The sequence below is a fragment of the Zea mays genome, chromosome 10 (genome assembly GCF_902167145.1).
Source record: "Zea mays cultivar B73 chromosome 10, Zm-B73-REFERENCE-NAM-5.0, whole genome shotgun sequence".
In the NCBI taxonomy this organism is placed as follows: Eukaryota; Viridiplantae; Streptophyta; class Magnoliopsida; order Poales; family Poaceae; genus Zea; species Zea mays.
The window spans coordinates 35723485-35795573 of record NC_050105.1 but is presented as its reverse complement, the minus strand read 5'-3'; positions in this window follow the sequence as shown (position 1 = coordinate 35795573).

Sequence of the window (72089 nt, the reverse complement as noted above, 5' to 3'; positions counted from 1 at the left end):
AAAAATTCGAGATCTAGGAATTTTAATTCGTTCTGTCAGACACTCTTAATCAGTTATCTCGCCGCAGGCGACCACACACTCGGATTCGCGCCCAACACTACGATTCGTGCTCAAAGAAGTACTGATTGTTGCTCAGGGTAGTAAATACCATCGTGTGGATGAACTTGAGCCACTATCCACTCCGGCCGCCGTGTCCACCTAGCTCACGGCTGCTTTGGAATCATCCTCGCCGGTGATAGCCACCTCGCAACCTTGCACCACGTGTCTTGGTGTCTTACCACGTCGCAGTAGCTCGCGTTATGCATATCTGATGATCGTCGGTGAGCTCGCCACGGTAAAAGCCACCAATTGCTTGCGCCAGAGCACCCCCTTCTATCCCACCGCTGCACGTCTTTCTCAGAATTAGTCACCATCGCTCATGGATCCTATAAATTGAGCGTACCATCCGCTCCGCAAGGTATTCAAGCACTCAGCACACCCACTCGTGTCCCAAATCGTTCACCAGAGAGCCCCAATTTGGGATTTCCCCCAAATCGGTCCAAAACGCCGCACAAAGTGACCTTACCGTGGCTAGATTGTTTCAGGTCTGTTCATGCTATTTGCTCTCCCGTTTTATCACCCTTATGTTCTCCTGATGCTCCTTGACCCATTCAATGAAGCTATACAGGCACCATATCATCGGGAACACCTCTGTTCATTCGTAGTTCGCGTTGTCACTGTGGACAGTATGATTAAGAGCTTAGATCGTGCAATTGATCGAGGGGAAACGATATTAGGTGTTGAATTAGGAGTAAACCAAGTTAGAGCACTAGCCATTGCATAGTCCGGCTAGAACGACCTCGCCGGAGCTACTGCTCCGTCGCTCCACGTCGTGGACTTCACCTTGTGAAGAATTAGAACTAGAGGGGGGGGGTTTGTAGATGTCAGTGACTCAGGGAATAGTCTGTTGGACACTTTTCAAGTTATTTAAAACATCAGGGGCCTTTTCACAAGACCGGCAGCGTGGACGTGGGCGCGCTCGTGTCCTCCCTTCTGCAGGCCGGTTTGGGTTGAATTCAGCCCAACACTGTTCATAGTTTATGTTTTTCTTTTTCTTCCAGGATTAGAGAATTCATAAAAAATTGTAGAAAATTCTAAAAATACTAGACCAATTTTGTTATATTCCTAAATTCCTATAGTATTGAATAAAAATAGTTTCATGATTTTTAGTCCAAATAAGGAATTATGGAGTATTTAAAATAGCCAAAACCTATATTCCTAGAATTTTAGGAATTGTTTAATAACTCCAGAAATCACTAAACTTTTTGGATAAGCTTTAAATGTTATTTAGAAGCCTTGGCTAAAGTTTGGTATGATTTGGACAATGTTTGGTACGTAAACCCCAAAACCCTAATCTTTTAGTAATGCCTACCCTATGAACTACAATACTGACTCCAAAAACCCTAGTTTCCTGGAGTCCCGTGAAGGAAAATTGTATTCAAGACCTAAGATAATATACCTTATTATCTTTTTATTTTCATAAGCATTACATGAGGATTCATGATTATATATGGTTATATATAGGAAACGAAGAAGAAATAGAGGTTGAAGAAGGAAGAGCTACACCACCACCACCACCTGAAGACCCAACTGCCGAGAACTGCTTTTATTTTGATATTTGTGGAGCAGAGCCCAACTCTCCTATAACACAAGGCAAGCCCCGGTGCATTTGCCACCTCCTTGTTGTTTTAAAACCTTTCTCACTAGCTTGATGCATTAAGTGATAGGAATTGTGTGCTAGACAAATTGATGCATTTCCTTCCTTGAGAATTTGATTACCTTTCCTTGATCACCTATTTTATAAAAAGGTTTTTCTTGTGCTTAGTCTTGCTCTAGAAAAACAAAATGTTTTGTTTTGACAAAAGGTGATGCTTCAAGTGGAATGGGATGTTTTTCAAAAATAAAACTGGATGGTGGATCCATCAGGGCCTTGATGGGTTCAACATCGGAAAAGATGTACCTCTGTCAGGTACCAAACTTTGGGTTTGAAATGATAAAGCTGAGACCGGGCAGGTGACTTGCACGAGAAGAGAGTCTCGGTGTAGTGTCTCCGTCTGAGTCGATTAAGAACCTTGTCGATGTAGGCATGCTGACCGAGGACCCTTTAACTGGTCGCATGCCTCATCATGGGTAAGCTTTGCCTCGGGCAGACTAATACAAGAATAAGATAACACGCAATGGGAGTGGAGAGATGGCGAGAGTAGCGTGTACCCTCCGTGGCAAGAGGCTGGACGGTGGTGTATCTGTGCTCTAGGTTGGCGTGAACCTGATCTGGTCTTAAGAACCCCGGTGGCGAGTTGACATATGCAAGGTTTAAGTGCTACATATGTCGTGTGATTGGAGATCCTCAGCTGAGTATTAATCGATTCAGATCGCCGTTACTTCTCGGACATGAAGACTTGGTCACTGACTTACACGTAGCATTCCAGTGAACAAGAAGGGTTGATAAATAAGAAAATGGCTAGTATAGGCCAAGTGCTTGGACTAGGGTAGAAAGAACTCTAGAATTCAGGTAATGACTCAACTTGCTAATACAACTGGATTTTTAAGGATCCACTATTAGTAAGCATTTTTGCAAACAGAGTCTTGATTATTGATTAAGCCTTACCTTGACTCCCTCAAGCCAGCATATCCTTGAGAGTCTTTTATTTTGATGGGTAAGACTTGCGAAAGTACACTTTGTACTTAGGGTTTTTGAACCCATGTTGTTGTAGGTGAGGAAGCAGTAATTTTTTGTTGCTTTTGTTCCAAGGTGGTGCCCAAGGAAGAAAACCAGGATTGAAGCCTCGGGAGGAAGTGTCCTCCTTTAAAAACTTTTTACTGTTAAGCGGGAGGGGTTTTTTCCTCCCAGGGTTGTAATAACATTACTCCTGCACTCTTATATATTACTGGTCTGTAATAATAATACTCTTTCTATACTTTAATACAAAATAAGTATTGTAACTGCTTCCGCATATTCGTTCCTCCGATGTGTTGTAATATCTGCGTGACGGGTGAAATGCTCTTAGGAGAGGTAAAGAATTCAAATACCAAACTTGTCAAGTGATCAGGTGCATCTACAGGGTTGTTCGAGGTTCGATGGATAAGGACAACTGTAGGTGGGCCTAATGACTTGGGAGGTTCCGTCACAACTGGTATCGGAGCAAAGCCCATCTCTTCAGATATTATGAGGCATTTTCAAAAAGAATTTTCAAATCCTTATCTAAAGAAAAATTTCTTTCATTCTTACTACCTTCTGAAGTACTTATTTTAAGACCAGGTAGTAGAGTGCAATGTATAGAAGGTTGTGAATCAATGAAAGTTGATTCTGTAATTATGCATGCATCATGTTAAAAACTATACTAATAAAGTTTTCCCCCTTATGGAGATTTACCGCCGCGCACGAGGAAAACCGCATGTAAGTCCACTAGACTGATTAGCGTGCCTCGACATCAGCTGGCTCCAAGGCATGAGGAGAGCAGCGGCGGCAGTAATGACCCCATTGGAGACCTAGAAGCCTAGGTGGAGCAGCTTCGAACGGAGCTACATCACAGAAATAGGGTGTGGGTCGAGGACGGTCAGCTTATAAATGAATTAAGAGCTGACGTCCGACATGTGCAAGATGAGCTTGCTGAACGGGATTTGGCAATCGACTGGGCTGTCAACTCACGTTCCATTGCTTGGGACCGAGAAGCCAAAGCTCGAGCCCGTGTGGAGGAGCTTAGCACGGTCGTTGACAACTTGCATGCGTACTGCAATACATTACATGAGGAAGTTCATGATATGTATTCGCGACTGCACCCAGACGTACCTGCCGACCCTGTTGGAATGGGGGCCAAACCTTCTGGAATAGCAGGTGAAGCACTTGGTGGGGAATTGGACCTTTTCAAGCCCCCTCCTTCTATGAACCTGGCTGACGAACGGTCCCCTACAACAGATAGTGAAGCCACCAAGGATGATAAATACTAGAGTAGTATAGTTTAGAAATAATGCTAATGTAAAATAGGTAACAAAGTCATGTTGTACATTGAGTTTGTATCATTACATCTTAGTAATGTAAAATTATGGTGTATATCATCATGTTATATTTTTCCAAATATTTCTTTGCTTCAGATGCCATCCCGAACTCGTGCACATGACGGCATGGGAACATCCTGTGGTCAAGAAGATACACCTAATCCACCGCCAGTACCGCCCACGTTGGCCGAGGCTATCGCTGCCTTGGTCACCGCGACCGCTGACAACACCCGCTTTCTGCGTGAAATGGCGGGAAATCAATTTCAGCAGCAAGGCGGGAGGGCTTATCCACAGGGACCCCGTGAAACTTCGTACTTGGATTTCTCGGAAACCAGTCCCCCACTTTTCGTCAAAGCTGAAGAACCTCTCAAAGCCGACGAATGGGTTCGGGTCATTGAACAGAAATTTGGGCTCATCCGCTGCACAGAGACCCAAAAGCCGTTGTTTCCGGCTCAGCAGTTAAGAGGCCCTGCCAGCACCTGGTGGGGAAATTATGTGGCCATTCAACCTGCCGGATATCAGGTCACCTAGGACGAATTTAAATTGGCGTTTCATGAGCACTACATCCCAGAAGGAGTGCTGCATATGAAGCAGGAAGAATTCATGAGACTCAAGCAAGGAGGAGATATTGTTATGCAGTATCTCAACAAATTCAATCATTTGTCCCAGTATGCAATTGACCAGGTCAATACTGACCTGAAAAAGAAGAACTGCTTCATGTGAGGCCTCAATGACCGGCTACAAAGAAAGATGGCCACCTGCCTCGATCTCTCCTACAGCAGGGCTGTCAGCACAGCGCTCGCAGTTGAAGCTAAGCATGCAGGCCTAGGGAAATGAAAGGGAATTGGAGGTGACAGGTCCAACCAGGGGCCTGAAAAGCGACAAAGGCTGGTAATCCGACCTTTCAATCAAAACCGTTCTTCACCTCGTCCACCCTCCTACCCCTTCAAACAAACTGTTTTCATCTGTCCTGCCACTGCCCCCACTTCAACCAATCAGCCGAGTGCCCCTAGTGCTCGTTTCCCCGCCCTCCCGAGCTCTTCAACTGGCTGCTTCGATTGTGGGAAGTCTAGACATTTTATCAAAGACTGCCCATATCCGAGGCAGAACAAATCCAATAATCAGCAGAACCCAGGGAGTTCAAGCCAAGGCAAGGGAAATACGACAAATAATGCAGCGGGCAAAAATATAAATTAGACTGGGCGAATATACTACACACAAGTGGCCACTACACCTGAGGGAGAGCCGGTTATGATGGGTACGTTCCTCGTGGCCAATCACCCTGCAGTCATTCTCTTTGATTCTGGTGCTTCACATACATTCATAAGCAAGAAGTTTGTGGAGAAATATTGCATTCCTTGCATTGAATCAAGGGAAGGGTTTATTATTCATTCGCTTGGGGGACAAATATTCACTAAAGAAGTGGCTTCCCATGTGCCTGTAACATTGGCTGAACGGGACTTTCCCACAAACATGATTGTTTTGAAAGGCCAGGATATAGATGTAATTCTGGGCATGAATTGGTTAGCCCAGTACAAAGCTATCCTCAACACTGATTTGAGAGCCATCAGGTTGAGCTATGGCCAGAAAGAGGTTCTATTGTCCATCATTGTAGCTATTCTAGCTAAACCATTTGGCAGAGTCTATGAAGCCATCATACCGGAAATCCAAGATATTCCGGTAGTATGTGAATTCCCGGACGTCTTTCCGGAAGATCTGCTGGGATTGCCTCCAAGGAGAGATGTAGAATTTGTGATTGAATTGAAGCCTGGTACGGCTCCTGTTTCTAGAAGGTCGTACCGAATGCCTCCGAATGAGTTGGCAGAGCTCAAGACACAACTACAAGATCTACTGGAGAAGGGATTCATCCGACCTAGCTCGTCACCTTGGGGTTGTCCAGCAATCTTTGTCAATATGAAGGATCAAACACTTCGGATGTGCGTGGATTACAGACCCTTTAATGAGGTCACAATCAAGAATAAGTACCCTCTTCCTCGGATTGATATCTTATTTGATCAGCTTACTGGAGCTCGGGTATTTTCCAAGATTGACCTCAGGTCGGGCTATAATCAGATCCATATCCTACCCAAAGATATACCCAAGACTGCATTTACTATGCAGTATGGATTATTCGAATATCTGGTTATGTCTTTCGAATTAACAAATGCTCCTGCCCACTTCACATATCTGATGAACTCGGTATTCATGCCCGAGCTGGACAAATTTGTGGTGGTCTTCATTGATGATATCTTGATTTATTCCAAGAATGAAGAGGAGCATGATCGGCATCTGCGGATCATATTAATGCGCTTAAGGGAACATCAACTGTATGCTAAATTCAGCAAATGCGCGTTTTGGCTGAAAGAAATCCAATTTCTGGGACACGTATTGTCTGCCAAGGGGATTGCGGTTGATCCCAGCAAGGTCAAGGATATTTTAGAGAGGAAACCGCCAACCAGTGTACATCTAGTCTGAAGTTTCCTTGGACTGGCTGGTTATTACCGTCGATTTATCCCGGATTTTTCCAAGCTTGTGAAGCCAATCACAAGTTTATTGAAAAATGATACAAAATTTAACTGGTCCTCAAGATGCAATGAAGCCTTCGAGCAGCTGAAGGTGTTATTGACCACTGCTCGGGTATTAGCTCAACCGGACATTGAAAAGCCTTTTGATGTGTATTGTGACGCATCAGGCAGTGGTTTAGGCTGTGTCTTGATGCAAGAGGGCCGAGTTATAGAGTATGCCTCAAGATAGTTGCGCCGGCATGAGGAACATTATCCAACTCATGATTTTGAATTAGTTGTTGTGGTTCATATCCTAAAAATATGGCGGCATTATCTATTGGGGAATGTCTATCATATATACACGGATCATAAAAGCTTGAAGTACATTTTTACCTAGTCAGAACTAAATATGAGGCAGAGGAGATAGCTTGAGCTGATTAAAGACTATGAATTGGAAATTCACTATCACCCAGGCAAGGCCAACGTGGTGGCAGATGCACTAAGCCGCAAGACTTCATGTCATTGCCTTACGATGAAGACTTCTGACATCACATTATGCCAAGAAATGGAGAAGTTAAACCTGGGAATGATTCAACATGGAACATTGAATCAATTGAAGCTTGAGTCGGTTCTTCTGCAAAGAATAATTGATGCACCAAGAACTGATGAGGGTATGAAACACATTCATGACAAAATGAAAGCCAGTAAAGCAAACTGTTTCAGAAAAGATGATCAAGAAATTATATGGTTTAATAACCGCATAGTTGTGCCCAAGAATGATGAGGTCCGCCAGTAAATTTTGGATGAAGTTCATCTTAGTCGCTATTCCATTCATCCCGGAAGCACTAAGATGTATCATGATTTAAAGCAACATTATTGGTGGACAAAAATGAAGATCGAAATTGCACGCTATGTGGAAAGATGCGACACCTGTAGACGTGTCAAAAGCCATACATATGAAAACTGCTAGTCCATTACAATCTTTACCTATCCCAACTTGGAAATGGGAAGACATAAGCATGGACTTCATTGTGGGGTTACCCAGGACAACAAAAGGATATGATTCTATTTGGGTTATAGTTGATCTACTTACCAAGATAGCCCATTTTCTGCCCGTCAAGATAGATCATCCAGTTATTGTCTATGCTCAGTTATATATTGCTCATATTCTTAGTCTGCATGGAGTTCCAAAGACCATAGTGTTAGATCGTGGGCCGCAATTTGTAGCCAAGTTTTGGGAAGCACTACATAAGTCCCTGGGTACCAAATTGCTTCACAGCTCGGCCTATCATCCTCAAACCAGTGAGCAGACTGAGAGAGTAAACCAAATACTTGAAGACATGTTACGAGCATGCATTCTGGAATACCCACAAAAATGGGATGAATGTTTACCGTTGGCAGAATTCTCATACAACAATAGTTATCAAGAAAGCATCAAGATGGCACCTTTTGAAGCCTTATATGGACGACGGTGTCGTACTCCATTGAATTGGTCTGAACCCGGGGAAAGGTGGTTCTTCGGACCTGATATCGTTAAAGAAATGGAAGAAAAAGTTCAACGAATTATACATAATTTGAAAGAAGCACAAGCTCGCTAAAAGAATTATGCATACAAACGATGCCAACCTTTATACTTTCAAGTTGAAGATTATGTCTACCTGAAAGTATCACCCATGAAGGGGGTATCTCGTTTCGGGGTAAAGGGAAAGCTTGCACCTCGGTACATTGGTCTGTTCCCCATTCTTGAATAGTGTGGACCGGTGGCATACCGACTCCAACTACCCAAAACATTGTCTTTAGTGCACAACGTGTTCCATGTGTCCCTATTGAAGGAGTGTCTTCAAGTTCTAGATCGAACAGTTGAAGTGACGAATGTTGCCCTAGAACCAGACTTGACATAATCAGAACATCCTATTTGAGTCCTGGATCAAAAGGATAGGGTTACCCGAAGGAGAACTCTCAAATTTTATAAGATACAATGGAACCAACACGTAGAAGATGAAGCTACTTGGGAAACCCAAGACTTTTTAGAAAAGAATTTCCTAGGCTTTTTAGCTTCATGTAAATTATGAGATATGTACAATTATTGTAAAAGAGGAGTACACCCTAAGCCACCCCCTACCTTGTACCAGAAATAAGGAAATAAAAATATGACGCGTTTCCTTTTCCATTACTTGCCTCAGGACTTTTAAATCTTGGGACAAGATTCTTTTATGGGGGGAAGGATGTAACACCCCTAGTGTTACTGTCACTAAAACTTGAGCATAACATCATGAGCATTAGCATATCATGTGTTTGTTACACTTAGAGTGCATTCACTAGGCAAAAATTTCAAACAAGTTTTATTGATGTGACTGGTCATGGGTGAAACCCTAGGGTAGGGTACTTAACCCTAAACTAGGCTTAGGAGTGTCAATAAAACCTAAATGAGAGAAAACTTCAAAACTCATTAGAAATGGTCATAAGATATCACCATTAATGGACTTGAGTGGCATTCAAACCCTAGAAGTGCCAAAAACCCTAAACGCACCACTTGAAAACCCTTGTTAAAACCCTAGGGGGTTATATGTAAATTTTGCACAATTTTGGACCCAAGGGCAAAAACCAAGGTATTAGGGCACCCCAAAGCATAAGGTTCACACATTTGAGGATTTCCAAGTCAAAAGATGAGGTTTGGGCTTATTTGCAAAAAGCCACTACACCTCTTATGTGACTAAGTGTGACACAAGTGAACAGGGCTAACTTTGGAGCCCTGTAGTTCTAAAAATATTAGGAATTTGCCTAGGGTCAACACATCAAACTTGTAGAGCTACTATAGGAGTACAAATTTGCTTTAAGTACTTAAGCCCTGGTATTGTACAAAATTAGGAGTTAAATGTGTCTGAAGTCTGGCTGTCAGATAATACAGAGACTGAATACTGCCTATCAGTGAGTTTTGAGGAACTTTGGGCTTGATTCATGCTCAAAGGACTAAGCAAATGAGCAAGATCCCTATAGCAGAATTGTAGCTGGTGTGGAGGGCTACAAGTTTGCTACAGATGGATTGGCAAGTATTTGCAAAAAAATTTGAGATCTAGGCATTTCAATTCAGTTTGTCAAGCACTCTAAATCAGGGTTTTGATGGTACAGTGTAAAGATCAAATCGCCAGAATCAGTTATCTCGCCACCAGCGACCACACGCTCGGATTCGCGCCCGACACTACGATTCGTGCTCAAAGAAGTACCGATTGTTGCTCAGGGTAGTAAATATCATCGTGTGGATGAACTTGAGCTACTATTCACTTTGGCCGCCGTGTCCACCTAGCTCATGACCGCTTCGGAATCATCCTCGCCGGTGATAGCCACCTCGCGACCTTGCGCCACGTGCCTTGGTGTCTTACCACGTCGTAGTAGCTCGCGTTATATCCAGTGATCGCTGGTGAGCTCGCCACGGTAAAAGCCACCAATTGCTTGCGCCAGAGCAACCCCTTCTCTCCGGCCACCGCGCGTCTTTCCCTGAATTAGTCGCCACCACTCATGGATCCTATAAATTGAGTGTACCTTCAGCTCCGCAAGGTATTCAAGCACTCAGCACACCCACTCGTGTCCCAAATTGTTCACCAGAGAGCCCCAATTTGGGATTCCCCCAAATCGGTCCAAAACACCGCGCAAAGTGACCTTGCCATGGCTAGCTAGTTTTAGGTCCGTTCATGCTCTTTGCTCTCCCGTTTTAGCACCCTTATGTTCTCCTAATGCTTCTCAACCCATTCAATTAAGCTAGACCGCACCAGATCATCGGGAACACCCCAATTAAGCTTAGATCGTGCAATTGATCAAGGGGCAACGATTATTAGGTGTTGAATTAGGAGTAAACCAAGTTAGAGCACTGGCCATTGCGTAGTCCGGCCAGAACGAGCTCGCTGGAGCTACTGCTACGCCGCTCCACGTCGTGGACTTCACCTTGTGAAGAATTAGAACTAGAGGGGGGTTTTGTAGATGTCAGTGACTATGGGAATAGTCCGTTGGACACTTTTCAAGTGATTTAAAACATCAGGGGCCTTTTCGCAAGACTGGCAGCGCGGGCGTGGGCGCGCACGTGTCCTCCCTTCTGCAGGCCGGTTTGGGCTGAATTCAGCCCAACACTGTTAATAGTTTTTCTTTTTCTTCCAGGATTAGAGAATTCATAAAAAATTGTAGAAAAATGCTAAAAATACCAGACCAATTTTGTTATATTCCTAAATTCCTATAGTATTTAATAAAAATAGTTTCATGATTTTTAGTCCAAATAAGGAATTATGGAGTATTTAAAATAGCCAAAACCTATATTCCTGGAATTTTAGGAATTGATTAATAACTCCAAAAATCACTAAACTTTTTGGATAAGCTTTAAATGTTATTTAGAAGCCTTGGGTAAAGTTTGGTATGATTTGGATAATGTTTGGTACCTAAACCCCAAAACCCTAATCTTTTAGTAATGCCTGCCCTATGAACTACAATACTGACTCCAAAAACCCTAGTTTCCTAGAGTCCCGTGAAGGAAAATTGTATTCAAGACCTAAGATAATATACCTTATTATCTTTGCATTTTCATAAGCATTACATGAGCATTCATGATTATATATGGTTCTGTATAGAAAATGAAGAAGAAATAGAGGTTGAAGAAGGAAGAGCTACACCACCACCACCTGAAGACCCACCTGCCGGGAACTGCTTTTATTTTGATATTTGTGGAGCAGAGCCCGACTCTCCTATAACACAAGGCAAGCCCCGGTGCATTTGCCACCTCCTTGTTGTTTTAAAACCTTTCTCACTTCCTTGATGCATTAAGTGATAGGAATTGAGTACCTCTGTCAGGTACCAAACTTTGGGTTTGAAATGATGTTTTTCAAAAATAAAACTGGATGGTGGATCCATCAGGGCCTTGATGGGTTCAACATCGGAAAAGATGTACCTCTGTCAGGTACCAAACTTTGGGTTTGAAATGATAAAGCTGAGACCGGGCGGGTGACTTGCACGAGAAGAGAGTCTCGGTGTTGTGTCTCCGTCTGAGTCGATTAAGGACCTTGTCGATGTAGGCCTGCTGACCGAGGACACTTTAACTGCTCACATGCCTCGTCATGGGTAAGCTTTGCCTTGGGTAGACTAATACCAGAATAAGATAAAACGCAATGGGAGTGGAGAGATGGCGAGAGTAGCGTGTACCCTCCGTGGCAAGAGGCTAGACGGTGGTGTATCTGTGCTCTCGGTTGGCGTGAACCTGATCTGGTCTTAAGAACCCCGGTGGCGAGTTGACATATGCAAGGGTTAAGTGCTACATATATTGTGTGATTGGAGATCCTCAGCTGAGTATTAATCGATTCGGATCGCCGTTACTTCTCGGACATGAAGACTTGGTCACTGACTTACACGTAGTATTCCAGTGAACAAGAAGGGTTGATAAATAAGAAATGGCTAGTTTAGGACAATTGCTTGAACTAGGGTAGAAAGAACTATAGAATTCAGGTAATGACTCAACTTGCTAATACAACTGGATTTTTAAGGATCCACTATTAGTAAGCATTTTTGCAAACAGAGTCTTGATTATTGATTAAGCCTTACCTTGACTCCCTCAAGCCAGCATATCCTTGAAAGTCTTTTATTTTGACAGGTAAGACTTGCGAAAGTACACTTCGTACTTAGGGTTTTTGAACCCATGTTGTTGTAGGTGAGGAAGCAGCAAATTTTTGTTGCTTTTGTTCCAAGGTGGTGCCCAAGGAAGAAAACCAGGATTGAAGCCTCGAGAGGAAGTGTCCTTTAAAAACTTTTTACTATTAAGCGGGAGGGGTTTTTGCCTCCCAGGGTTGTAATAACATTACTCCTGCACTCTTATATATTACTGGTCTATAATAATAATACTCTTTCTATACTTTAATACAAAATAAGTATTGTAACTGCTTCCGCATATTCGTTCCTCCAATGTGTTGTAATATCTGTGTGACGGGTGAAACGCTCTTGGGAGAGGTAAAGAATTCAGATACCAAACTTGTCAAGTGACCAGGTGCATCTACAAGGTTGTCCGAGGTTTGATGGACAAGGACAACTGTAGGTCGACCTAATGACTTGGGAGGTTCCGTCACAACATCCACGCAAAAGTTGCCTAAGGGTGCAGTCGAACAAGCACAACAAGTGCACGATACAAAGTCTTTACTAAAAGGCATCTGCGCAAAAGTCGCCTAAGGGTGCAGCTGGACAAGCACAACAAGTGCACGATATGAAGTCTTTACCGAAGACCAATCCATGCAAAAGTCGCCTAAGGGTGCAACCGGAGAAACACAACATATGCGCGACGCGAAGTCACCATTTCACTTCACAACAAACAAATCTTGTCATAAGGTTACATACACACAGCAAAGGGCCACCTACCATGTTACACAAACAACAAACAATGTTGTCATAGTTTACATACACAAAGCGAAGGGTCACCAGCCACACTGCACAAACAAGAACAATTTTATTGCCCTCCCTCTTTATTGCGAGCCGGGGGAGGGCAGCGTTTTCACTCACTACCGCAAGACAAGAGCGAGGGCAACAAACGCGCTACATTGGCTCAGCCTTCGGGATAAGGCCCGCCTCCCAAAAATTAAACAACATAAAAAAGATTCCGCAGATCCCCCTCCCCGATACACGTCCTGGACGACAAGGACAACAAATCTCGTTGGCCACCTCGATCCACCCGAAGGCGGGTTTGCTCCATCCCCATCTGACGACGCCTACCACTTCGTGACATCTTGCCAACACTATGCTTCGACACCACTCTGCGCCGGCGGGGCTCCTCGGTCCTCGCCTCGGCCGGAGGATCGGACGCTTCGCACCCTTCCAGTCGCGGCACGGACTCCGCCGTGGCCACATCCAACGCAGCAAAATAATCCAAATCCCCATCCGAAGACTCTTCAGTCCATGAAAACGAACTCTCAAACTCACCCACATCAGACGACCAAGACCCAGTTTCCAAACTAGACAAATTTCCACTAACAGGCATCGCATTCGTGGTCGCCACAAAATTAACATCATCAGTAGGGGTTGCTTGCGCAGTCCCAGACGTTGGAACCTACGCACCAACCGACTTTCAGTATCACATAAAAAAGGTCCTAAACCCAACACCCCTAACACGATCCCGCCACCTGTGAAGGAGCGGTCGGCGTGACAGGGTCTTCGGTAGCCAGCGCAGCTGTCGCTGGAGGGTCTTCGCCAGCCAGGACAGCGACCATCGTAGGGTCCTCGAAAGGCTGGTCAGTGGAGCCGGTTGCTCCCCAACCTCCGTCCTCACATCTCTCGCCCGGGTCACCGAGCTTTCTAGGCCTCCGAAGTCGTTGACTTCTTCATCATTCGCCATCTATAGAAATAGCACAACATACAAATATATATTAACAAAAAAACACATCACGCACCTGCTCTAGCGCCAGGTCCGACCTCTCCCAGACGGTATCACAGCCGTGAGGGCCCCACATCCTATCGTAAAGCGCCCCAGCAGACCGCTTTAACACCTCATCTCTGACCTGGAAGATCCCACGGTCGAAGTTCTCGTTGAATCAGTCAAAAACTTCCATGTGCCTGCATCCCTCGCGAGACAAGGCATTCACAGCTCCTTCATAGGTAATGAGCGAGGCGAAGGACATGAGACCCATCACAATCGCTGGGAGTAGCTCCAGCTCCTCATGCAACCACCCGAGGAAGCGGAGGCCCACCTCGTCACTAGACGCGTCAAAGGGGGCGGTACACGCACCAAGCTCGCGGTACGTGTCCACGAGCAACTTGTGCGCTCGGCCGACCCCTGTGCAAGTGGAGGCCACCGCTCTGTCCAGATAGCTGCAAGGACTCCTGTGCTCCGACTCTGCGTTGGTAGCACGTTGGAGGGCGAGGTTGGCCTTGGCACGGGCAGCCTAGGCTTCCGTGTGGGCCCTATCCGCGTTCTCCTTTTCTGCCGCAAGACGGCGAGCGAGATCCTCTTTCTCAGCCTCCGTCGCTGATAGCTTCTCAAGCAAGTTGCGGCTCCTGTTCTCCGCGGCTGATTTGTCTTGTACCGCCTTAGTATGCTGCGTTTGGAGGCGCTCAATCCTCCCCTCGAGCCGTCGCCTTTCAGCAGCAAACCCCGAGGTCAGCACCCCCGATGTGACATGTTCGGTGAAGGTGGCCGCCTGGCACCAAAGACTGTCAAATTGAAGTCATAATATAAAAAACCAACCACTAGAGGCAAAGATTACTCACGTGCTTCAGTTGCTGCGCAACTGAGCCAGCCACATCCTTCGCGGCAGCGACCGAAGCAATTTCGCCGCTGGTGCAGAACCTGGACCACGGGTCCTGCGTAGACCCCTTCGACCCAGCCGCCGCAACAACGAAGCCAGCCGCCAACGGCGCTGGGACAACAGCCAATTGCCTAGACTCCGCTACTGCACCATGGTCACGTCAGAGTACCAGGCTCCACCAAAAAAAAGAAAAAAACACTCACCGACGGGTCCTCGCCCAGTGTGGGCGTCAAACATCACGACCCCGCCCATAAGGTAGTCCTCCACGAAAATATCCAGGGAGACTTCGGCGCCACCCACCGTCGTCTCAGCAGTCCACGGTGGTGACATCGGCCTTTGCTCTTGTGTGGGCAAGGTAGGCAACGGCACGCTGGCGCCTGACGCGCCAGCCGTAGGCACACTGGAACCAGGCGCACCAACCAGAGGCACGCTGGCGTCGGGGGCGGCAGTCTTCGCGCTCGCCCGTGCCATTTTGATCTCGCGCCGCGGGTTCCCAACCCTCGCGAATGCCCAGCGTTTTCGCGGTGCGTCTTGGCGATCCTTGTCCATCACTGCTGATACAACATCAGCAACATTCTGTCCATAAGGGAAAATTTTCATCTCACGAGCTAATCGAGATGTAAACATGTCCTCGCCGGCCGTCCGGGGAATCGGAACATTCATAGGCCAGCGACCCCCGGTAACCTTTAGCATTCGCACAGAAGATTCCCAGAGCTCGGGCGAAGACATCGTCTCCCTGGGAACCGCGCATGTCTCCAATAAATCTGCAGCAAAATGTTCGGAAGCCCTCAACCCCTCAGTCGTTGTACCTAATTTCCTCTTCTTGGTGGCCGCGCTCGGCGCAGCTCCCCACAAAGGGCCTTCATCGACCGTCGTCACCACCTTTTTCCCATGGCGGACAGCAGCAGCATCGACGTTGTCGACCCCCGGGTAGCCGACATACGACAAATGGATCAACTCAAAAACACGGTTCAACTGAACATTCGAACCGCGAATATCCCGACTCCTCAGAGTCTCCGTCCTCGGCACATATCTCCCCACAATCTTCACAGCCTCGGCCTCCACCTCGCGCACAAATGCGGCTGGGTTCCAACCACGTAAATCCACAACGAGGGCAGGACTTCGCACAAACTGGTCGACCAAGGTTGGCATCCACCGGGGGCATACTTCTCCCAGTACCCAGCCATGTGCCAAGGGCCAAACCCCATAGCCGATAAATTCCTCAACCAAATCGCGCTCGCTACTCAAGTGGGCGGCATACCGAAGGGCCCCTTCGTCCTCGTCATTCTCCGCCACCTCAAATTGAGGGAACGCCACATAACAATGTGAACATAAAATGGCCGGAGGGAGGCCAGGTAGGTCTTCGACATCACTTGGAGACACGTAGAACCAAAAATCCCACCAGTTGCCCCACTTGTTCCTGGCGCAAGGGACTATCTCCACGACTTCCGTCGAAGTCTTTCCAGTCCTCGGTGTGAAGGTGCACGATCCAAATTGTGCAATCTTATTTCCTATTTTCCTTTTCTGCCAATGCAGGCAATAATTCTTGGCAAAGACCTCCACAGACGGTTGTCCGCCGTATGAAGTAACCTCCCAAACATACTTCACCAGCGCAACCACGGCGTTCGGCATCAACTGGTGGACCTGCATTTCGATCCTTCGTAGCACCTCCGCCATGAAGCGATGCACCGAAAGGCGAATGCCGGCGACAAAAAATGCCTCAAAAACAACCAACTCACCTTCAGGCTCGGGAATCTCCTCTACACCCAGAACCCGCCCGACGCCGTCAACAAAGTACCCAAGTCGCTGCATCTCCAGCACGCGAACCAAGGAAATCCTCGAGGTACCGAACTCTACGGTATGGCCAGGCTGCAGCTCCATCACCGCCAAATCGCTCAATGTATCCTCGGACGATGGTGCGGTCGACGACGCACTTGCAATAGACGAAGAAGAAGACATTGCAACGTACCGTGAGCGGCGGCGCGCGGTATGCTTGATGCGGGCCAGAGTTCCGAAGCGGAAGAGAAATGAGGGCAAGCGAGGAGTTCACAAAAGCAAGGGTTTCTTTAGCGCAAACGGAAGACGAGATCAGGCCCAGTCGCGGTTGGCCTTTTACAGGCACGACGCGACGCCTCGGGAAACGTGCAGTCCAATAGTAATACGTCCATCAATGGTCACATTTAAAAAACCCCCGCGGGACCACTTCGAGCGAGGGCAGCGTCTTCACCATCTAGCGGCGTCTTTACACCAGCTGACTTAGTCGAACTGGTCCCTCGGACGACAAATGTTGGGGCGAAGGTGAACACACTGCCCTTCGCTCCATGACTTCGTCCTCTCATCACGCCGACGAAGGCTACATCGATAGAACACGCCAGAACAAGCCAGGAGCGTCGCCCAAACAGAGACCAGTGTGACCCCCTTCGGTATGGTGTTGCTAGATGAAGGCCCTGCCGAAGTCTGTGGGCCTCCCGCGCCCCCGTCCGCCTAAGTTGGCCCATGTGCGATTCGGCCCATAGTGATGGGCCCCGTGGGGTCAGGTGCGACAAGGGCCTCGTCTGTAATAGGGTTAACCTTAATGACCATCTGTAACCTCCCCTCGTGGGAATATTCTGGGGATAAACCAGGTACTCGAGGGTCTAAACGTCTTTGACAGGGACGGGCGGCCCCTCGAGTACCTATAAATACCCCCGTACAGTGCCCACATACGAGAGATTAAGCTTTTGGCATTCCATGCTAAACTCTGCAAACACATTATCCCACCCCCTTGTTGGAATTGACTTGCCCAGGCAGATTAAATCCCAACATTATTATTATGCCTATGTGTATAAGCAGATGCAATTGCGGATATTACTCCACAACCCATCTCACTCAACCAAAGATCCAAATCAGACAAGTATCATAAGAACAAACATTCAAGTACATAGATACCTACAAAAATAGTTTTGTTTTTGTTCCTAAGATTAGGTGTCCTATTCCTAAAGGTCACTTTAGGTACGAGATTTCAAAGTGTGAAATCCACTTTTGTCTTTAGAATGAAAAGGTAAGAGTAATCAGAGTAAAGCAACAGTGGATGAGAAAATATTAAGGAAAGTTTAGAAAGGATCAGAGTAGCAAAGATAAGTATGTAAGGGTTGTTCATATCTATCTAGGTTTCATCCTACAGTCAACATCCGCTCTGATACCACTTCTGTCACACCCGGGTTTCGGGGCACCAGGTGTGCTGGGACCAAGTCTCACACATATGATGAATCATGGTACAGAAACAAATGTCACATCTTTACTATGTAATAGGAGTTTTGTACAAAATAAATAAATAATTACATTGTAAGGAGACAATGATCCATCAACCCAAAGTTGACTGGGAGATGACGACCTAGACCTCTCACAAACACATCGTAGCATCCTCCATGCGCCTCATCCTGCAGTACCTGTTCTTGACCTATGGGGGTGTGAGATAACAAGAGTGAGCTCACATACGTTCATCGCTCAACAAGTTGTGGGAAATAATGTGCATGTACTCACCAAAGGCGGGAGCTCATGTGAAGTGTAAGGCTTACCAAAGAGGACGGCTAAAGCTGAGCATTGATTTTATAAGTTAGTCAAAATTTTATTAGAATTTACTAAATGTAAGTAAATACCAAACTATAGTAATAGTAAGTCAAAATAATAATAAATCCCAATGCGATGCAAATGACAAATTGAATTTAATTCCATAAATTAATCATGTGATTGTCCGAGCTGCTCATGACCGTGAGCACGGCTAGTATACCAGTTTTACACTCTGTAGTGGTTGCACATATTTACCCACAAGTCATGTTACCCATCTGCTAAGGGATTGCGACTCCCATACACCTCTACCAAGGAAGCGAGGCAGGGTAACACTACGAGGCCTTTACAAACTTCCACTAGCTTCAGAAAACCCGGTACAGTTTCTATGAAGCTCCAATGCAGGGACCCCTCGCGTGACCGCCATCTCAGCAAAATCAACCCAAGGGCATCCCCACAATGACCACTCCCCTACTGCCATTGCCCCTTTTGGGTAAGGTAGTCCTCCACTAGCTTTCCTAATTAGTCAGCCAAGGACGTCCCATACCACCCTTATGGTAGCACTGTTTTTTCGGGTGGTTCTCCATGTTCCAATTAACATAATGATCTTATCATGAATAGTAAATAACAAACTGATAATAAAAGTAGAATCATGAATAATGTGTATCTCCATATCCAAAACCACATAAAGCAATAACATGTACTACCCAAAAAATTTAGTGGTAAACAAGGTATAAAGATAGCCAAACTAGGGTGACCTATTGGATCCCATCAAAATTAACCTATGCAGATCATTATGATTAATGAGAACATGATTGGGTAAAAAGAAGTGATCAAGGGCACAACTTGCCTGGGACTTGAGATTCCAGGTACCAACTTGCTCTTCAGGTGACTCGCAACCTCGCGCTAGTCATAGCAATACAAACAAACAGGGTATTAGCAAAATAACATCACGCCAAACATAAGAACAAACTGCATGAGAATATTCTATGAGATTGTGGGTTCGAGACCCATGTGTGTAAGTGATTAAAACTAGGTCTTGTTTTGATTTTATAAAGATAATCTAAAGAAATAATTAATTCAACTTTAATCTTAATTATAACATGACTAGAGATCATATTTTAACCAAATTTATATATATGGACATGTTAGCTTTGATTAGAAGAGTTAATCTAGTAGACATAGGTTAAGCAAATATCTAACTGTAAAATTATGCGATATGGTATAAATGATGTTGTTAGTGCATAGTAAATATTCATATGAAGTTAGCGCGACTTGAACGGACCAAATCGGAATTAAAACGAAGAAGTTATGGATTTTCGAAGTTTTAAGTGTTGGATTAAAATGAACCAAGTGCATAAATTTTAATCCCAATTTCATAACAAAATAAAGTTACTGGATGATAAACAATATTAATTTGAGTCTAATGCAACTGGAATGAATTAATTTGGAGTTAAAACGAATTAAATATGAATTAAACAGTTTCATGAATTATTTTTAAACTAAGAATCATTTTCCTTATTGATTTTAACCATTTTATTAACCTTTTGGGTTGCGGCCACAAATCTCCAGAATCTCGAGGGGTCGCACGCAAATTTCTGGACCTAGTTGCGATAGTTCTAAGACTAGGTGGGACCACAAGTTGATTATAGAGAACTATAGGGTCTCTTAATGAATTTGCCCCAACCGAAGGGGTACGGGCACATCTCAACCGTCGGATCTAAACCCGACCGCCCAGATTAAAAGGTTGAAGGGTTATCCAACATGTGATCTCGCACGTCCATTGGCAATCTAATGGTTCCAAACCTTTCACAACTGAATCCATTTGTGATCGTTTATCTTGAGATTGATGGCTCAAAACGCATCCGACCAAGCGGCACTAAACTCTAATATCGTCCGCTCGAGACCGATCCAATGGTACACCAGTGTCATCTTCCCATCCCGACGTTCACCAGAGCGGCGGCGCAACAGAGCTGGGCGGCGGGGCCTACCCCGACGATGACCCGCCCAGTGGTCCGAGACTCCCAACACTCGGATGATCGATGCTACGCGCAACAGAGGGTAGGGTGATTCGCGCGTGTGTTTCCTTACTAGAGATGAAGGGGCCGATAAGGTTGTCTTCGCGAACGGGCTGGTGCATGGCGGAGCGTACACGTTGGTGCTCCAATCACCGTTCGATAAGCACGCCCAGGCACACAGAGGTTTGGGGGAGATCCTACCAGAGAGCTATGGTCGAGGAGGAGTCCAAGGTTCACCTTTATATGTCGCGGATGCCAAATCCCCAACAACCACATGAGTCTGTTAGGATTGGATCCGATTCGGCCGTTGAGAAGCACACAGGATGAGATTTCGTGGAGAGAGGGAAAGTTTGTTATCCAAATGATGCCGATCCCGGTTTCCACGCTGAAGGAAATCACGGTAGCGACACCCTCTCATTCTAGGCGTGCAACATTCCCCGCCCTGGTGCCTGCGTGCGAATTGAGCAGAGTCCGCCACAGTGGGTTTGGGGAAGGAGCTTCTGGCGGGTGGGACCCAACCGTCAGCCAAACTGGAGGAGAGAAGTAGTGGACTGGGGAAAATGGTAATGGGCCCGTGGGCGAGGGATTCAGCCCAAGTGACTAATGCGGGGAAGGAGATGAGTGGCCGAGGTAAATAGGTTAAGTGGGTCGGCCACTAGGAAGGAGACCCGGCCAAGCGCCAGCTTATTCTTTTCTATTTTCTTTTCATGTTTTCTGATTTCTAACTTTAAATTCAATTCACATTCAACTCATGTTTTGAACTCCCAGGTTTACAAATATCCAAATAAATCCTAGTGTTAATATAAACTCTGTTGTATACAATATTATTATTTATTCTTTTTCCTATTAGGTATATATGGCAGCAATAAATGGCATTTCTTAAAACTTTCTTTCTCATTTTCTATTATTATTTATGCTTTTCATTTAAAATATCGAGGTCAAATTTTAAAATATGTTAAAATGCCTCACCCAAGTTATAAGCAAGAGATCAACCTTGCTTTATCTATTTATTGGTGGCTTAACTAATCTAGTATTATTGTTTGAATATGAGTTGGGAGAGTCCTAATAGATTTTCAAAGGTCTTCAAAAATTCTCACAACACTATTATATATTTTTATTTCTTTATTTTATTATTTTATAATATATATTGTTTCTACTTTAATGAAAAGAGGTGGACAAGTTTCTGAAAATTCCAGGTATGTGGTGTCTCTGGGGCTTGGTATTAACCTCTGCCACCCTGCTGATAAATTTGATTCCCAGCCATTTCTCGAAGAAAACGAGTGTCATCAGCAGTGGCAATAATTAAGGCAGCGATAGCCTCTGCCAGTGTGGGAGGTATAGGTGGCGGGTTCGGAGTTTCCTCCCCACCACGGGAAGTTCCAGCCCCATCCTGAGCACGAGTTCTGGACGACATCTGAAGAAGAAAACATATTTGATTATTACATGCCACGATTACACAACCTCTGTTACATTATTCCAAACTTGTTCTAATTATACATACTTAACTTATACAACTCACTTTTCCTTATTTAGATTACATAAGGAAACCACATACTACTACACTAATCTAGTTATCCACGTCATGGGTTGCTTCCGCTCCACTGCTAGCTTCGGGAGAACGATCATCCGTAATGTTCATGGAAGGATGGGCTCCAAAGAGATCCAACTCCCCATAAGGTCCTCAGTCAGCTGCTCCTGATGCACCATCTCCTATCGCCACAACATCCGGTGGCACATTCGGATGCAACTGGTCATACAACACGTGCACTTCCTCGTGCAGAGTATTATTATACACTTGCAAATTTTCCAAGGCTACACTTAGCTCTTCCACCCGAGCTCAGGCAGTCGCCTCACAATACCAGGCTATAGATCTTGAATTTACAGCCTAGTCAATAGCCCTATCTCGCTCCACAATCCCCCGCTGCAAACGGACAGCCTTTGCTCACAACTCAGCGATGCGGCGGCTATCACGCGCACACTCCCTGTTTCCATGGCGCAGTTCCATCGTTAGACATTCAACTCTGACCTGCAGATCCCCTATGGAATCATTACTCCCGCTACTGCTCCCCTCATGTCGAGGAGCTAACTGGTGCCATGGTACACCCTGAGGTCCGGTCGCCTTCCGTTGAGTAGTCTTTGTGCGTGCCATGTCTCTATAAGAGGGGAAGATTACTTTGTGTTGTTTAAATATGATGTATGCATGACCTACGATTATGGAATCAACCTCTTGTTGATCCCATACCTCCTAGGTATAACCTATCATTTGGCACTCTTTTACCCTACTTCAAAAGATAAGTTACTATAAGAAAGGATCAAGGTAAGAATAAAACAATGTTCAAAGGTAAGTATTTTAAAATCTTTTGAAGCACTAAGTAATGTCTGAAGAAATGGGCTTCGCTCCTATACCAGCTGTCACAGAACCTCCCAAGGTATTAGGCCCACCTACAGATGTCCTTGTTCTGAGGATCTCAGACAGTCATGAAGGTGCGCACAATGACTCGGCAGGTCCGGTTATCTGTATCTACATCACATAGCCCAAGAGCGCTTATCCCATAACGCAAACATTACACACCATCAGATTAAGCGGAAAGGATTACAATAACATAATTTACATTCATAAGTAAAATATAGAAAGAGTTGATTATTACATATCTGGGTACTAAGTGCTTAAATTTATTATTACATCACAGGAAGGCAAAACACCTTCCCTAAGTAACTCTTAGTTCTCCTCAAGCTTTGGAACCACCTTGGAACAGAAACAGCAGAACTCACCAGTTTCATCACCTACAACAACATGGGTTTGAAAACCCTAAGTATGGAGTGTACTTTCGCAAGTCTTACCCGTCAAAGGAAAAAGACTCTCAAGGATATGTTGGCCTTTGGGAATCAAGGTAAAGCTTATCAAGATTCAAAGACTCTTTTGCAGAAAAGCTTACTATGAGTGGATTCTTAAGAATTCATTTTACTTATCAAGTTAAGTATTTACCTGCATCTAAATTTCTTTCTATTCTAGATCAAGCACTTGGCCTATACTAGCCATCTTTTTAGCACCCCTTTAGTCCACTTGTTGCTATGTGTAGGTCAGTGACCAAGTCTTCATGTCCAAGAAGTAACGGCGATCCGAATAGGTTAATACCCAGCTGGGGATCTCCAACCACACAACCTATGTAGCACTTAACCCTTGCATATGTCAACTCACACCCAGGTTTCTCAAGACTAGAATGGGTTCACGCCAACCGAGAGCATAGATACTCCACCGTCTAGCCACTTGCCACGGAGGGTACACGCTACTCTCGCCTTCTCTCCACTCCCATTGCGTGGTAGCCTTTCTAGTATTGGTCCGACCGAGGCAAAGCTTACCCATGATGAGGCATATGGCCAGTTAAAAGGGTCCTCGTTCAGCAGGCCTACATCGGCTCGATCCTTAAACGACTCAGATGAAGACACTACACCGAGACTTCCTTCTCGTGTAAGTCACCCACCCGGTCTTGTCTTTATCATTTAAAACCCAAAGTTTGGTACCTGGCAGAGGTACTTATTTTCAGATGTTGAACCCATCACGGTCGTGATGGATTCACCATCATAAGTCTTTTCTTTGTAGAAATACCCATTCAATGTGAAGCATCACCTTTTGTTTAAACCAAAACATTTTCAAGATTAAGCATTAGAAAACTTTAAATAAAACAGGTAAACAAGGATTGGTACCCAACTTTTCAAGGAAGGGAATTCATCAATTGTTTATCACACAATTCCTATCACCTAATGCATCATATAAGGTGATAAAGATTTTAAAACAACAAGGAAAAAGGATAATGCACCGGGGCTTGCCTCGTGTTGTAGGAGTTTCTGTTTCTACACCATAGATGTCGAAGTAAAAGTTGTTCTCCATTGGCGGATTCTCAGCCTGGGAGACAACTTCTTCCTCTACTACGGGTTCTTCCTCATGTTCTATAAATGACAATACATGTACATGAATGCTTATGCTATGTCATGAATATGTAGTTACAAAATAGAAATATAGTAAGTTGCATCTTGAATACAACTTTCCTTCACTATATGAATCAATAACTAAGGTTTCCTAGTTAGGTATTCCTTTAGGATTAGTGGTAAAGGATTAATCTTATGAAGCTAGTTATTGGGTTTTCTAGTCCAAAAGTGTCCAAATCATTTCAAACTTCACTCAGGGTTTCTGACCAGCATATTGTCTACCCAAAAAGTTGTATGATTTTTGGAATTACTGATTTTTTTCTAAAATTCTAAAGGTTTTTATTTAAGCACCTTTAAATGCTACGTAATTCTAGGTTTGAACTAAAAATCTTAGGATGATTTTTATTAAATACTACTTGATTTTATAAGTCTAGTAAAAGTGGTCTCATAATTTTACCAATTTTCTACTATTTTCTATAGATTTGCCAAGTTGACAGTAAAAAGAAAAGGATAAAGCATGAATAGTATCGGACACTGTTCAACCCGATCGGCCCAAACCCCACGTGGATACCGGCGCGCCCGCGCCCGCTCTGGCAAATTTGCATCGGAACCCCTTGGCATTTGAATAATGTAAGGCCCAAAAATTGTATAAAAACAATAATAATAAAATAATTATATGAAGAAATAAAATAGTAAATTCAGATATCTTAAATTATACTTGAGTATTGAAAATTGAGGACTGAATTTTGAAAACCAAGAATTATATTAGAAAAGAAGTAGTAGAAAGGTTTTCAATTCAACTAAATGACTATTCATTTGATTAAATGATGCACTACAGGCATTTTATACTTATGAATATATGGTGAAACATTTTAATAAAGAGTTATAATTTAAACTTTGGACACCAAAGTATAAGTGAAAATAAAATGGAAAATAGGAAAGGGGATTTAATGGAACTATTTATTTTTCCATAAATAAATAACAAGGAAAAGAGTAAATAATAATATTGTAAATAGTAGATGTTATAATCACATTACTGTTAACTTTGACACTTGGGAATTAGAAGTTCAAAATGGGAGTTTGAATTTGAATTTGATTTGAATGGAGAAAAGAGAATAGAGATTAAAGAAGAAACACTATACAAGATAAAACAAGATGTATGGGTAAATAAAATACTACCATACTAGTAGGTTATTTTGTACATTTAATTCGATTACAAGTTCACAACACTATTTGAATTCAAATTTGGGATTTAAAAATAAAGAGAAAAGAAATTAGAAAAAGGAAATCAAAAAGAAAAAAAGAAAGCCTACCTGGGCCTTAGTCGCCAATTCGGCCCAATACTTCACTCAACGCGAGCGGCCCACTCCGCCAGCGTCCTTGCGCGCGTCACTGGCACTGACAGCCATGGCCTAGTGGCCGGTCACACAAAGACGCACACACACACACCGTGTTTCCATGGCATGTGGGCCCTACCTGTCGGACACCCACCACGCACGCTACTGCCTTCTGCTACGCGGGGCCCTTTCGTCAGTTGCCTATGTGTCCGCGCGTGGCCGATTCCTCGCGCTCGCAGTCACTGTAAGGCGGGTCCCGCACGTGAGCGCTACTCCTTCACAATGACTAGCGCGGACGCTGCCGCTAATGCTGGGTTCGTGGGTGACCTTCCGCTCATCCAAGACCTGGTCTCCTGGGATAAATAGGACTTTCCCATGACTCGTTTCACCCCTCACGCCCAGCTGAGAGATCCCGTCGAGTTCGCCAGAGGGGGAGAAAGCGGGAGAGAGAGAGAAAGTGGAAGGCCACCGCCGTCGTTGTCCTCCCATGCCGCCAATCTTTGACCAAGGTGTGTCCGGGGGTATTCGCGGGGTCGCACTGGGGGAATTTGTAGCCTCGCAACGCGGGGATCTCAACTGGGAGCCCTAGAATTCCTCACCGTACTTCGTCACCGCCGCAAAGTCCGCGCTGCACCAAGGACCGACTTCACCACGTGGTCCGCGCCGATAATAACCCCTCCCTTTTGTTCGCATTGTCTTACGCTTCATCTAGCCCCGATCAAGAGAAGTCTAGTGCACTAGAGTGACTAGAGGGATCCACTCTGGCGATGCGCCTCCATGGGGGTCGCCGGCGCCACTGTGTCTGGGTGCGGGATTGGGGAAGACACGCGGGGGCCGTTGGATGGCTATCGTAGGGTTGCGATCGCGCGGCCAAGATAGTGTTTCGAAGTTAGATATGAGTCATTCGATTAGGGTCTGACGTATAGGATTCGATCGGGCGTATTTTAAATCCTAACCGTTAGCCCTAGATCGCGCGATTGAGAGTCGATCGCGCGTATGCGGGACTAGAGCCGTGGATCTCTGATCCAACGGCTTGGGATGCGTACCGGTTCAGATGGGGGACCGATCTAATCTGTGCCGCTAGTGCTTGATCGGACGGCAAGGACTTAACCATACCCTTTTGGCTCTGCAAATTTATAAAGGGGCCTCTTACAAACACTTGAATCAACCCGCCGTCCATCCGGTTTGATTCTGAGTCTTAGGACTTTTATGAGTTAGACCCCTGAGCTTCTCTGATTTAGTGCGCGTAGACCAGGGAAATAGATAATTAAAGAAAATGAATATAAACTGATTTTTAATGCAATAATAAATTCTAGAACTTGTTTAATTCATACAAAATTAATATGCAGCCCAAATTAATTCATTTCGGTTCCTATAATTTTGTAATAATGATGTTTATCAAATAGTGCCACTGTTTTGACATGAAAGCCACATTAAAATTTATATCCTAATTAATCTTGTATCAAATGTATAAAACCTTTGGAAATTCATAACTTAAAATCTATAACTCCAAAATTAATGATTCCTTTTCCTATGATCTTATTTTAATATGTAGATTATTAATATGTATTTTGTATACATGTTTGGTGTGATGTTAATTCCCTCTTTATACTATGTTTGTTTGTATTGTTATGACTAGCAGTGAGGCCACGAGAATCTGAGGATCATCTTGGTACCTGGAATCTCAAGTCCCAGTCAAGTTGTGCCCTTGACCACTTTTTACCCAATAATGTATTTATTATCAATCATCAATGCATAGGTTTAATTTTGATGGGACCCAATAGGTCACCCTAGTCTAATTATCTTTTACATTGTCTACCCTGAATCATTTGGGTAGTTATGCTATTGCTTTATATGGTTTTGGGTTAATATTTCATTATATCCATGTTCCAAGTATTCTATCATTTTATTTATGTTCATGTCAAGATCATTATATTTTGAATTGGAACATGGAGCTTAACTTGAGAAACACGTGGCACCACAAGGGTGGAATGGGATGCCCTTGGCTAACTAATTAGGAAAGCTAGTGGAAGACTACCTTACCCGGAAGGGGCAAGGGCAGTAGGGGAGTTGCATGCATGGAGGTTCTCAGGTTGATTTTGCTGTCATGGCGGTCAGACAAGGGATTCTTGCAAGTGCCCTTCCCATAAACTGTAGCGGGTTTTCGGAAGCTAGTGGAACTTTGTAAAGGCCTCGTAGTGTTACCCTGCCTCGCTTCCTTGGTAAAGGTGTATGGGATTCATGACCCCTTGGCAGATGGGTAACATGACTTGTGGGTATAGGGTACAACCTCTACAGAGTGTAAAACTGGTATACTAGCCGAGCTCACGGTCAAGAGCAGCTCAGGACTCTCGCATGATTAAATTATGGAACTAAATTCAATTTCTCATATGCATTGCATGGGATTTATTTATTAATTTTGTTCTTTTATTCTTATTATGGTTTGGTATTTACTTACATCTAGTAACTGCTAATAAAATTTGACCAACTTCTTAAAAGCAATGCTCAACTTTAACCCCTATTGTTGACCAGCCTTACACCTCACCTAAACTCCCACCTTTGGTGAGTTCATGCACATTATTCCCCACAACTTGTTGAGCAATGAACATGTGTGAGCTCACCCTTGCTGTCTCACACCCCCACAGGAGAAGAACAGGTGGCTCCAGAGGAGCCACACAACGAAGAGTTCGACTTGATCTAGGTGGCGTCTCCCATTTGACTTTATGGCGCCAAGGATGGAGTTTAGTTTGTTTTATATTTATCTTCTATTTTGTAAGACTTCTGCTATGTAATAAGTACTTTGATTATATTCTGACATTTATCTCTATACACTCTGTTATTATATGTGTTGTCTTCTTTGGCACATATATGAGATGCGCCCGGCTTGTCCCTTAAATCCCGGTGTGACAATTAACCAGTAAAGAATCCCTGAACACTATTCCTATGTCTCACTAACAATTACACAAACGTCCTCCCATTTCTTTTTCTTCACGGTTTTGGTCCTTGACTTCGTACCAATCAAATACCTGGCGGGAGACGCGAATTCTCGCCGGCGGTGACCTGTTCCGATGGTGCCGAGTACACGGACACCATTACGGATGCTACCCGAACACATCCATGGGCTTAATTTGACCAGTTCGTCATTAAATCATAGTTGTCCGCGACAACGGCGGAGCAAGGTCACTGTCGTGTCCGTTCCGCTTTACCCGAGCCGGTCATATTCAATTCAAAGACTTAGAACGAATCAGTGACCGACTAGGACTATGGTGCTCGCACAAACATGGACGGAGACAACCAGGAATGGTCGGTCAACATGAGTCATGTCCATGGCGGCATTCTTGGGCGACGATACGGCGTTCCCTAGGCTATGGCGCAGTAGCGTTTAACTGGCCGAGACTGGGAGTTTCACTAGCACTAGAGGATGTAGAAACATGGATCAGAGAGACGTGAATGGACGTGAGAACAGCTGGCCAGAGTGTGATGCCTCAAGGCGGCGTTCCGGCCGATTTGGGGGAAATCCGAATTTCGCTAGCTATGGTGGATGATTTGAGGCGAGGAGTGGTGCTCTGCGCATGTAACAAGAAGGCAGAGCGGGGAGGGCACTCAATTTATAGAGGTCAGCTTCGGTTGCTCTGAATTTGGGACGGGGATGAACTCATGGTGATGTCGTTCAATGTGGCGTTCGTCTAACGTGGCATTCAATGTGGTAAAGTCTCGCGGCAGTAAATGGGCTGTCCACTATGACCTATGGCGATGTGGTAACCTGGTCTATGGCGTGGCATGACCGAGATAATCGACGGACACCACGACAACGGCCGCACGACCACGTCGCCGACAAGTGGGTACGACAGGCTTGCTTCAAGGCCCAAGTTCACCTCCTCGGCGATCTTTTCACCCTCCCCGTCGATATTTTCACGTTACAGCGCGCACATCTCAACCATCGTGCGGATCACGGCGCATGATCATCGGCGTCAAAGTGCTCTAAATCCTTGATCTTTTCCAGTTACTGTACCATGCCACGGTCGATTCAGGGTGTCTCACAAAGCGACTTTAGGGCCTTTTTTCTTCGATTTCTATGTGATGAGCCACTGATCCGACTACATCAAAATTATTCTCCTATAAACCAGCTTCAACTTTGTCATAAGGGCCTTGAGCAATTACTAGATCAAGGATAATCCGGCTTGAAAGTTGTTCAGAGACTACTGACAGTCTGTGTTCAGTGTAAGGCCTGACTGACAGCCCGACTTCTACGGTATTTTACTGCAACTTTTGTACCATTCTTGGGCTAGGTCACTTAATCAAACTTAAACTACTATAGTATCTCTATAACTTTGTTGTGGTGACTCATGACAAAATCCTCATAGATCAAGAGATACAGAGGCTTGAAGTTGGCCTGTTAACACTGTTTTCAAAGTTAAGCATATGGGTGCTCTTGGATCTTTTGCAATTTACCCCAATTTGCACCACAAAACTTGGAAAACCCCAAACATGAAAGTTGCTTATCTTTTGTTACTCTATCACTTTGATATATACACTTTTGACTAAAAGTGCATAGAATTTGAAATCACCCAATATGGCACTAATTAGGGTTTCAAATTAGGGTTTTGAGTGTTCTAGGGTACATATGGCACTTAAGCTCTCTAAGCTTAACCTTTCTTGAACATTTCTACTAACTTGTTGAGATCATCCTTTAGTGCTCATTTTCCAAGGCCATAAGTCTCTAATCCTTAAAGGGAGATATTCTAACCTAGGGTCAGGAATCCCTTTTTACCAAGTCAGAGCATCAGATCACATGTTTGTATTGAAATTTTTGCCTAGTGGATGCAAACTAGGTGTATCATACATAATGAAATGCGAATGCATATGATGTCATGCCAAAGATTTAGTTCTCGTAACACAAGGGGTGTTACAACTGCGGTCGCTGACGCCACTAGGATTGTGCGATCCTGTCAGGGTTGCCAGTTCTATGTAAGGCAGTCGCACATGCCAGCCTAGGCCCTACAAAAAATCCCAATCACTTGGCCCTTCGCTGTGTGGGGATTAGACCTCGTTGGTCCTCTACAAAAGGTGCCTTAGGGCTTTACACACCTGTCGGTCGCCATCGACAAATTCTCCAAATGGATCGAAGTTCAACCCCTCGCCAACATCCGGTCCGAGCAGGCAGTGGCGTTCCTCACAGACATCATCCATCGCTTTAGGGTCCCCAACTCCATTTTCACAGATAACAGCACCCAGTTCACAGGGAAGAAGTTCCTGAGCTTCAGCAACGACCACCACATCCATGTGGACTGGTCGGCTGTGGCTCATCCGAGGACACACGTGCACGTAGAAATTGCCAACGACACAATTATACAAGGCCTCAAGCCAAGGTCTTCAATGATCTAAACAAGTTCAGCAGACAATGGCTTACCGAACTCCCGTCGATGATTTGGAGTCTGAGGACAACCCCGAGCTGGGCCACGGGGTTCACACCATTCTTCCTAGTCTTTAGGATCGAGGTTGTCTTACCAACAGAACTAGAGCATGGCTCCCCGAGGCTACAAGCGTACAGTGAACATAACAAACAAGTCAACCGCATGGACTTACTAGACCAGCTAGAAGAGGCTCAGGATGTGGCACTCCTTCATTCGGATATGACAAGACAGCCGAGGGCGCCACAAGCTCACTCCCCCCTAGGAAGGACCCTTCATCATCACCAAGGTGCTAAAGCCTAAAACGTACAAACTTTGCAACGAGCAAGGAGAAGTCTACGACAACACATGGAACATTGAACATCTACATCTCTTCTATCCTTAGACATTCAGGCCTAATTGTACTATGACTCTCATGAATAATAAAGTGTAGCCTTCAAGCGAGGCTCGGCCTTGCCTTCAAATCCAAGCCTCCCTCGGGGGCTAGAAGGGGGAATCCCCTCTATGTCATTTTTCTCATAGAAAACAAGTTTCTCTGTGTTATTTTTCTCATAGTTTTTTCCATCAAAATGAGTTTTGTGCCCTCGCCCTATTCGTGAAACGGAACCCTAAAGAACAAGAGGCATCCCGTTTAGGAAGGATAGCCGAGCCGCAGGAGCACCTATGCCTTAGGGATACAATTTCCTCACTCACTACCCCTTCCTAAGAGGCAACTCACGTTCTGATGGGGACACCACAGAAAGGCAGAATGACGGGCACAAAACGGTAGATAAAATAACACATCAAACAGAAAGAACTTAAAAAATTGAAGAGTCCACAACACAATTTACACAAATGAAAACATTAACCCCTCAGGGTAAATGTCCGGTCTACACGGCTCGAGGAGGAAGGGACCCACCCTCAGAGTCACCAGGGGGCGCAGTAGCAGGGGACAGCATAGGCGGAATGACCTCACCCTCAAAGTGGCAAGCCATCGCTGACCCCATCCCCTCGATGGCATCGGTAACCTCTTCATCTCGGCTTTGGCAAGGTCATGCACATCTAGGAGGACGTCTCCCTCGCACACCTGCTCAAGGTTGACCTCGTAGTGGGAGGCAACTACGACCAATGTCGCTTCACCTCGAGGTGGATGGCCTCATGGAGTTCACTCTGTACGAAGCCACTCAGGGCTTGCATACAGCTCCACAAAGACTCGCCTGAAGGGATGTTCACGACATCGAGGTCTCGGTTGAACTCCGCCACCGCGTCAGATAGCTCCTTTAGCTCGATCGCCCTTTGATCCATGTCCTAGGAGAGCATCAGAGAGGTCTGGAAGGAGGTCTCCAAATCCTTCAAGAGCTTTGAGAATAAACGGATGCGGAGACATGGCTAAATAGAACGAAAAAGGGACAAAGCAAGATAACAACACTTAACTCGCATCTGGGCTCTCAGGCCATGGCCCTCAGACCACTCGACATCCAATTCCCTCGTAAGGGAGTCCACATGGAGGGAAGCCTCGGTGACCTGACGCCGAGACTCGTCTCGCTCGTCGGACACCACATGAAGGTTTCCCTTCAGCAGCCGCAGCTCCTCTTCCAAGGTGCCACCTTCCCCGCACATCCACAGTCTCATCCTTTAGTTCCATGCATAGCGATGCCAGGTCCACCGCCTCGGCATTCTTCAGGGCTAGCGGTTCGTTCGAATGACACCGCATGGCCTGATGGCGCTGCAGCACGACCCAAACGTCGCCCTCGCGACGAATGAAGATCGACTTGGCCGCAGACTTCACCATGAGCCCCTACAACATGGAAGGGCCACATTAGCACACTGACTGGGCAAAAGGATCCCTAAATGTCAAGGGATGATTTCCTCACCCAAGCCATGGTCATAATTCCGACCAAATCTGCTTCTCCTTGGCGTCGTTAAGGACAAAGTAGGGATTTCCCTCAGAGGCCATCCATGTCAGGGTCAGCCCTCCCCACATCGAGAGGTCCAGTCCGGCATGAATGAGATCACTAGCCACTTTAGCGATGGCGGGCGGGATGATATGCTCCTCAGCCGATACCCTGGGCCGCCTCGAGGGATCGGCCTCCTCGACGTTGGATGCCTCCGGGCTCCGGGTAGTCTCGGGGGTGTCAGAGATGGCGCGCAGGAGGTCGGTGACGGTGGGCGACGCCATGGCCGATGGCGCATCGGCCACCCTCGTCTCCTCCTCAGAGACGGGGACAGCCTCAACCAGCGGCGCCACAGGCGATGCTCCCATCTCGGCGACGGTGTCACCCTGCGTAGCCTGCCCCTCGAGGGCTAGCCTGTGATATCCTGACCCCTGGGATGGTGATATCATGGCCCTAGGCTTAATAGAATTAATAGAGTATCCATACCAACAAGGTGCATCTTCTTTTTCGGAGGCCTATCTCGAAAGAACCTCCAAGTTAAGCGTGCTTGGCTTGGAGCAATTTGGGATGGGTGACTGACCGGGAAGTTTTTCTCGGGTGCGCATGAGTGACGACAAAGTGTGCACAAAAGACCCGTGTTGGTTTGTGGGGAAAATATATGACCTACAGAGCTGCCAGGAGTAAGTACCACCGCTTTAGGGATTGGTTGGGGTGTTACAAGTGGTATCAGAGCCGACCCTCGATGCTTCACGGGCGCGTGTGTGCTATGGGGTTCGGGTATATGGTGCATGGCGCATGTGGGCCTGGAGTGGTCACATGGCATGACATATGACGACACTAGACACATAGACGTGGCTAAGAGGGGAGGTTCCTGGATTGGAGTTGATCGATGAGGACATCGGTCTTCTAAGGGGGGTGGATTGTGATATCCTGGCCCCTGGGATGCTGATATCCTGGCCCAAGGCTTAATAGAATTAATAGAGTATCCATACCAATAAGGTGCAACTTCTTTTTTGGAAGCCTATCTCGAAAAACCTCCAAGTTAAGCGTGCTTGGCTTGGAGCAATTTGGGATGGGTGACAGACCGGGAAGTTTTTCTCGGGTGCGCATGAGTGAGGACAAAGTGTGCACAAAAGACCCGTGTTGGTTTGTGGGGAAAATATATGACCTACAGAGCTGCCAGGAGTAAGTACCACCGGTTTAGGGATTGGTTGGGGTGTTACAAGTGGTATCAGAGCCGACCCTCGATGCTTCACGGGCGCGTGTGTGCTATGGGGTTCGGGTATATGGTGCATGGCGCATGTGGGCCTGGAGTGGTCACATGGCATGACATATGACGACACTAGACACATAGACGTGGCTAAGAGGGGAGGTTCCTGGATTGGAGTTGATCGATGAGGACATCGGTCTTCTAAGGGGGGTGGATTGTGATATCCTGGCCCCTGGGATGCTGATATCCTGGCCCAAGGCTTAATAGAATTAATAGAGTATCCATACCAATAAGGTGCAGCTTCTTTTTTGGAAGCCTATCTCGAAAAACCTCCAAGTTAAGCGTGCTTGGCTTGGAGCAATTTGGGATGGGTGACAGACCAGGAAGTTTTTCTCGGGTGCGCATGAGTGAGGACAAAGTGTGCATAAAAGACCCGTGTTGGTCTGTGGGGACATTATATGATCCTAGAGAGCTGCCAGGAGTAAGTACCACCGATCCAAGGATTGGACGGGGTGTTACATAGATAGACCGTCTCGGCGCCCTATTGGAGGGCCTCCTGGGCGGCGACAAGCCACACGAGGAGATGGGACGTGGCCCCGGCCAACGTCCCGATGCTGCGCTTCATCGCCTTAGTGGTGGTAAATGCCGGCTCATGGGCCTACCGCTTGGCGCTGAAAACACAATGAGGCAAAAGTCGAAAAGAGATCCTAGGGGCGAAGTAGCAACACCGAGTGAGTTCAGTAGTTTACCCGAATAGGGGCACGACGTCCACACCCAACCTCGGCCTCCGGCTCCTCAAGCCCTTTTCCCCGTGGCAGGCACCGGGGGCTAGACAGTGACCTCCTCCTTTGTGGGCCTTGCGTTGGGTACCTGGAGCAGGTCGGTGGCAATCTCCTATGTAGCCACCGCCTCCATGGGAACTGCGAGTGTCGGGCCCGGCTCGGTCGATACCCGCGCCTCGGATAGGGACACTATCGGCCCTTGCGTGGGCACGTCTGCGCCGCCGGACGGACCTACCGAGGCCGATGCGGACCAAAGTCCGGCCTTGGGGCTGAAGCCCATCCGGACCTCCATCCCCTCATCATCATCATCGTCGTCGCCGTTCTCCTCCATGCTAGTGGAGGCCTCCAGTGGCATCCCATCACTTGCTGCGCCCTATGGCGCTTCTCCAATGCATCGTGGGCCAACATTTTCTTGCAGGCCCGCTTCTTGTCTTATCTTTCTTCTTCTTCTCCCCAGCTGCCAACTGATGTGCCTCACTCACAGTCGTGCCCACTGGGACTGGGGGTCAGGTAATCCAGAAACCCCGCAACCCCTATGAAAGGGATGAAAAGGGTAAGACGGGAAGGGGGAGACCAGAACAGAGGAAGAAACCGAAGACTCACTAGGGACATGTAGCACTGATTAGGGCACATCAGGACGATGACGGTGTAGTCTGCCTTCCCCACCGTCCCCTTCACTCGCTAGAGGAGCACGTCGGTGGAGAGGGCAGCCGAGGCCATCCGGGAGCTCTCCATGGAAGCCTCGGGCGTCATCTCGTCTAAGCGGAGCTGACGCTCGATTAGCGGCAGCACCATCCTCCGGTGCAAGGCAGCGATGACTCCGGCCACGGTAAGTTCGCGGTCCTGAAGCCTCCGTAGGGCATCCAGCAGTGGCTGCATCTGGGCCTCAAGCTCTCACGGAGCGGCCCACCGCGACGAAGACGACGCGCTATGTGTATGGCGGCAACTGCTCGTTGTCGTTGCGGAGGTAGAACCACCGGCCCTGCCATTGTTTGTTCGACGAGGTGAGGATGACAAGAATGTATAGCTGCGCTCGATCCGAGCGCAGTAGAAGCGTGCGGGCACCGGCCCACACCGTGTGGCGCACCTTCCTTACATCGGAGGATAGGAAAAAGGCTTCGCTTAGAACAGGTGAACCCATAAGTCCCAATGGGGCTCGATTCCTAGAAACCCCTCACAGACGGTGGCGATGATGGCCGCCTGGGCGATGGAGTTGGGGTTGAAATTGTGGAGCTCCACCTCGTAATAGTGCAGGAGCGCCCACATGAAGCGACTCGCTGGCACTCTAAACCCCCTCTCATGGAAGGGGGTGAAGCTCACCACTTAGCCTGTGGCGGGGTTGGCTCCTGCTCATCGCTCGGTGCAATCCACTCCGACTATGACCCGTGGAGACGGAGGAAGAGCATTCCGGCATCCACCAGCGCCTGTAGGTCATCGTCGGTGATGGAGGATGCCAACCACAGGTCGTGGGGAGGAAGCACATTCACTTTCCTGGACATCAGGACTGGGGAAGAAGACGAGAGGAGAATGCAAGAGTTTTTCATGGCTAAAGGAGTAGGCGGCTAGGGCAGGAAGGTGAGAGCAGAGGGTAAAGAACTGAAAGGTCCATCTCAGGTGAATTTATAGGGGCAGGCGGAGCCACCGAGTCTTGGGCCGAGCCACCCTAAGACAAACCGAAAGCCGGTTGGGACGCTTCGAATTCCCCGCGCACGTGTGCAGCAACGGTCAGCATGCAGACCGGCGCGTCTTGTCACATTTAATTCTTGCCCTTCCTATCGGCTGACGTCAGACAACAAGCGCTGCCTCATGTTACGCATCAAAAGTTGTGCCTCTCCCTCTCCCTCCCCTTCCATCTCCTTGCAGATAATGGGTAGAAGACACCTCCCACCTTGAGCAATTATCTTCAAAAAGGAAAAAGGGGAAAAGCAGAGTATTGTTTAGGGGTTTGAAGGTCTTGCCCTCGATAGTGTTCAGGATACCGCCTCAGGATGAATGGGCTCCGAGCCCATTACGGATCAGAGGTTCGAAGGCTGGCCCCTTAGAAGGGCTTTGTTGTTCACTTGTTCACAAATGTTGTGAGTCAAGAACAAGACAACACAATTGTTAATTGTAAGAGACCTTCGTCCTCCGAAGCATTATTCACTCATGGGTATAATACTCATCAGACGAAGGTCTAGAAGGACATACCTTCATCATTTAATAAGTAAACATGAAATACAAAGGAATACACATGATAGCAGTATCTTAATGATTCATTTATTCTTGTATTCCGTGAAACATATAAAAATATCAACAATGTTAATATTACATTGATACTTTTGGTCTGCTCGAAGGCGAGGATGCGAGAGAGTGAAAGTACAATCCAGCGTCAACAATACAGTGTTACTGTTCATCTATTTATAGGCACGTGACGCAACCCAGGTAAAAGTACATTTGTGTCCTCAATGTTTACATATGATCAAAATACAAGTTATAAAGGACTAGGTGGTCTTTTCCTCCTTTGGTCATCATCATTGTTCCTCCGCTTCGTCGTGAGCCGAAGCTTTTCCATCAGGTGCTAGCTTCTGTGTTTATTCTTGTCTTCTTTAGATCTGTCTTCATCTTGTGTGTCTTCGTCATAAGAGGCTTTTATCCTAAAGATGAAGCTTCCTTCTGAAATAACCCATGCCATACTAAAAACATATGGTTAGTCGTGTTTTTGATGACCTTCGGAGGAAGAAGGCCCCCAATAGTAGCCCCTCACAGTACTAACTTGTTTCTTTGTAACAAATTTAGACTAAGACGTGAACGAAGGCCTTTAGCCGAAGCTCCAAAAAAACACCATCCCTGTGCCATTTCAAACCGTGGGGCGCTAGGCATATAAATAGGAGCTTGCATTGAAAGCATTTCTTGTGCCATTTTAGTTGCTTACACTGTGCTTGTCATTTTAAACTTTCTTGCTTTGTCGAGTTTTAATTGGATTTCGAGCTTCGGCATTTCAACGACCTTCGATTTGATGGCTGACGAGAAGAAGATTGTCGACCCGATGCTATCCGGGTTTTACAAAGCTATGGAAAGAACCTATGCAGAGAAGATTGCATATGAGACGTTAGCTAGGATATCTGAGGGTTCCAGCGATAGTGAAGACTTTTATGTGGAAAGCGAGAATGAAGGCGCCGAAGATCGGCCCTGGAGACCAAGCCACATTGTCTTTGGGAAATCAACCATCAAGCAAGGGCAAATTGATGCAATGAAGGGAAGGTACTTCCGTGATATTTCAATTGTGAGGGCTGGAGGAGAAAATAATGTCCCTCTGCCTGAAGCTAATGAGGTGGTAGTTTATAGAAGCTTCATGAAGGCAGGGCTTCGGTTCCCTCTAGATAAATTGCTAGTTGAAGTTTTGATGACTTTCGAAATTTACCTTCATCAGCTTACCCTGGAAGCTATCATCACGATGGGGATCTTTATTTGGGCCATGAGAGCCAGGGGTTGGAACCAAATGTAAAATGCTTCTACAACATCCATGAGTTGTCCTATGAGACGAAGGCTACCGGCAAGGAGCAATATCACAACAACTTCGGTTGCTACAACTTCGTGCCACGCTCTGAGGTGAGCTACCGAGTTCCGTCATTTCAGAAGAGATGGTCAGAGGCCTAGATGCATGAGTGGTTCTATGTAAAAATGACTTGGTTGAAAGGGAGGATATTAAGGTGATTATCCAACGCCCTATCTGGTCTCGCTTCAGCATTAGGAGGTCGTCCAATGCCCTTGGGAATGACATACAAGCATGCCAGATGGCCTTTAATACAATATGTACTTACATAGGCACAAGGGACTTAGTGTAGGAGCATATCGCTTATAGAGTGTGGCCACTCGCAAGTGGGTGGGAGATGCTGAAGGAAGCTGCTGCTGGGTCTAGCCAAGGCGGTTTGGTCTACCTCAAGTACACATTCAAATATAGGAGCCAGTTTCATGAGCCAAATGATGACTGGTTAGATGCCATTGAAGCAACCAGTGATGAATTGCTTGGTGCCTACTCGAAGGCCGAAGATGATGCTATGACAACGGCCTTCGGGGGTCGAGGCAAGAAGAGACTGAATAAAGTATTTGAGGTCATCGGGTTTGTATACCCAGATTACTGTCATCCTTGACGAAAGCAAGGAAAAAAGAGAAAGATTGCTGCTTCGGCGATTTCTATCACGCCGAGATCAAAAAAAGTTAAGGTTTTAACACATCGCCCCAAGCGCATTGAAACGGTCGAAGTGCCAATGCCTATTGAGGGGTCTTCTTCCGCATCTGAGCCTAGTCGCTCCGCTCCTGTCGAAGCTAGAGCAGAACCAGCCGAAGAGCCAGAACTAAACAAATTGATAGAGCAGCCGAAGGATCTGAGTCCGTTGCAAGAGACAAAGCTGGCAAAGGTATCAAAGATTCCTGCAGCAACTCCGAAGAGGAGAATGGACAGTGTACTAGACGCTGTTATGGAATCTGCAAAGGTACCAACTCCTACTTCAGCACCTGATACAGAGGGTGATGCCTTAAAGAAATCTAGTGAAGCTGGCATGGCACAGGCTACTTTCGAAGCTAGACCTAAGTTCCTACTGAAGCATATCCTTCGGGGGCAACTCCTCTAACCTTTTAAAAAGAAAGTGTGCCTGAGAAACTTAAGTCTCCTGCTCTCGAAGCGCCTGCTGAAGAGATGGAGTTTATCGTGCGACATGCTTCAGAGAAGCAATTGTCAAAAGAACAGATTGCCGAAGCTAGACAATATGTCAGGGATCTAAAGTATCCACAAGGATCCTTGGTGTACAGTGGCACTAATGAATATGATTTTCTCTATTGCCTACCGGATAATAAAGATATATCCGTATGCCACGAAATGATGAGGAACATGGGATTCCCGAAGCTCGAGCTTGGCCTATCTGCAATGTCAAAGGATGATCCTGTAGATAGCCTTGCTTATAATAGCTTGAAGGTATATATACTTTTATTGTAAAATAAACTATGTTTGTAGGTTTTCTTACTGTCTTTATGTTCTCACATATATTTTTGTTATTAGGGCTTAATTCTAAGTAAATCTTTAAGGGCTCAAAAGGAAGTAGACGATGAGAGCTGCCAGATGGCTCTTGGAAATCTTCGATAATAGGGTCATCACACTAAGGAATGAAGCTCTTGAGAAAGATAAAATATTGTTTTCCTTAGTGGACAAGCCGAAGGCTTGCGAAGCCAAGCTTAGTGCTCAAAACTAAGCCCACAAAGCTGAAGTCGAAGATTTGAAGAAAAGACTTGCATAAATGAATGAAAATTTCGAAGTTGCAAAGGTGAAGCAGGAAATAAGTGAAATGGAAAGATCAAGGGTACAAAAGAATGTTGAAAAGCTTCGGGATTCCAAGGAGATATGCTACAAAACATCCTTAGAATGCGCGAAAAAGCTGAAAGATAGCTTTGCAAAGGTGGGAGCGTACTCTTCGGGAAAAAAATTTATTCGCGGTGATCCCGAAGGGGTTATCCAGTGGATCGGTGAAGAGGCCGAAGGTTTTGATGGAATACTCAGCGATCGTGGTGATTTATGCGCTTTCGCCGGTGCACGAGGGGTCACGACCATTTTGGAGAAAGCCGGCTATGACCATGTTAAGGCCGCAGTTCAGCCAGAATCTATTTTCTCAGCTGACGACACCAAGGACCCCTCGGTCGAAGCTTCTTTGCTGGGCGGGAGGTTTTACTCTGATGTTTGGATGAAGGGATGTCATGAGATGGCCGATGAAGCCATTAAAAAGAATGAAAAAGAATCTCACGACGCCCGAGAAGAAGCAAAACAAACTGAAGAAGCTACTGAACGCGCCATGATTATAGGTACTTTTATTTAAAATTTTGCTTCATCGTTCGTTTCTAGCTTCGAAGTTCACCAACATAATCTTAATTGCAGCTGGGCTTTCACCACCACCAGAGCCATACAACCCCGAAGCCGACCAAGTTATGAAAGAAGCTTTGGATATAATGAAGATTGCTAACGAAGTCGTTGACAAAGTCGTCGACAGATTATTACATGAAGCTGCTGAAAAAAATACTAAAGGAAGATTAAAATTTTGTAAGCTTGAAAATGTAATGCTTGTGTATGGTTGTCTCCTTGTGTAAGAAACAAACATCAAGTATTTGTATATACATTAATGTAATATATTTCATTGTGTTGCATCAAATTTTTGTACGTACCGTTTTTGAGCCTTTGGCGAAAAAACACCTTCCCTTCTTTTCATGCTTCGCAAAGAAGAGAATTTTTCTTATGCCACTGTTGATGAAGGTTAGCTTCGTGTAGTACAATATATCTGTCGAAGGTATATGTTGTGCTACAGCACATTCTTTCATGATCCGACAAGTATTTTCGAAGGAGCAATTTCCCTTCTTCTCCACGGCTTTTTGTTGATGCAAAATGATGTATGATGTGATGTTATGCGATATGATATGATGGTATGATGCAAAATGATGTTTATGCCAAAGATAAAAACCCACACGAATACACACCCAGACTCTGCATCCCCTTAGGAATGTCTTTAGAGTCTCTTCACCTTGTACTTTGGTGGTATTTTAGCTCTGCATCCCCTTAGGAACGACTTTGGAGCTAAGCTTTGCATCCCCTTAGGAACGATTTTGGAGCTTCTTCACCATTTATTTAGGTGGCATTTAAGCTCTGCATTCCCTTAGCAACCACTTCGGAGCTTCTTCACCTTTGATTTAGGTGACATCTTAGCTCTGCATACCCTTAGAAACGACTTTTGAGCTTCGAAACTTACTCTGCGCCCCGTTAGGAACGTCTTTGGAGCTTTAGAACTTACTCTACGCCCCTTAGGAACGTCTTTGGAGCATCGGAACTTGGTTTTGTCACACTCGATGGTGTAACCATAGGTTTATTACATCGAGTTGAAGGTTAAAACCTTCCTGTATTGTCTTTTGCAACATATAAAAGCAGAAAATAGTAGAAATGGATCAAATCAGAGCTTTCTTCTGGCCTGAACATTGTGTCATCTTCAGTAGATATGCCTAGATTCGGGCATAGTGCTATTGACTATGCGAGCTTCAGACTGCTCTCGAAGGTCACGTTGTTGTTGAGGCCGAAGGTGCCCTTCTGGCTGTTGGTCGTGATTCGGGGCGGGCGCCTTTGGTGGAGGGCAATGGTAATTGAGCCCAAGAGGCTTGTGAATGACTTGCTGAAGCTACCGAAGCCGTAGGCTGTTGATTGTTTACGTATTCTGGGATTTATGGAGAGTAGCATAAAGCAGTATGGAGGACCTGCTTCGGCTGATTCTGTCGCGCCTTAGCTTCAGCAATTTCCTTTTGCTTTTGGATCGTGACCTGGCACGTCCTTGTTGTGTGATCCCTGTCCTCACCGTTGAAAAGGCAGAACAACTTTCTGGGTTGATTGCCAAACCTTCCTCCACTTAAGCTTCTTCCTCCCCTACCTCTTGGGATTGGTGGTCTGTAAGAAGTCTGCTGCATGCCCGAAGACTGTGAGCTATGATGGCTGCTCTGAGCATTGTTGGCCCTTTCATCATTAGCATTGGAATTATGGATTGACCTGACATGCCTAGGATGAAGTCTTCCTCCGAAGCCCCTGGTCATTTTCAGAAAACCTGTATGCTTCCTCCCTTCTTTGGCGAAAATCATTATCAGCCCGGATGTACTCATCCATCTTCTGAAGGAGCTTCTCAAGAGTTTGTGGGGGCTTCCTGGCAAAATATTGGGTTGTAGGTCCTGGCCGAAGCCCCTTGATCATGGCCTAAATAACAATTTCATTGGGCAGTGTAGGCGCTTGTGCTCTCAAAGGCAGGAACCTTCGGACATACGCCTGAAGGTACTCCTCATGGTCTTGCGTGCATTGAAATAAGGCCTAAGCAGTGACTGGCTTCGTTTGGAAGCCCTGGAAGCTGGTGACTAGCATGTCCTTGAGCTTCTGCCATGATGTGATTGTCCCTAGCCGAAGGGAGGAATACCATGTCTAGGCCACGCTTCTGACTGCCATGACGAAGGACTTTGCTATGATAGCAGTGTTGTCCCCATACGAGGATATTGTTGCCTCGTAGCTCATCAGAAATTGCTTCGGATCCGAGTGCCCATCATACATGGGTAACTGAGGTGGCTTATGGGACTGTGGCCATGAGGTAGCCTGCAATTTTGCTACCAGAGGAGAAGCATCATCAAAAGTAAAGTTACCATGATGGAAGTCGTCGTACCATTCGTCTTCGTTGAATGAGCTTTCTTGACGAAGCTCCCTGTGCTGAGGCCTTCGGTCCTAGTCATCTTGAGTAAGATGACGCATCTCCTCAGCGGCTTCGTCAATCTTCTTCTGAAGATGAGCCAACCAGAGCATTTTCTCTTTTTTCCATTGTACTTGCTAGTGGATTGTTTCTAAATCCCTGATTTCCTGGTCAAGTTGCTCCTCCTGAAGAGTCAGGCTGGTGGCCTTTCTCTTTTGGCTCCTGGCCTCTCGCAGGGAGAGTGCGTCCTGATTTGTGTCCAGTAGCTGCATGGCAGACCCTGGCATCGTTGCCTTCTTCGGTGGCATGTCAAAGGTGAATGCTTGCTGAAGGTTGTGGAAGTGAGTTCACCGGAGGTGGGCGCCAATGTTGTTCACTTGTTCTCTAATGCTGTGAGTCAAGAACAAGACAACACAATTGTTAATTGTAAGAGACCTTCGTCCTCCAAAGCATTATTCCCTCATGGGTATAATACTCATTAGACGAAGGTCTAGAAGGACATACCTTCATCATTTAATAAGTAAACATGAAACATAGAGGAATAAACATGATAGCAGTATCTTAATGATTCATTTATTCTTGTATTCCATGAAACATATAAAAATATCAACAATGTTAATATTACATTGATTCCTTCGGTCTGCTCGAAGGCGAGGATGCGAGAGAGTGAAAGTACAATCCAACGTGAACAGTACGGTGTAATTGTTCATCTATTTATAGGCATGGGACGCAGCCCGGGTAAAAGTACATTTGTGTCCTCAATGTTTACACATTTGTGTCATAAAGGACTAGGTGGTCTTTTCCTCCTTCGGTCATCATCATTGTTCCTCCGCTTCGTCGCGAGCCGAAGCTTTTCCGTCTGGTGCTAGCTTCGGCGTTTATTCTAATCTTTTTCGGATCTGTCTTCATCTTGTGTGTCTTCGTCATAAGAGGCTTGTATCCTCAAGACGAAGCTTCCTTCTGAAATAACCCATGCCATACTAAAACATATGGTTAGTCGTGTTTTTGAGGACCTTCGGAGGAAGAAGGCCCCTGTAATACTCAACTTTTGGAATACAAAAGAAGAAGAAATTTTTGTGTATTGCTTTATATTCATGGGAATTTTAAGGAACATATTTAAAATTGAATAATTCTTTAATAGCACATAAATAATAATCCATGCATTATGTTGGGGTTTATTTGGTTGTGCATTTAGAATTAATAAGTAGTAATGTTCAAATTGAAATGTACCCTAATTCACAAATGAGTAAAGGGAATAACATAGAAAGAGAATGAGAGAAATACTATATAAATATAAGGAAAAGATATATAAATAAATAAATGCACCTGTTCATACTGGTGCTTGAATTTGAGCAATTCACTTAAGCATGAACTTCACAACAACATTTGAATTCAAATTGAAATTGGAAATAAAGAAAAATAAGAAAAGATAAAGAAAAAGAGATAAAAACCTTACTTGGGCCGACTTCCTCCTTTTCAGCCCACTCCACCGCCTTCCCTGCGTGGCCCAACTATCCACCCCCGCGCGCGCACCCGACATGTGGTGCTCGGCCGTCAGACGCGACGCACGCCCACTAGCCTCACTACTCTGTGGGTCCCACGCGTCATACGCCACTTCCTCGCGCCCACGATGTGACCAAGCCCCTCACTGCGCATTGGGACCCACCGGTCAGTGCGTCCCTCACCTCCGCAACGGCCGCATCCGAGATTTCCGCCACCCCGCGGAACTGGTGGAGCAGCTGATCGCCGACTCCCCGACCTCACCATCCATAAAACCTTGGTGCCCGGCCCCCCTTCTTCGCCTTTTCGCCTCTTCGCTTCAGTACCAAAACCACGCCGCCAGGAATAGCAATTAGGAGGTTAGCGCTGGGATAGCGGGAGTAGGGTGTCGCGGGTTCTCGTCTCCGTTGCAGTTCTGCACCGAAGATTGCATTGGGGGCCTACACCGTGTCGCCGCGAAGCTGTCTGAGGCACTGTCGGGCGGAATCGACAGCGGAACAACCGTAATCGCTCGCCAGAGTTTCCAATCGGGGATCGCACCGCCTTACGCCGTGGGCCGAGTCATTGTCGCCGGGAGCCAAGGTTAATTCACCTTCTATCTACTTGCCAAGTTCTCGTAGGGGTTGCGCTTCAGTCACTCCTGTGTTTGGGGCGTTGGGGCGCCTAATGGCATGCTCGCCGGCGGTCGTCCGCCGAAGGGGGAGAGCGCGCCGCCGCGCGATTCGATCGGGAGAGATAGAGAAGCGCCTTGGCCGTGGATCTGTTCACCGACGGTTGAGATTAGACGACCACGTACCCATTAGCGCTGTGAGATCTGAACTGTTAGATGAAGATCGTGCAGGCGGCGGTCGATAGGGGTTATTTTAGATCCGGATCCTCGATCCTGGATCCAACGGTCTTAGAAGCATACCGGTTGGGATGGGCGCGGATGTAATCTGAGCCGTAGAAGTAAGATCATGCGGCCCTGGTCGAAACATACCCCTTGGGCTAGGGATTTTTGTTAAAGAGACCCCGCCAAACATTGAAAACAACCCATAGTCCACGTAACAGTAGTCTGTGTCTTAGGAACTTTCTTTATTATTAAAGCAGGACAGAAATGGCCTCTATGAGGCTATCCACGTCGCCAAAAATTCTTCACACCGTTGGATTGTGAATCAATGGCTTCTATTCATCGCTGTATCGGTGGCGTGTGGAATATGCTCTTCTCGCTCCTTCCGCTTCTCGAGACTTCCATGGTTGGCCCGTGCAGTGCATGCCTCTCCTCGCTCCCTCCGCCTCGTCTCTCTTCGAGTCCCTTCGTCTCTCTGTCAGCTGCTTCACCTTCTGCCGCTTTGATCGTCCATTGCCGCCTTCATCGTCTGCTCTGGTGTTTGGTGATATCCATCGCTTTCTTCGTCAGCTCCACTTCCTCGTCGAGTTGCTGCTTCTTTCATTGGGGTTTCTAAGTTCCTCTTGATATTCTCAGAAGTCCACACCTTCTCGCCCACCCACCAGCCTCTCCGTCACGCGATGCTTCTAGGAGGATCTCCACCTTTCCAGGCTCCCATCCGTCACCCATGGCCGCACATGTTCACCGCTATGCCTCCGCCGCCAGCAGCTCCGACTCTATGCCCCGTGCCCCATGCCCTGTGCCTGCCGCCACCAGCTTCACGCCCGGTGCTCCGTGGCTTCGCCTTGGCGTGGGTCGGTCGTGCCCGCAGCTTCGCCGCCCCTCTAGCATCGGTGCACAGCCGCGCCTGCAGAGCGGCACAACGCTCCGCACATAGCTTATGTCGACTGCCTCGGCGTGTGCTGCGCGGGTCCGCGCCCGGCTTCGCTTTGGAACACACCGAGCTATGCCTGCAGCCCGACACCCCCTCTAGCACAGGCTCACAGGAATACAGGATTATCTCTGACCTCGTCTCCCTGTTGTACGTCGTCTTTGTCCCTAATTAGCATGTTCTCCGAAGACCATCCTTCCCGTGAAGTTCTTTCCAGGAAACAGTCTGCTCCCTCCCGATTGTCCTTCATATATACTTCATAAACATCATTGCATTCACTTTTTTATAACATGATTAGTCATTTTGTATCTTCAACATTATGAAGCAATGCCTTTCTTTTCCCTGTAAGGTGTTGTCTGTGGCATTAAAATCTCTACTCAAGTCACTTACAGTACCATGTACAGTTGGTTCTTTAGTAGTAGGTAAATCCTCCCCAAGACTCATTAATCTGGCAATGACACTTGGATGTCTTCTCTTCGATAGTTTGACTCCGCTTCTTTAGCATCTCCTTCTCTAAAGAATGATTAATGGATGGAATTAGAGAATTCATAATTTTGCGATGTCAGGTTTTTTTGTTCCAATGTTGTGAGTGTGACTGAATTATGAAAAGATTCAGTTGAGTAATTTTAAGATCTGTATGAGTTTCTGTCTTGTCCAATTGTTTTAACTTTAGCGACTTAATTAGCGAATTACTGGGCTTTTCCACGTACAAACAGGGCCATGTGTTTTCCTTTTATGAATGAGACTTAGATGATTACTAAATCAATTTTACTAAATGAGTATTGTTCTAGGGGAAAACATAGCACCGCAAAGTACTGAAAGGATCACTGTGATGCACTAATGCGTGAACTTTTTTATCTTCTATACCAATTCAGCGCCTCGTCAATTATCAAGTTTTGCTTCACCTTTTGATTTTTTGTTCCCTAGGTTCATTAAGCATGTTTACATAAGTAACTTGCTTCAAACATGGTACCGCTATTTCGCAAAAATATGATGATTAACTTTTAGGAGCGTTGATCATGTGACTCTGACCTTTGATATACTATTTGCACCTGTAACTTGCAATTTTTGATAGTAATCCCACATGCTTTCTTTATTTCAGTATTCATAATTATATGTGGATATGACGCTAGAAATCTATTGTATCATAACCATAATGTTTTAGACTATTTGTTGTATAGCTATTTGGTGACGCAACGAATGTGAACATCACAGCGATGAATCCTTTGGTGTTGCCGGTGTCGGAGTAGCCGCCGTTCGCTAGACTGTATATAGCTCAGGTACTGCGTTATTTTGTCAATGTACTTCTGTGGGCACTGGGTACACCCTTTTATTGTTATAGAGAAATTATTTACACTTCAAATCAGCTTTTGTAAGTTCAATAGTTCAACATGGAATACTCATTACAATATTTGTTGCAGGGCAAGGGAAAAATAATATTCGCCCATCTCCTCCTAGCTGTTCACTCTTAAGTGATGGAAGAGTAAGTACTTTTGTTATTTTCTTTGAACTTTTTTGGCTAAGAACGGGACTTGCTGTTGTGCTTGGTTGAAACCATAAAATGGTCATTGATGCCACTTCTCTTGCCCATAATATCCTCACTAGCCATAGTTTTGTTGACTTCTGATTCCCAGGGTGATGAGAGTTAGTTTGTTAGTAGGATTATAAGTCCAGCAATAAAGATACTTGACTGACACTTTGGTTTAAAAAAATTGGGGCAACTTGGAAAAAGGGATTGAATCGCTTGCAGAATTGGAAAAAGGGGATTATTGTTTTTGCAACTATCTTTTTTCAAGCTTTGGTAAACTCTCCTACTATTGTACTAATCTAATACGCACTAATATCTGGTATACACTTTTTATATTAGGATACAATTTAAACCATCATTGTTATTTTATTTTAGGATTTTTTATTATCATTTTGCTTTATGCCTATCAAAGTCAAAGTTGCAGAATATGATTGAGATTCATACATTTACTGTGATTTGATAATATTGCTGCCCCAGCAGCAAAAACAAATTGTTAAAGTGCAATTTGGTTATATAAATTGTAGAATTGGATAATCAGTAGTGTGTTCGATTAGTTGATTATAAGTTAAGTTCCCCAACATGTCCAGTTTGGATGCCCTTGGGAAAACAGTGTTGTTTAAGATTGTTGTTGCACTCAATGATTGACTCTAGGTTCTACCTATTGTCCACTGATCATTATCATGTTGTTGGACAGAAGCTGGACATGTATCAAGTCTCCATCTCAAACATCTACTGGCTATTGATGCATATCGTGCAATTGGACAGAACCCGAGCTGAAGTAATCTTACATAAACACTTAATTGGTTATGATTTTACATACAGAAAAAGGGTCATCTTCCATAGTTATCTAATAACTGCTATAGAACACAAACAATTCCTAATTAACATATATAAACTCGACATCATTTCCACTGATGGAACATCCGAAGCAGAGTTCTTTTGTTTTGATAGTGTAGCTACATGAATAGTAGGAAAGTCTTGTTCGACCCTTTTTGGTTCAACAAATGTTTCTCGGGGTCCTCCTCCAAACCTACCTACCATTGTCTCACTCAAATTCACCTTTGCAGTTACCATTAACATGTCCGCATTCTCTGTCACAAAACGAGTCTTTTCTATCCTATCTATGTTAACAAATCATGGAAGACACACATCAATACCATGTGCCATACAAATATTTTCCCAACAAGAAATGCTCATAGAAGACAACATACTTGACCTCACAACCACACATGAATCTCCATCAACATTGTTTGCCAAACTATCCACACGTACCAATCAAGAAAATGTGGTAAGATATTTCTTAGTATTAACTACAAGTCTTTCATATCTAGTAATAAATAAATTTACACATTTTAATCTTCCCTGCACTTCAATGTGAGATGTGGAAAGGCTTGCCATGGCTAGATTTGTGCATTTTTATCTAGTCAGCTTTATTTGGAAAATACACGCCAAAAATGACCACTCTTTTTTTGGAGTCAATTCAACATTCCTCTTCCCTCCCACTGTTTCTCTCTGCTCTTGAATCTACGATGTGTAGACTTTGTTTTTTTAGTGTTTTGCTATTTCGTTTTCCCTTGAAAATATAGGGAACCTCATTGCATTCTTTTTGGATCGATGGATTCTGTGGCCCATAAATCCCTGCTCTTCAATTTACACCCTCCGTCTTCATCTGCAACCTGCTTCGTCTACCGTTGTTTTTGTCAGGCTATGAAAAAGGTTTGTTTTCTTTGTCCCTGATGCTTTGTGCTTCTACCAGATCTAGTTCCTTCAGCTAGATTTGCCAGTCGCTTAGATTTTTGGATTTGTTCAACGCCTTAAACTACAACCGCTTTTCGTCTCCGTCTTCTAGTGTCTTCGGCGTAAAAGGCTAATCGCCCCGCCTCCAGCAAAATGACTTCATTTTTCCCCGTCTTTTGTTACGGTTAGTGCTCTTTGCCGCTGACTCCCTTGTGTCTGTTATCCAAGCTACGATTTCTCCCCCAAATTTAAGGTTTACGGTTTATGTAACAAAGGAAAAAGGAAGGAAACCAATGAAAAAAACCATCACTGTTACTTGCTGTTTGATTTAATCCCTGGTTCTTGTACTTCAAGCCTTGAATTTGTTTGGTTTCTCCCCCAAATTTGAAGTTCAGGATTAATGTTATAGCAAAGGGAAAAAGTAAGGAAAGCAAGACAAAAAATCCTCCCTGTTACTTGGTGTTTAGGGAAAAAAAACCTCACTGTTACTTGTTGTTCCATTTAATCCCTGGTTCATGTACTTCAAGTCTTGAATCTGTTCGATTTCTCCCCCAAATTTGAGGTTCGGGATTAATGTAACAGGAAAAAGTAAGGAAAGCAAGGCAAAAAAAATCATCCCTGTTACTTGGGGCTAGTTTGGAAACTCAAATCCCCTCCAATCCTGAAGGGGATTCGAGGTTCCCAAAGTAGTGTTTGATTTAATCCCTGGTTCTTGTAGTTCAAACCTTGAATATGTTCGTCTTATTTTGTGTACTCCTTTTCCTTTTTTGGTCCCCGGCACATGCTTCACATGATCTGTTACAAATTTGTGGTTGTCAATCCATTGTTCCCCACATATATTTTTTTAAACTTCTTTACCTTGAAGAGTTCTTTTCTGTCCTATTTTGTTTGGTTTTACCCACACTGGTTTCGGTTCCCTGCTTTTCCTCTGTTCCTGTTTTCAATCCCACTCGATTATGCCCAACTTAGTTCGAATTCACAGTTATTTTCAATATGGTAAGGAAATGTTTGCTACTTATATATTAGATTGCAGCCACATTTTCGTCCACATGCTCTCACTTCGAGATTTTGACCCTTTTTCCACGATTTTCAATACGGTAAGGAAATGTTTGCTACTTACACTATACCACAACACCAAATTAGTGTCTGACGACTGTCGCTATAAATAGAGAATTAGCATCAAATTGTTAGTCGGTATACATTGCCACAGATGGTGAGTCGGCATATGTCTATATTCCAACTGAGTGTTAGTCGTTATATTTATATGTGAATAGTGTCCCTTTGTCAGTCGACAATTCATACCTGTAGCATCTCACTGTCAGTCGCCAAAAAAACATGTGTGGCGCGTAAATTAGTTGCTGGCCCAAATACCAGCCGCGCCGCCACAGCCCAAAACCCTATCTCCCTTCCTGTGATTCCAGCCGCCGCCACCAATCGCCGTCCACAGCCGCGCGCCCTAGCCGGCCAGCCGCAACCGCCGTCCTAGCCGCGCGCCCAAGCAGGCCAGGCCCCAACGCCATCCCAGCCGCGCGGCCAAGCAGGCCGGCCACCAATCCGTCGTCCCCAGCCGCGCTCCCAAGCCGGCCGGCCCCCAACGCCGTCCTCAGCCACGCGCCCAAACAGGTCGGCCGCCAAACCGCCGTCCCCAGGTGCGTGTGTTGCCTCCAAGCTATGCATCTCTGCATCTCTGTCCTTGATTGGTGTTCTTCTAGCGAGACCATGACGAGGACCAACGCCGAGGGCGGCGGGCCATGGGCGGATTGGGGGTTCTCCGACGCCGAGACGACAGCGCCATCGCCATCGCAGCATTCATGGCGCTTCTTCATTGGATTAGGTCCACAGCTAGTGCAGGGGAGAGCAGCCTGCGCTTTCTCTCCGTTCTGGCATTTTTGGTCTTGTGACCACGAACACGATGGGAAATCCTTTCTTGCCAGGGAGACACGGTTACGGAACGTCGGTGCTGCTGCGTACCAGCACCACTAGGGGACTGCACCAGAGATGGCTGACGACTTATTAGGATTCAAATTCTGGCTTAAATTTTCTAATACATTTTTATATTGTACATCTATATATATATATTATTGCTAAGCTGTTTTTTTTCTAAGCAGTGGGCCATGGGAAATCTCCTGACAGTTCTCTCGTCTTGAGCGAAGCTATTTTTTTTCTAAGCCGCCGGCGCCCCACTGCTACTGGAGCAAGGCTCACAGCACTGGAACGAGTCAGGAGGAGAAGTGCCGGCACGGCTACGGTACTGCTGTCCGATCCCAGGCAAGTTTTATGTCTCCTAACCTTTTAGTTTAGTAATGCTACTTTGCTACTCGTGGAGTTTGCCAGAATCAGCCTCAGCTTCATGAAAATCACTACTCGTGGAGTTTAACTGGTGATCCTTCTCATTATTGCTAATGGCAATTCTTAGCCTCCTTTTAAGCTCTCTAAGCGAGAAATGACAATCATGTTTATCACTGCCTTCCTGAACTTGCCAGTCAACATGATTTGATAGTGGTAACGAAGTTGCGCTACCTGAGATAAGACTGCTATGACCTCTTGCAGTACTGGCTTCAAGATTACTATTCTGCTAAGGCCACGAGAACCATCATTTAACTTTGGTTGCTTCCTCGTGACCAACATATCCTCCTTCAAGAAAGAATTATGCCTTCTATTCACCTTACTTGGAGAAGTCGCTGACTGCTCTAGACTATCTGTCGTATCTTGCAACTCAGTTCCTTCGTCATAATCTTCAGAGTCTAACTTGGTACTTCCTAGTGACATGTAAAGGTTTTGGAGACATTCTAACAACCTAGAGCTTGGATCTTGCATAAGCTTCAGAAACAATTCCTTGTTTGAGCTCAGTAGCTGTAGATTTCTTGGCCTTCAGTATGAGATCTGTAGATTTCCATGAGACTTCCAGCCAAGTTTAGATCAATATCTTCAGAGCATATCCCAGCGACATTGCTTTGTGCTTGCTTCAAGGGCTGTGTGCTGCTGGCCATCTCTTCTTCCATCAAAGTTCTAATACTTGACCTACCAGCATAAATCAATTCAACCCTGTGGTCCTTTCCATTCTGAGAAAAAGAAACAATAAATTCAGTTTATATTGCTGCACCCATCAGCTCTAACAAAGGTTTGAAAAACTTATGTTATCTTGCATGCCATACTCAAATATTTTTTTCTCAAATGTGCAGGAGAGTTGAGAATCATTGCATGAAGTAGGAGGTTTGTAGTACTATATACTGTTGTTTACTAGGAATATTTATGGTTTAGGAAAAGACATATCAAAAGTTTTATGAACCAAAGTTCAAAACTAACAGAACAATTAGTGTTGGTCAACATTATCTAAAATGTTAGCCTATGACAAAATCATGCTGACAGTAGTACAAGCATCATCATGGCCAGCTTTATAAATAGAAAAATGGTTTTCAGCTCAATAAACGCCCTAGAAGGTTAGTGTTGCAGCTGTTTTTTCATTACCAGTTGTTAGTTACAGTGAGTAGAAAAAAATTGCAGGTACTATGAGAAATACTAGATACAACAGTTTTGGTTCTGAAAACTTACATTAGCAGATATGTTTCCATGGATATCATCAAGACCTTTTTGATCTCTTTTGACTGCATGACCACAAAAATCAGGAACATCATATTATTTCAATTAAAATTAGCTTATACTGCTATATTGCAACTAACATTTCCATCTTATCCACATAAAAACTGAAAACTTAAGCTAGCCAATGATCTCCATGGTATGCTGGTTTGTTCCTTAAAAACTCAAGGGTTGTTTGTATGGATCATTGATAGAAGTTGATGCTCTCTAGTTTGATATTTTGAGTAGCAGCAAGGTGTCCTTGAGTAGCAGCAAGGACACTTGTTTGATCAACATAGCACGGACCCTAGCAAGGACACTTGAGTAGCTGCTCTCTAAAATTCATGCAGCTCAATAAGCAACAGCAAGGTGTTGTGATCATTCAGTTCTGTTGCGTTCAACTATTGTATATTTAGCTTAATCATGGAGCAATGGTGGTATCTATTCTATAGTTTATTTTGGAAAAGATTTCTAAGTAGTCTACTAATGATTTGGGTTTAAATTTTGTCAGGAGGGAGGTCCTAGAGGTAGTAAGTCACTTGTTTACTCTATGATGACAATAGCAAGCAGATCGCGGTGGTGCCTATGGATGCTACAAGAAAGATCAAAAGTTCTTTTGGATGGATGCAGCTAGATATTTTGTTTTGTATTTTCTCCAAAAGAGAAATTTGCAAGTGAACTTAAAATTGTGAAACCAACATGTGGTTGTATTAGCTAGTATCTCTGAGCTTTCACAAGCCAAACTTAGTGTTGTTGCTGCTTATTTTGATATTTATTACAACAAAAGCAAACTTGTGAACTTTATGTATGAATGCAGTACAATTGTTATTGTCATGAATGAAAACATGAGCTATGTATGAATGCAGTACAATTGCTATGTATGAATGCAGTACAATTGTTATTTGATGTTGATGATAATTGGAAACTGCTAGTAATATATTTTTTTAGGCTCATATGGCCGTAGCGTTTGATTGTTAGTCGGTAAAAATACATATATCGCATCAGACAGTGTGTCGGTATAAGTTCTAACAGACTGTCCGTCGGGATAAATATGTTAGTCGGTATATCTTTTTAACGTCTAACTGTCCGTCGGTATAAACATGTCTGTCGCTATACGTTTATGCCAATGCCACTTACAGCGTCAGAAAGTGTTAGTCGGTATAACTCTATAGCGACTGATAGTACGTTGCTATAACGGTTTATACCGACTGTAAGTAAGTCGTTATAGCTAGGTTGTGGTATAGTGTTATTCCCTGTTGTCCATTATCCAAAGTATGGTTTCTAGGCCAAATTTAAGGATTACTGTTTATATTACAGAAAATGACATAGGAAAGAAACGAGTAAAAAAGAAGGAAACAAATTCTTTCAGCTACTTGCTGTTCGATTTACTTCCACATCTAGGATTTATTGTTCTTTTTTTCCACAGCACCCCCCGGGCATGTCTCACTGGAACTTTTACAAATTTGGGTTTAGGGTACATAAAAGGTATGTTTTTTTACACCATCAAGTTGTTGATTCTTTGTCACTTTAAATTGCTATTGATGTGTAAAAAGAGTTGATTATATGTTCTGCATAAATTGCTAGAATCCTTTGTGGCTACAAAAGAATTGAATCAATTGATTATATGTTCGTTGATGAGGTAAACTAAAATTAGTTTAAGCTGCTTCCATTCGCACTGGTTGTCTGCTACATGGCGCGTAGTGATTTTACAGTTATTTTTCTTGAACTAAGTTTAGATGCTCCGCGTCTTATATGTACTGTTTGTTTCTGCTCTTTTATCGAAGCACGTGGAGTGATACCTCTGCACCTCAGTGGCTTTATCGGCGAGGCTTGGTTGCTGAGGTAATTAGCATTAGTTTTGATCTACTTTCCTTCGTGCTGGTTGTTCACTAATAGACTAATGTTTGATGTCCTGTTCGGCCTAGGATACTTACCAGTGTGTCTATGTGTTCCACCAATATACTGCATTATGTACGCTGGCTAGTTTAAAGTGTGATTTCGTGTACAGAACACAGTACAGAGCTTCTTATTTAAAAATATTTGTAACTTTAACAAATCAACTCTTAGATATACAACCTAATGAAATATATTCAATAGGCTCGATGTGTTCTAGCATATTCCGATGTGCCACGCAGTGCAGAGGTAAATTCAGTGTACTTACATGCTTAACTTCTATATATACTAATGAAGATAGATATCTGTTAATGCCTCTACAACAAATGATAAAAACATGTTTTCCAAGTTAAGACTGTCCGCACCGGCGGACTCGAAAGGGTGCGCTACGAACATAGAGCTGCATATGCAGTAAAAGAAATGCTGCAACAATGAACTGCTTCTACTACTGTATGTTTAGGTAGGGAACGAAGAACTCCATTTCCAGCGTCCATGCAACTGCTACTCGATAATCTCTCTCCGTCCTTTCCGTGTGGGATCAGCAGAAGGTTGGTGGATGTGGATAAAATAGTATTAAAAGAAATGATATAATATATGGTAGTAGGTATAGAGTTAAGATATAGAGTAAATATGACTGCGGAAGATTGTAGTATAGAGTAGAGAATCTCGCTGACCAGGATAGAATATTCTTTTTAGGGTAAAAATTTAGGGCTGAATGAGTGTGGACAGCCTAAACACCTACAAATTCTTCGGCACAAAAGTGCTCTCCCACTTTGGACTACCATAGTAAGATAGCAATGTTTATCTTATCGATCACAAGTCATCTACAAAGACATGGATCAGCTGACCAAGCTCGAACTACCATCGCCTCCAAAAAAGTAAGTGTTACAAGATATTACTTAGAAAATGAGAACAACGTCTACTCATCAATTTCACAGCCGCAACTTCTATTCCATACTAATACAATAACAATGCATACAATATGAAGCATACCCAACTTAACAAAGAGCTACCATATTCTATGGGTTCAAAAAATGAAGACTGCTAGCCCACCATGAAGCACTCGAAGGTATAACACCGTCTACAATCCTTTGCATACTATCCTCATGTTTTCCTCTTATTTTCCTTTGTACCTGTTACATATTTAACACACTTTCAGCCTAAATAATCTTACTCCTTTCCTCATGTATGTATAGGTATTGGTTTTTTGCAAGCATTAGAAGAGCTCCATCACTTTTTAATATAAAAGCCTTTTGTGTACATATGACCAACTGTTGGAGCATTTCTAAAACTGTATTGACTTATGCAACCTCTAGAAACACACTGTTACTGCATATTGGAGTACGCTACTTAAATGCTACTTGATATATATTGTAATTTCATTTGACATTACAAATGCGGTTAGCAACCAAATTCAGCTATAAATTTCGTAAGCATGTGGCGCCTTATCCGACAAAAAAACACAAAAGAGCAAAGCAACAACTTTTGCTTACGTCATAGCATGTTTCCATATGCTTATTTGCTTCATAACAACTCTTATACATGTTCATGTACACTTTCTTTACATTAAACCATGTTAATGGACCCAGCACGCGCGCAAGGGCGCGCAAAATACACTAGTTTTACTCTAGAGACCCTGCAGTTCCCTTTAATTGTTGCCCAGACCAGAGTGTGAATAAATCAGAGAAATTGATTTGAAAATAGATTTTTAATATAAAAATATGTGCTAGAACTTGTATAAATCATAGAAAATTGATATGGACTCCAAATTGATCCATTCCAGTTTCTAAATTTTTGTAATATTATTGTTTATCACCTGGAGTCTCTGTTTTGACATGAAAACAGTAGTAAAATTAATTTCTCACTTAATCATATATCAAGCACATTAAACCTTTGGAAATTCATAAATCAAAATCCATAACTCCAAATTTAATGATTCATGTTCCTATTCTATGTATGTTTGTATTGATGCGAGTAGACGAGCAAGCTACTGCGGATCCTGAGGTTCAGCAAATAGAAGCTGCTGAGCAGGAGCTCGTTGAAGGCAAGTTGTTCCCTTGATCACTTTCTTTTTACCTAGTCATGTTCTTATTAATCATAATGATCTACATAGGTTAATTTTGATGGGACCCAATAGGTCACCCTAGTCTGTTTATCCTTTTTACCTTGTTTACCCCTGAATCACTTGGGTAGTTTTGCTATTGCTTTATATGATTTTGGGTTAATATTTCATTACATCCATGTTCCAATTATTCTGTTATGTTATTTATGTTCATGATAACATCATTATGTTAATGGGAACATGGAGAACCACCCAGGAAAACGTGCCACCACAAGGGAGGAATGGGCCCCCTTGGCTAACTAATTAGGAAAGCTAGTGGAAGACTACCTTACCCGAAAGGGGCAAGGGCAGTAGGGGAGTTACATGCAGGGAGGTTCTCGGGTTTATTTTGCTGCGATGGTGGTCAGACAGGGGATTCTTGCAAGTGCTCTTCCCATAAATTGTAGCGGGTTTTCTGAAGCTAGTGGAACATTGTAAAGGCCTCGTAGTGTTACCCTGCCTCGCCCCCTCGGTAGAGGTGTATAAGATTGGCCATCTCTTGGCAAATGGGTAACATGACTTGTGGGTACAGGGTACAACCTCTGCAGAGTGTAAAACTGGTATACTAGTCGTGCTCACGGTCATGAGCGACTCTGACCCTCACATGATTAATCTATGGAATTAAAACTCAATTTGTCATTTGCTTCGCATTGGGATTATTTTATTATTACTTTTATTTATTATTACTATGGTTTGGTATTCACTTACACTTAGTAACTACTAATAAAACTTTGACCAACTTATAAAAACAATGCTTATCTTCAACCATTATTTTGTTGATCAGCCTTACACTTCACATGAACTCCCACCTTTGGTGAGTCCATGCACATTATTCCCCACAACTTGTTGAGCTATGAATGTATGTGAGCTCACCCTTGCTGTCTCACACCCCCCATAGGAGAAGAGCAGGTGGTTCAAGAGGAGCCACACAACGAGGAGTTTGATTTGATCTAGGTCGCGTCTCTCAGTTGACTTAATGACGCCAAGGATGGATTTAGTTTGTTTTATATTTATCTTTTATTTTTGTAAGACTTCTGCTATATAATAAGTACTATGATGTTATTGTGACATTTATCTCTATACACTCTGTTATTATATATGTTGTCTTTTTTGGCTCATGTATGAGATGCACCCGGCTTTGTCCCTTAAATCCGGGTGTGACAGCCCCCAACAGGCTTCATAGCCGCCTAAGAGTACAGAGTCAAGGATGACTATGGGTACGTATGTCACACCCGGGTTTTAGGGGCACCAAACCTGGGTGTGAACTTCACCAAGTGTGCTGGGACCAAGTCTCACACATATCATGACTCATGGTACAAAAACGAATGTCACATCATTTGTATATAATAGAGTTCTGTACAAAATAATTAAATAATTACATCATATGAAGACAACTATCCAACAACCACAGTTGACTAGGAGATGACGACCTAAACTACTCACGAACTCATCACAACATCCTTAATACGCCTCATCCTGCGGTACCTATTCTTGACCTGGGGGTGTGAGTACAACAAGGGTGAGCTCACATACGTTCATCGCTCAACAAGTTTTGGAGAATAATGTGCATGAACTCACCAAAGGTGGGAGCTCATGTGAAGTGTAAGGCTTACCAAAGGATATGGTTAAATCTGAGCATTGCTTTTAGAGTCGATCAAAATTTTATTAGCATTTACTAAGTGTAAGTAGATACCAACCCAAATAAGTAAGAGATCAAAATTAATAAAAACACCCACAATGCAATGCAAATGGCAAATTAAGTTTAATTCCATAAATTAATCATGTGAGTGTCCGAGTCGCTCATGACCATGAGCACAACTGATATACCAGTTTTACACTCTGCAGAGGTTGCACATCTTTACCCACAAGTCGTTTATCCCGTCTAGCTAGGGTTTGCAAGGCCCTTAGACACTTCCTAGGTGAATGGTTATGGATACACTATGAGGCCTTTACAAAGTTCCACTAGCTTAAGAAAACCCGATACGGTTTCTGAGAAGGGCAATATAGGAATCCCTCATCCGAAAAGCCATCACAGCATGATCGACCCGAGAACCTCCCTATACGCAGCTCCTCTATCGCCATTGCCCCTTTCGGGTAAGGTAGTCCTCCACTAGCTTTCCTAATTAGTCAGCTGAAGGCGTCCCATACCACCCTTGTGGTAGCACTGTTTTCCCGGGTGGTTCTCCATGTTCCAATTAACATAAATATCTTATCATGAACAATAATCAACAACAACAGAATTGGAAAATGAACATAATATAACATTACTTTCCCAAAACCAGGTAGAGTAATAGCAAAACTACCCAATCATTTGTCTGCAAGGGGTGGGGTAAACAAGACTAGGGAAACCTATTAGGTCCCATCAAATTAACCTAAGCATGTCACAATGATTAACAGGAACATTATTGGGTAAAGAAAAGTGATCAAGGGCACAACTTGCCTTAGACTCGAGATTCTCAGGTGCCAACTTGGTCTTCAAGTGACTCGTAACCTCGCTGCTATTTGTTGCAATACAAACAAACATGGTATAGGCAACATTAACATTACACCAAATATAGGAACAAACTGTATAATAATGTTCTACGCATCGTAACGAGATCGTAGGTTCGAGAACCACTAAATTTGGAGTAACGGTTATAAAGTTATGATTTTCCAAAGGTTTAGGTGTTTACTATAAAAAATGAGGTACAAGGTTTTAACCATAGATTTCATAGTAATACAAGGTTACCAGATAATAAACAATATTAATATGAATTCATTGCGACTGGAATGGATAAAAATGTGTTAAAACATGATAGTTATGGATTTTGCAAGGTTAATGAATTACTTTTATAATAATAATCACCCTACACATTCATTATTATTAATTCCCTTAACAGTTTGGACTGTGGGCATTATTATTAGAAGCTCAAGGACCCAACTGCTAAAAACACGACCTACTTTGAAGGTTCTCTATCAGTATTGGGACGGCAGGTTGTTTTCTCTAAAGGATAGGGTCCTTTTTGCATAATGACATGGTCGAAGGGGTACAGTGGATTGCTAGCCGTGGGATCCAAATTCAGAGACTTATCTCACCTGAACTAGTATTCTATCACAGCGGTTGGATCTAAAATCAACGCTCGAGATTAAAGGATCCTGCAATCGGATCTCAGCCAACAGATCTGAGATCAACGTCTACGATTTTCGATCATGATGGGGTATTTGAGATTCAATCATGAGCGCTTATCATCGGATCGATGGCAAGGGCCATTTCTCCCCTGCACAATCCTATTCACGCTAGAACGGGGCTATGACATCCTGCCCGCGGCGGTAGGCCCACCGGCAAGCGGTGGCTGCTGCGAGGCTATGGATGAGATGAGTCTTTGATTGATGGCTGGAGGTGTTATGGTAGCATGTATTTATATAGGCTGGGAGGTGGGTGGTTACATGATAGATCTAATCTAGTACTTATATGTTACAACCATATCCTATATATTAGGAACTCTAACAAACTCGAACCCAAATCTATTACATGATAGATCTAATCTGGTACATATCTGTTGCAATCCTATTTTATCTATTAGGAACTCTTACAAACTCGAACCTAGAATAGGTAACAGTGATGCAAAATCCGACATGTAGAATAAAAAATAGGAGGAAAAACTCATGTGGGTTGTGTTCCTTAAGTGGCCGAATAGATAAGCCTTTTATTTTCTATTCTTTTTTCCTATTTTTTATTTCTAGATTTAATTATCCCAATTCAAATTTGATTTTAAATTTTGAAACTATATTTATATGCACAACCAAAACACCAACATGAATGCAAATATTTTACATTTATTTACTCCTTATTTACTTTGCTCAAATAAGTATTTGTATGCATGAAATTTAATAAGCATGGAATTCACATAGTTATATAATCCAATAGGAGTAATTTATATACAATAACTCACTATCCTATTTATTATAGTTTTTATATAGCCAACATTTTATATTTACTATTTATTAAATTTTAGGGAAGAAAGTCTCAATTCATAACTTTGTTATAATACGCTTGAAATTTTAAATATTTAGGGAATTTTCTTAACTCACCAAGATACGATTTTGGAGTGTTACAACGTCCGTACGTGGCCAAAGCTCAGGCTATGATCCTGAGGTACCCGAAGGCATATCTGAGACCCCGGGAGCAATTCATGATGGTGTCCCATCATAGGGAGGCATCGAGCCCTCGGACCCTATCAAATGGGTTCGGGACCAAGAGTATCACCTCGCATGTACTTTTTGGGCCATGTCTCTGGACCTCTAGCCATCTCCTACAGAATGGAGCTCAGACTCCCGCTCGGATTACCCGTTATTAGCTCAGTGGAAACATCATGCTCACTGCCCATCGAGGGTAGAATGATGCGCTCCCCCTCTTCCTCCTCGTAGAGAGGCGACGAAGAGGCGTATAACTAAAAAAGTCTAGGTGTCCGTCGATCGTCCTCTCGCCCTACGAGAAGGCTCAGGGCGACAATTGCAACTTACGCAACAATAAATTCGTCGTAGACCCCAACAAACTGACATAGAACACTCGAGGGCTTCCTTTGTGCCCAGGCTATGGCCAAGTGACAAATGGAGTCTACCACGTTCACAAAGTAAAAAAGATAATACCCTGAAGGAATCAACCACTCCTTCAGGGCCTCGGCGGCTATACCCGACGGGTGCGCTCGCGCATACCCATCGGAAACAAAGAAAACTCCCACTCCTTAGGGCAAGATAGCACACCCAGAACAGAAGAACCTCAGAACAAGTGTCAAAAACACTTATTTGATAGGCTCAGGGGAAACTGTTGGGTATAATAATTAGGGGTACCAAACTACACCCCTAAAAACGCGCTTAAAATCGTAGAGACACCCTTAAAGTACACACCCGACCGAGGTCCATGTCGAGGGCCATCCTCACAAACTCCGGCTCACCCGAGGTCCGTGTCGAGGGCCATCCCCACAAACTCCGTCCCGACCGAGCTCCCCACGAGGGCCTCCCAAAATCTCCGACTCGCCCGAGCCTAGTCTCGAGTAGGTCACATGCTCAGGAGGGTCTCTGCCTCGCCCGAGGCACCCTCGCCCTAGGACCGCCATGTCCGCCTCACCCGAACCAATCTCAGATGATAAGGACAAAGCAAGCCCGAAGGCTAATGGGGTACTGCCACATTCAATGCACATACCTACCCCGCGCAGGGTTACAGGCATACAGTGGTAATAAGACCATAGTCCCGTCAAAGATTCACCAGCATCATTACGCACTCTCCACTGTACACGCACACCGACTGCCAGCCCCTGACAAGATGAAAGGGAAATAGGGTTAACCATTTCCTATAATTAATTTTGGTGGTTGATAGTCAACACAAATGCATGACAGTGGAGAAAAGAAAGTTGTAGGTTTACAAACACAAGACCGTTTGGGTACCTAAGAACAAGGCCTAAACTTGTGTTGTAGGTTTATGCATCCGTTTGTTCAAGTTGGATAATCGATAGCGGGTGCACAAACCACATGACAGGGGAGAAAAGAATGTTCTCCTCCTATGAGAAAAATGATGATCCCCAAAGAGCTATCACATTCGGGGATGGAAATCAAGGTTTGGGTAAAATTGCTATATCACCTGACCATTCCATTTCCAATGTTTTTCTTGTAGATTCTTTGGATTACAATTTGCTTTCTGTTTCTCAATTATGCAAAATGGGCTACAACTGTCTATTTATAGATGTAGGTGTTACTATCTTTAGAAGGAGTGATGATTCAGTAGCATTTAAGGGAGTGTTAGAGGGTCTGCTATATCTAGTCGATTTTAATGATAACCAAGCTGAACTTGACACTTGCTTAATTGCTAAGACTAATATGGATTGGCTCTAGCATCGCCGACTTGCCCATGTTGGGATGAAGAATCTTCACAAACTTCTAAAGGGAGAACACATTTTAGGACTAACAAATGTTCATTTTGAGAAAGACAGAGTTTGTAGCGCATGCCAAGCAGGAAAGCAAGTTGGCACTCATCATCCACACATAATGACGACTGACAGGCCGCTCGAGCTACTCCACATGGATCTATTCGGCCCAACAGCTTAGATAAGCATCAGCGGGAGTAAGTAATGTCTAGTTATTGTGGATGATTATTCTCGCTTCACTTGGGTATTATTTTTGCATGAAAAATCTCAAACCCAAGATACATTAAAAGGATTCTTGAGATGGGCTCAAAATGAGTTTGGATTGAGGATCAAAAAGATAGGAAGCGATAATGGGACGGAGTTCAAGAATTATCAAATTGAAGGGTTTCTTGAGGAAGAGGGCATCAAGCATGAGTTCTCTTCTCCCTACACACCTCAACAAAATGGTGTAGTGGAGAGGAAGAATAGAACTCTACTGGATATGGCAAGAACCATGCTTGATGAGTACAAGACACCGGACCGGTTTTGGGTCAAGGCGATTAACACCGCCTGCTACTCCATCAACCGGTTATATCTTCACCGAATCCTCAAGAAGACATCATATGAACTCCTCACTGGTAAAAAGCCCAATGTTTCATGTTTTAGAGTCTTTGGGAGTAAATGCTTTATTCTTATTAAAAGAGGTAGAAAATCTAAATTTGCTTCTAAGGCTGTAGAAGGCTTTTTACTTGGTTATGACTCAAACACAAGGGCATATAGAGTTCTTCAACAAATCCACTGGATTGGTTGAGGTTTCTTGTGACTTTGTGTTTGATGAGACTAATGGCTCCCAAGTGGAGCAAGTTGATCTTGATGAATTAGATGATGAAGAGGCTCCATGAGTCGCGCTAAGGAACATGTCCATTGGGGATGTGTGTCCCGAGGAATCCGAAGAGCCTCGACAAACACAGGATCAACCGTCATCTTCCATACAAGCATCTCCACCAACTCAAGATGAGGATCAAGCTCAAGATGATGAAAATGAAGATCAAAAGGATGAGCCACCTCAAGAGGAGGACAATGATCAAGGGGGAGATGAAGATAATGAAGACAAGGAAGATGATCATGAAATACAGGGTCAAAGACCGCCACACCCAAGAGTCCACCAAGCAATTCAACGAGATCACCCCGTCAACTCCATCCTTGGTGACATTCATAAGGGGTTAACCACTAGATCTCGAGTTGCTCATTTCTGTGAACATTACTCTTTTGTGTCCTCTATTGAGCCATACAGGATGGAGGATGAACTAAGAGATCCGGATTGGGTGCTAGCAATGCAAGAGGAGCTCAATAACTTCACGAGGAATGAGGTATGGCATTTGGTTCCACATCCTAATCAAAATGTTGTAGGTACCAAGTGGATATTCCGCAACAAGCAAGATGAGCATGGTGTGCTGACAAGAAACAAAGTCCGACTTGTGGCCAAAGGTTATTCACAAGTCGAAGGTTTGGACTTTGATGCAACTTATGCACCCGTAGCTAGACTTGAGTCAATTCGTATATTACTTGCCTATGCTACTTACCATGGCTTTAAGCTCTATCATGGATGTGAAAAGTGCCTTCCTCAATGGACCCATCAAGGAAGAGGTCTATGTTGAGCAACCTCCCGGCTTTGAAGATAGTGAGTACCCTAATCATGTTTACAAACTCTCAAAGGCACTTTATGGGCTCAAGCAAGCCCCAAGAGCATGGTATGAATGCCTACGAGACTTCCTTATCACTAATGACTTCACAGTCGGTAAAGCCGATCCTACTCTCTTTACTAAAACTGTTGCAAAAGACTTGTTTGTATGCCAAATTTATGTTGATGATATTATATTTGGGTCTACTAACAAGTCAACTTGTGAAGAGTTTAGTAGGATAATGATACATAAATTCGAGATGTCTATGATGGGGGAGTGGAAGTATTTGCTTGGATTTCAAATCTAGCAACTCCAAGATGACACCTTCATCAGCCAAACAAAGTACATTCAAGACATACTTAAGAAGTTTGGAATGAAGGATGGCAAACCCATCAAGGCACCCATGGGAACCAATGGGTATCTCGACCTCGACACAGGAGGTAAATCCGTAGATCAAAAGGTATACCGGTTGAAGGTAGGTTCTTTACTCTACTTATGTGCATCTCGACCGGTTATTATGCTTTCTGTATGCATGTGTGCAAGGTTCTAGGCAAATCCTAAGGAAGTTCACCTTAGGGTCGTGAAGAGAATCATGAGGTATTTAGTTTACACTCCTAAGTTTGGGATTTGGTACCCCCAAGGGATCCACTTTTGATTTAATAGGATATTCCGATGCCGATTGGGCAGGATGTAAAATTGATAGGAAGAGCACATCAGGGACTTGTCAGTTTCTGGGGAGATCCCTGGTGTCTTGGGCTTCAAAGAAACAAAACTCCATAGCTCTTTCCACCGCCGAGGAGGAGTACATTGCCACAGGCCATTGTTGTGCGCAATTACTTTGGATGAGGCAAACCCTTAGGGACTATGGCTACAAATTGAGCAAAGTCCCTCTCCTATGTGATAATGAGAGTGCAATCCGCATGGCGGATAATCCCGTTGAACACAGCCGCACTAAGCACATAGACATCCGGTATCACTTTCTGAGAGGTCACCAACAAAAAGGGGATATCGAAATTGCCTATGTTAATACCCAAAACCAATTAGCCGATATCTTTACCAAGCCACTCGATGAGAAAACCTTTAGCAAACTTAGGAATGAACTAAATATACTTTATTCTCGGAATTTTTGATTGAAACATTGCACACATAGCTCATTTCTATACCTTTTATCATGTCTCTTTCATTTGGTGCAAATGCATATTTCTTATTTTTTGTGCCAAGGCTAAGACTAATGTGTTTTCAAGTGTATTTCTATACTTAGTCTTAGATTGAAAGGGAAATGCAGTATTCGGCAAAGACAAGGCTTCCACTCCAACTCTAACGGTATCATTTACCCTTTGCCATTACTCCCACAAACTCTCAATGGTATGACCCTTCACTCATATTTAAATTATCATTTGGGAGAAAGTATTAGGCCCCAAAGAGGGAGAAAGATGCAAAAGGGCTCTCGAAGTCTCCGTTTTTGACGATTAATGACAAAGGGGGAGAAAGTATTAAGCCCAAAGCAAAAGGACCGCACCACCACCATTTCAAGTAATTTGGAAATGTAATTTTAATTGGTATTCTTCAATTGGTATTTATTTCAAGTGATGTTTTCTCATTTTAGTATTTGATATCAATTGGTATCTATATTTCACTTGATTTGTGAAAGAAAAATTTTTAATTGATATCTATCTCAAAACCCTCTTGAAAGCTAAGAGGAGAATTTCAAATCTTGAAAATGCTTCTTGCAATCTTATTCATATATATTTGACTATTTACAAAAAGAATTTGAAAAAAAAAATCAAAAGAATTTGCAAAAACAAACATGTGGTGCAAAAGTGGTCCAAAATGTTAAATAAAAGAAAACACAATCTATTCATATTTAGTGAGATTTTCAATTGGTTTAACTCCAAGTAACCTATGCACAATCCAAATACAAACTAGTTTCATTCCTGCGCTTATTATTTGCTTTGGTTTGTGTTGGCATCAATCACCAAAAACGGGGAGATTGAAAGGGAAATAGGGTTAACCATTTCCTATAATTAATTTTGGTGGTTGATAGTCAACACAAACACATGGACTAACTAGTTTGTCTAGAATTCATGCATTACAGGTGCATAAGGTTCAACACAAACGAATAAAAGATTCAAGTTAGGGACACAATTTTAAAAGAGCAAAAGGACTTGAGTGTGCTGAACAATGGCGCACCGGACTGTCCGGTGCACCAGGGCCGCACACTCCGAACCAGCCACTCTCGGGAATTCCAGGGCGCCCTCCTCTATAATTCACCGGACTGTCCGGTGTACCTGTGGAGCAACGGCTATCTTCGCCAAAGGTTGACTCTGACAGAAGGAATAGTGCAGCACAGTACCGCGCAGAAGTCAGAGCAGAGAAGTCAGAGGGGCACCGGACTGTCCGGTGTGGCACCGAACTGTCCGGTGCCACAAGAGGACAAAGCCTCCAACGGTCGACCAGCTCCGAACCCTAACGGTTGGGTGACGTGGCGGCGCACCAGACAAGGAACAGTGCTTGTCCGGTGGCGCACCAAACTATTCGGTGCGCCCATCGCCAGCAACCGCCCCAACGGCTATGGAAGTGGTTGGGTGCTACAAATACCCCCCAACCACCTCATTCATAACCATCCAAGCATTCCAAACATCTCATTCAATACAAGAGCAAAAGTCTCCACTCCAAGACATATCAAATAGATTGAATCCTCTCTAAACCTCCAAATCAATTCAATTCCATTAGGGACTTGAGAGAGGGTGTATTTGTGTTCTTTATTGCTCTTGTTGCTTGGCTTGGCCTTTTTCTTTTCCCATTCTTATTCTCAAGTGCTTTGTAAGTGAAGCAAGAGACACCAAGTGTGTGGTGGTCCTTGCGGGGTCTTAGTGAACCGTGAGACTAAGGAAGAAGGCTCACTCGGTCTAAGTGACTGATTGAGAGAGGGAAAGGGTTGAAATAGACCCGGTCTTAGTGACCTCCTCAATGGGGACTAGGTTCTTTGGAACTGAACCTCGATAAAACAAATCACCGTGTTCAGTCGCCTTGATTCTTGTTTGATTTGTTTTTCCCTCTCTTTCGGACTTGAATTTAACTCTAACGCTAACCCCGGCTTGTAGTGTGTGTTTAAAGTTATAAATTTCAGATTTTGCCTATTCACCCCCCTCTAGGCGACTTTCACAAGACATGTAATACGACAGAAGGGCGAACCAGCCCTCGAGTGCAAACACCATATCGCCCAACGCACAGCTCACCCTCTGGAAAAAAGTCTGCCTCGCCTGAGCCCGGTCTCAGCTACCTGCTCCCTCACGAATCCCATAAAGTACCATTCCTTCGGACTGTGGCGCACATCATCGAATCTCAGGTCAGGCTCGGTCGCGACATTGGGCAGACCTTTGTCTCGCCCGAGCCTAGTTCTTCCCTCGATATCTGTGATAGAGGACGCCCCAACATCATCAGATACAATGAAGTTGATGTGTCCCTTAAATAGCTTTTTCCCATACCAAACACTATGTCAACCACTACGGTATGGGCAACCTCTCCTGGGGGGGGCTCAAGGACACAACCGAGCCCTCAGTTTTGGCCTTGGCTCTCAGCAGGTAAACAACGAAGTACAAAGGCAATGTTGTCTACAGGATGCGAAGACACCCTCCACAGCAGGCAGGTAGCCCACATCTACAAGGTCACGCTCCCCTTAGGCATATAAATAGGGTAGTCTACGACCTCTCTAGGGGACAGGCGAACACTTCGTAGTCTTCTCCTGGCATTCGATATTGGCACTTCCCTCAATCATTTCTAGGGACATGGGGCCTTCCCCTCTCCCGCTCAGCTTGTGACCCCACTATGGGCACCTCGGTGCGAGTAATATAAGCTTCATCCCCTCTGCTAGAAGTAGGGCCTTGCATTGATCGAACCAGGATAAATTTCTTGTGTCAACTCGCATCACCATCTAGATCTAGGGCACGCGACATCAGTTCACTAGTTGGTTAGGACCATGAGTCCAAACACCGACAGTCATGGACATATAAACTGGAATGTTTAAATATGCAACGGATATTTAGATGTAAGTTTTGTAATTATGGTATAAGGGTATTGAAAAATATAAGGGTACGAGCATGTCAATACCAAGGGAATAGAGATGGTCAAATGGTAGCAATTTAATGATGGAGAGGAAAGAATCCCAAAAGACAAAAAGGTTATGATCGGGGGGCTTCTGCAAAGATATCACAAGCACAAGAGTGAGATCAGATCTAATAGATTGAAAAGTATAGACCATATGAGAATAAAATACTTTTGGCAATGGGATATATAGGAGCACAACATAGAATTAGTCGATGTAACTAATATTTTGAAGCAGCATCAAGGATGAGGTGAAGTAATAATCAAAAAGTCCTTAAAACAACCAATGCTACTCTAGGATAGCGGTCCTACAATCAGCAATGCTTTGGTACCAATTATGTCACACCCTGTATTGGAAGGCAAACCGGATGCGAACTATGTACGTGCCAGGATCAAAACTCACATACATAGCGATTACATAAATGACTCATCATAGCACAATGCTTCGAATAATAATAAATATTAAGTAATAATGTTACAGACTAGAGTCATTTACATTATATAAATCAAAGTACACATAATAGAAATGTAGCCAAGGTAAATAAACCCACCACAGGCAGCTGACTGCGGGAGATCGCTAGCCTAATCCTCGAAGTCCTGGAACTCTTGGAGATCCACCTCGACACCTTCTTATTCTTCTTATTTACCTGAGCATAGGTTGCACCAAAGGCAACCTGGTGTTTGTGAAAAGCAAGGGTGAGTACACATCAACGAACTCAGCAAATGTCCCATTTTGCTAAGGTGGACCAGCTTTATGTGGGGTTAGGATCAAAGCAGTTGTTTTTAGTTCGTCAAGTATTTATTATTAGTAGAAGCCAAATTTTAGCAATAACCAACTTGTGAATCATTTCCTCATTGAGGAACATCATTATCATCATTGTAACCAAATCCATAAATAGAACCATAATATCTCGAACCATTTGTATCTCTAATCAAAGGAGCTCCCAAGGCCTCTCTTAACCATGAGCACGGCTGATATATCAGTTTCATTCCTCTACAGAGGTTGCACACTTTACCCGTGAGTCGTGATTCCCTTTCTGCCCAAGGAGCACTACACCCCATTGATCACTTCCAAGGTGAACTAGCAGGGTTTCACTACATAGCTTTTACAAAGATTCCCCAGAGGTCATAGCCGCCCATTAGGTTTATGCAGTTTGATAAACATAGTGCCTCTACCATAGGAAGGGTGACTAATAGCAGCAACATGAAAAAACCTCGGCACCTAGCCTCGGCAGAGCAAGTACTATGTCTGGACACCATTAACAGCACGGCGGCGAAGCAGACTACACCTCAAGTTCCTCTAATTAATTATCTAAGGGCGTCCCATAATAGCCTCATGGTTGCACTGTTTTCCTGGGTGGTCATCCAACGAACAAATCCTTACAGAGAGGTACTTGGGAAACAGCCCAAGCCTCCTTTAGTATCACAAGCTCAAAATCATAACCAGAATGTAAAGCATAGTATCATACTTGTATCTCATAATGTTCATTGATTAAAGTAGAACACTAGCACTAAGCTAACCATAATAACCCAAAAAGGTAATCAAGGACGAGGTAAATAGAAAGCTAGTCAATCCTTACGTTTCAATTATATAACGCGGAGAAATGAATTATCATGTGAATAGGACATAAATAGCTCAGAGGACACATGCCTTCACCAAACAGATGCTCAGGGTCTTCAACCTTGTAGAACTCGAAGAGTTTGATCTCGGGATCACCAAGGTTTGATCGTCGATTCCTCAAAGCCCAAGAACAGATCATGTCTTTTCACGACACGCAGTGAACACGAACATGCAAAAGCAAACAAAAATATACATATATGAGAACATTACACCATACCAAGAAAAACATTATAAAACATGCAATATGAAATAGAGCTCGCTTCTACGGTCACGCGATGAAAAAAACGCAACAACCCTAGCTACGATCGAGAAGTTATCGCGTTTACGCTAAGCGAGTATTAAATCTAAGTATTTGAGTCGACATTAATCATGTTAACATATATTTATAAACGCAAATTAAAACTATAAAATAGTTTTAATTAAATTGTTATTTGTGAATATGAGATAAACAAACAAACAATTATATAATTCAAACTTGTGTCGCGACAAAATAATGTTTTAACACACCGGCGAGGCTATTAGAAAGTTGACGCAACCGAAACGAGTTGAAAGGGGTTTATGATGCGTAATATATTGAATAAATAACAATTTGCCGATTATAAACGACGCAACATGAGAACTGCAAACACATGTCGTGATTACACTAAGTAGTAAACAAAACATTTAAGTTGGTATTAATCATATTAATATTTATTTATAAGAGGGCACATTCAAAACTATAAGGGCTGATTTGGTGGATAGGGATCATGAGGGGATCCATTGTGGAGAAATCCCCTTGCTATTCAATTTTGAATAACAAGGGGATATTCCTCTCCCATGGATCCCCTCTTGATCCCTATCCACCAAATCGGTCCTAAGATAGTTTTAATTGGAAAAACTAATTTAATAAGCATTAGTTAAACAAATGTTTAATAAATTAATTAAACTTATGATATGATAAAATAGCATTATTAATGTGTGAATATCGTAACTGGAATGGGCGCAAAAGCTATAGGGGTTTAATGAATTAAACGATGTGGCTAATTTTTATGGCTAGAGGCTGGCCACACCCAAGGCCACAAGAATCATAGCCGTAGAGAATCCTAGGATTTAGATCGTGGGCCACTAGGAGTACGACATGTGGCCAGGATCAGCCCACTCTTCTTTCCTTGGTTCACATGCATGCCAAATTTTTTTTGCATTTTAGCCCTTTTAGGGTTTTATTTTCACAAATACGCCCTTTACAATTTCATTTCAAAAAATGGACCCCTGGCTCGACGCCATTATCATTGGCGCCTAGGTTCAACGTGTCAGCGCCAATTTTTTTGACGTGCATAGGTAAGAATCCGAGCCACGGTGCAACTGACGTGGCACGTACCTTGGCGCCAAGATCTACGTCGCCGAGGTACGTGCCTATAAATATGCACCTTCGACCGTCAGTTTTTTATACTCATTTCTGTTCTTTGAAACGACAAACATCAACCTAAATCATCGACTTGGATCTATTGTTACTCTGTATCAAGGTAAGCTCTCTCCTTTTTTCCTATTTTGTTATGTATGATTAATAGGGTACGATTAGGTTTTGGATATTATTTTTAG